Genomic DNA, 72,089 nt, shown 5'->3' with positions numbered 1-72,089 from the left:
AGAATCCATGCTTGATTCAAAAAAAGGTTACTGAATATGCTAGTTCTAATTACTCGAAAGTGTCTACCAGGATGTTGTAGTTGTGGTTTGAGTATCAAAAAAGGAGTAAGACTTGCACCCAAAGACAAAAAACAAAAGGAAAGGAATTCATAATATGTTCCATAGTCTCTTCCCGATTCCAACATTAGGGGCACATCAAAGGACCCTAAAATCCTTTTGTTCTTCTTTGATCCTACGAGAATATATTTTTTCTTCCTATCAACCACAAGAATTGTGCAATGTTTTCCCAATAGCCATTCATTTAAATTTTCCACCAAAGACGTTCTTGATGGATATCCTTGAGACCAACTAGGAGGGAATATGCTTCATTAAGAGTGAACATCACTTTAGTATGATATCTCCAAATTGTTTCATGGTCTTGAGTAGCGATAACTTTATAGCTTTGCAGTTACTCAACAAGAAAGGGCCAGGTAGCTAAGGTTGCTCATGTCAGATAATCCTCGATTGTTTTCCATCCTCTCTAAAGCATAAAATAATGCATAAGTTTGCAAAAATATTCTATTGTAGTGCACTATTCCTTTAAAGTAAATGCCTCTAACACACTGAGTTCCTCATAGTCCCACAACCATGCAAATTGTTTCCAAGCATATTTCAAGAAGATGGTAGTGCATCCATTCCTAGTCTCTCAAAAGGTGTGAGTTTGGATTAGACTCTAGTTGGGATGTGCCAAATTCCATATAGAGGATCCTAAGGGATACTGTGCAACTCTTAAATTTTTCAACTGAGAAGAGCTGTGGAAATATTCCTTATCATATATTTGTTTTTGAAGTTCATTTCATCATTGAATCCATCTCCACCATAGTTTAGCCCTCATTGCCTTGTTCACGATTTCTAAGTCTCTCAAGCCCAAACCCCTGGCCAACTTGGGTATGCAAAGATTTTCCAATGAAAATAATGACCATTTTTTTCTTTCTTTTCTCCTCTCTAGATAAAACCTCTATAGAAGGTAGTGATGGATTTGAAGATGAATTTGGGAGAAGCTAAGGCTACATTTGGTAAACTAGAAGATCTTGAAGGGCATACTTAAGAAAGGATAACCAACTCGCCAAATTATGAGATCAAAACATGCAAATTTCTAGCTTGCTAGAGATATTTTGAAGTAATCCTTACCAACAAATTGATCTCAAAAATTTCTCTCCCATTAGATTGCTTGGGTATTGAAATTCTCTCCAAGAGTTATCTACCATTGGATAACTTTTCTAAGATGTTTTAAACAAAATGTTGATTTTTGAGGTGTAGTTTAGGTGAAGTATTGTTGAGGTGGTCGAGACATCGGTGAGAAACATAATGACGCCACAAGACTAGAGATCATGAGGCACCTAAAGCTATGTGAAGTATCTAGAGGCATCACAATTCATATCAGAGTTGATTACCTATAAAGTGATATCAAAGTAGAATGATATTGAAGTGATCTTCACAACTATCTAAGATAGGTGGTATTCAAGCTTATCACTGCTAAGGTGATATTGGAGTGGAATGATAGTGAAGTGTTGTTCACTAGAATCTGAGATAGGCGGTATCAAACCACATATTAAAGTAGTTGAGCAGAAAATATATTGGAGCATATAATAGATCATAGTGCTACTAAGGTGGTGAACAGAATCTCCTTGAGAGTATGTTACCATGGAAGTTTCCGTAGAGCATAGTTGGGACCGAGGTCCAAGATAGGTGTGTGGTAGTGTCTTTGTGGCAATGTTGTACCAAAATACACCTCCTTAACAGTTGGTTTTTCCCTGCAAAGGATCACAGACAGAGTTGATGTAGTGAGTGAACAAACTTAGATAAACAAAGAATTGCAAGTAGTGAAAACAATGCATATACCAACATAAACTAGAACAAAGAGATAAATACATAAACAAGGCTCAATGGAGAAAACAAATCAGCAAAATATAGGAAAAAACTCCCTTTATTTATTGTTGGTAGTAGAGGTTGAATACAATAGATGAATCTTAAGAAATTGAAGAGAATTCTTTGAGGTATGGTGCTCAAAAAATACTCAGCAAGGGGGGTTCTTTTCCTCAATCTCTTTGAAAATTTCTCCTCTCTCTCAAAAAGGTATGAAGACTCTCTAATGGTGGACTCTTCCTCTCTTACTAGGATAATGGATTTCTTAGAAGAAATATGGCCAACATGCTTGTGCTCTTAATTTCTTTGGCTTCAACAATGGAATGTTGGTTTTGTCTCATAGCAATTTGGCCAGCATAACAATGTCTCATATTTTGGTTCTCACATGGCCTGTTTATATGTAATTTTTTGAATCCTTCTTTCCTCTCTTGGTTCATGCATGACGATGACTCATTAGTAGGACAAGATGATTCCATTGAGTGTTTCATATCTTCAAGGTGACTCGAATTCGACTGTCCTTGACTGAGATCCTATCAGGAAATCACATCCAAGTGTGTGAAGTGGTCTCGAATTTACTGAGTCGCCTATTTCTTCGATCACTTGACTTTCAAAGGAAATTCTGCTTGCATGCGACTATCTAAGAAATAGACGCGAAGCTATCAATTTTTTAACCTTATAAGCTTTGGGTCTTAGAAGAAACGAATTTTTTTAAACTTCATCATGTTTTAGCTGGAAAATCTTCACTTGTGCATTTTGCTGGACGTCTTTTAGCATCTTCTGGATTGTGCAAACATGTGTACAATTTTCTGGTGTTAACAGTTTCCCCCTAATGTATGAGGTTAGGAGAAAATGTATAGCTGAAATACATCATGTTTTATGTTATGAAGAAAAAACTTATCAACTTGTTCGAGAGAGAGGATAACTTGTGATGGATATGAGTAGAGAAACCCCTTGACTGAGTATAAAGGATAACCATACTCTAAAGAAAACATAAAGAGTAAAAAATGAAAATGTTTATACGAGGTGAGAATTTCCCATGCTTGTTATGATGACTAGTGACGATTTATTACGAACAGATAGGAAATGGTTCTCTCCAGTCAAAGTTATGGTGGTTGACCTGTTGATGACTGAGGATGATAATTGTTGGCGCCCTCATGGGTGCTTCTTGGAAAAATAGACTGAATTTTTTTCCCCCATGCATAACGAAGGTGAAGCACTGCTAAATTAGGTGATGATGCTTGAATGTGTCTTTGATTTGGGTACCTCCCCCGTATCAGGATGTGAGCACTGTTGAATGAGGTGCTTAGTGAGGTCGAGGTCTTTGACTAAATGAAAGAACTGCAATGGTCATTAAGTATGGTACCACCTTGACATGGAAACATGTGCTGGTGTCGAATGTCAAGGGGATTGGTGAAATAAATAGGAAATAATGATTCCCATTATGCCACCTGAGGATATCCCTTCCAGGGGGGAGTACCCAAGGTATTGCCTCTATCCTAGAATATGACTGTTGAATTCGATAGGAAAGGAGCATCAACCATTGACATGTTGTGTCAGGGAATCAATATAAGATGTAAATAGAATTTAATAGTGTGGTTCATATAAGGCATGATAATGAGAGATGACAATATGAGTGGACATGGACAATTGGCCCAAGGTCGGAGCTATTATGCAAATGGAAACAATGAAAACATGTTTGTTGATAGGAATGGCCCTCGAGTCGGTAGGATTTCCAGGGTGGGTGTAAGTATGTTCTGACTGGCGTGAAGATAGTAAATGACTGTGGGTGATGTGTGAGCTCCAACCAAGGGTGACTAGAAACTTCAGCTGGGTAAAAGACATGAAAATATGGGAGGGGGTAGTATTCCTAAAAAAATATTTGTACACTTGCTAAAAGAATATGAAGGTGATTTAGATGTACAGACATAGAGACGGCTTCCCCATAATAATGGTGATGTTTATGGAGGTGTGGTGTTTTTGCTGAGGGTGGGGGCCCCATTGGTTGGTCTTTGTGCTAGGTTGGTGAGGTAGATGAAGTGACATATATGGGCTATGTAATATAGGTAGATGATAGGAAAATGTAGGATGCAGTGGTGCATTTGCCTTGATCTGTCATAAAGTACCAGGGATGACCTGGGAAGGGGGTGTATGGGCGATGAGTGCAACATAATGAGGTTGATCTTCAAGGCATGTAAGTGGAGTGATTCCTAGGCCTAAGTAGGTGGTCATGGCTCCTGATAGTGAATAAGGGTCTACAAACTTGAAGAGGACCATGAGTGGGAGGGCTCTATTAATCGACATGGATTTTTATCATATGCAAGGCAAGGTGGTCATAAACATGGTCAAGATGATGGACCCTATGGTTCATTTTGGAGAAATTATGTTAGGATATGCAAAGCTTAAGAGGAAACCTATCATGCTAAGTGGTGAATGATACCTGCTCTGTTATTTTCCTATTGGGGTGTTTGTTGAAGGGGATTTTTTGTGATGTACCTACAATATACACAACCAATACCCCAAGTGAAAGCATATTTTTAAAACATATACATAATTGGTGATTGACTGAATGATATGAATTAAATAATAAGGGAAGGCGTACCTAAAATGATTTTCTGAGCGTGCGGCAGGTCCAAAAAATGAGTTTTGTAAATCACTGGAACGGAGAGTTCCATGATGGAGATGGTGTGGTACTGATCCTTGTGTCTTAGTCAATTTTGACAACGGAAATCCTAAGCTTCTGTAATGGGATCCAAAAAAAGGAAAAGAGGGTGTGTTACACAATATTTTGTCACACCTCTTGCACTTCCTTGTGACATGCCCCGAAGTGCCCGAAACATGACCATTATGCAATGTACTATTTGGTCAGTTTAGAGTGTCCTAAATTGATATATTAATTGTCAATTCGGGAGTCGTAAACTATTGAAGTGTGGCGCACTATATGTGCAAGATAACCTATTTCTTACTTTTTGTCGTTTTTGATTATTATTTTGTTTTTTGGGGTTTTTATCTTAGTTTATCTCCTACTGTGAAATGGAAATTCTAAATGGATATAAATATTCAAGGCAATTATGTCCTTTGAAATGATTTCGAAAACTTCAAACTTCAGAAGATCTTAGAACATGCAATGATGAAATTAATTCCTAAAAGAAAATGAAAATGTGCCACTATTCTAATTAAACAAACAGTGAACTATTGATCATGAAACCATTATCCCTGCTGTTGTCTAAATACCAAAGAAATGAATTAAGCTACTGTACTCAAAGAAATACAAAAATTGCAAGTAAAGTAAAGCTAAAATCAAATTATATCAGTTCATATTCTGTCCCCTCACCAGTTAGTCTCGCTATGGCTTTCGAGGTAATCATGAACAACCTAAGAAATCTGATATCTAATTTGCTGAAAAATAAACTAATATCAAATTACACACTCATACTTCAATCCCTCACCATTAGTCTCGCTATGGCTTTCGGAGGTAACTGACAATGACATGAGCAATTTAATATCTAATTTGCAAAGAAATAAACTAATATCAAATTACACACTCATACTTCAATGGCTTTCGGAGGTAAATGATAATGACATGAGCAATTTAATATCTAATCTAACTAATAAAGCCAATGAACAATCTTGAAATAAACAAAATATAACTGAAATTAAAAACTAAGAAAAGTAAGTCAGCAGAAGGACAAGACTGATTCTATGTCATTAGTCATTTTAAAAACTATATGCAAATGCTCGGGCTACCTACTGTAATATGAAATAAATACACTGATCAGCATTAACAACAATGTAAAGCATATAAAATTATGGACAAAAATAAAACATTAATAACATAAGAAATGCAATATATACAAGTGAATAACTATGGCATAATGAACGTAAAGAAACACAGCATGAAACTGTACAACAATATGAAACAAAACCTCGGCGTGTGCAGGGGCCCTCTGCACAACCTTGGGCAATAGCTATCAACCACGAATTATGCTCAGAAACAGAGTCTTCTCATATATTTAGAACGTAGTCATAACAATGAAACAATGTCACGACACAGTGGGCTCGTTAACAATCAATAATACATTCAAAATACTAACTATTATGCGTATGGAAACACATTATTTATAACAGAAGGCTACATAACTGATTTCCTAAAAACTGCACTGACAGAGGACACGTGAATGAAAATGTCCATGGATCTAGCATCATGGCTGCCGTGATGATTAAATCTATTGATGGTGGCTATTGGATTCGCCTTATGGAGCAGTCCACAGGTGTTTATATGTCCCCAGAGATCTAGGAACGGCCATGCAAGTCTTCACATGTTTAGAAACAGAGTCCTGTTGCTATAGGACTCCTATATTTGACCACCGCTTGACCACCTTTGACCACGACCTTCTTTGATGAATTTGAATGAGCCAATAGGACTCGGTCCATGTCCACGTCATTTTCAACTTGCCCATGTGGCTTGATTTGCCTGAAGACACCTGCAATATAGACTTTAACAAAAAGGCTGCGAAAAGTTGAACTAGCTGCGGAAAGTGACAAGATTCCGCAGCTTATGAGCAAAAATCTAGTTCAAACAACAAACACAGAACATAATTGGAAAATCACTTTATGTGCTCTTTTAAACTCAATATGCAATGATGTTGATAGCTTATTAGGTCAAAGTGGATGGAGAAAGTTTAGGAAAATGTGTGGGAAAAGTGTGGTTTCGGGGCTCAACATACCCCCACTGCGAAGGTGTTGCATGTCCCCATGCAACCAAAATTTTGATCATCCTCCCTTTAGTCCATGTGCTCTGAAACTTCTGCCAATGCATCCAACCCTCTTCTTTTCTTCTTTGGTGCTGCTAACATCCTTGGCTTCCTCATCAAGCATATGAATTTGAGGTTGATCAATACCCTACTCAACTTCCTGCACTTTTTCTTTAATTTCCTGTTCTTCTTTTTCCATAGCCCAAGGTGTAACATTGTGTTGTCATGAATGATATTCTCCAATCTACTTTGTTCCTTTAGTGCTTCATTTTCTTGTTTAATGTTTCTGTTTAAGACCTCCAATTCAAAAACTTCTTGTTTCAATGATTGGACTAGAGCTTCTTGTGCTGTGTGAGGCTGAGTGGATGACGTGCTTGGACCTGCAGCTATCTTCTCTAAGGATTCTATATGATCATACATCTCCTGCTGATTCTGGTCTACCTCGGGTGTAGTCTTCCTTGGGCTAACCCCAAAATCCTGTTGAGAGGGACTGATTCCAAAATTTTTCCGAGAGGGACTCATGTCAACATCTGGTTGTGAAATGGAAGTATGGTGTGGGCTATGGTTAGGAGAGGTTGCTGGAGGCTTTTCTGGGGTTCCCCCCCCCAAATCAATAAAGTGGGGCCCTTTGGTTTTTACTATCTTTAATTTCCCTTTAAGCCTAGAGCTTCTTCTTACATGTTGTGGACTAGTATCTTCCTCCATACTCTGCTTTCCTTTTCGTTTCTTCTTGGCTGCAGCCGCTTGTTCTCGAAGATAAGATAATATTTCAGACAGTGTTTGATGGTATTCTTTTTGAGAAGGCTCTGAAGTTTTTTATACAACTTCTATCTTTCGTTTCCCTTTTGATTTTCCTTGGTTTCTATCCTTGGTTCTTTCCAGTCTCTCTTCTTGATTAACTTCTTTGGTTTTGCTAATAGGAGGGTCTTGAATTCTTACACTTGTCTCCTTCCTCCTACTCCTTCTTGCTGTACTGCTCTCAGGTACCTCGGGTGGCTCTTGAAAGTAGTTTCTCACCAAAAACCATTCCCAAGTGTCCCTCTTTTTCTTCAACTGGTCTTCAATTAGAATTTTCACAAGCCCGTGATGATACAAATGGGGTTCTAGGTCTTCTATATTGTTTTGGACTGTTGTGCACATCTTTTTCAAGCTCAGCAATAAAAAGTAGGGCAGATTGAGGGTTTGGTTTTCTAAGAAGTTCATCAGCAACCAGGTATGATACATATACATTGACCCGAAACGACTCTCACAGGTAATGAACTTTTGAATAATTAACAATAAATTGGTCCACTCCTCTTTTAAAGCATGGACAGGAATTCCTCGTTTGAATATAGTTACATCCATACCTGGATTGCGTAGTATGACTCTCCAAGCCTTCTCATCAAAGCTCTTGTTCTTGAACCAGCGTTCACCCTCCTGCGGGAGTTCTGTAGCGGCTGCTATGGATGCTTCGGTGATTGTAAACTTAACGTCCCCAATTTCCACCTCCTGGCCATTAAAATACCTCGCAAAAGTATTTTTAATCTCCTTATTGTAGCCTTTGAATTTTTGTATAAACCGTAGCCATCTTGCCTTCTTCAGTATGTTTTTTCACTTGCGGGTATCCTTCCAAAAACTTGGGCCCTTCCGGTTATGCCCTCAATAACAGACCCATCCTTCTTCTGTTCTTAAAATTTGTCTCCGTGAGGAGGGTTTAGCGGCAGTGAGACAACTAGGTTATGGGAGTGAACAGAGTTTATGGAGAAAACCAGTGACTGTGAGTGGAAAATAGAGGACAGGCAGCGGAAGTGAATTCGTGAAATGGGGCGAAGGCTTATGTGAGCAAGGTGGAAATGCAGCCATGATGTCAATAGAATAGTAGGGGGAGTAAAGTACATCCGGTAGAATTTTAAATCGAGTGACTGCAGAGTAGACGTGAACGCGCTTATGAAACGACTGCTGATTTTGTGCGGCTGAGAAGAGCCATAGTCAAATTGACTATGTCCTCATGATTACAGGTGGAGTGTTAAAATGCAGCCAACACAAATTAAATCCGAAGGCTAATCATAAGACCGTTTGGAAAATAAATGCATGGTTCATGGAGGAATGTCATGGAATGGTTATGGAGGCTATCACGCCAATCATTGCATATAGTGGAGCTTATGGTTTAATAACTATGCAAAAATGTGCTTTGATTGCTATTTGAAATAAATTTCTACTCATAGCTTGGAATTTTTGCCATTTGTTGTCCATTAACCCTTGATCAGCTGCTCCTTATTGATGCCTTTAAGTGCCCCCATGTCATAATATGTCCTTGGTCATACCTACATTTGATTCATGATTATAAAACTAACATCTGATTGTTAGTTTTGAAAAACAGAGTGATAGCTGCGGAAACTACTTCTGGCTGTGGAAACTGGTTTCAGCTGCAGAAACTTGACACAACAATCATTTGACTGAATGAAGATGGATAAATGATGATTAAATGAATGAAAATGGTCATAAAAACTTTTATTGGTGGAATGAAATGAAGTGGATGAAATAAAGTGGAATGAAAATGGGAAATAATTTTTTATTTTTATTTGGAAAATATAGGGCGTCAGAGGATTTTGATTTTCGCCCTGTATTTTCTGTATAAGATTTCCAATCTATGATTGGTTTTCAGGTTTATACATTTATTTATTTATTTTATTTTTCTTAAAACAGAAAGGAACAAAGGCTAGGTTGGTGGAGAAGAAGGATTCTTCTTCACCAGCTTTATTGCAGAACTATCTTGAAACATTTTGACAAATTCCTCTTTTGAAAATGGCTTATGATAGACCTCTAATCTGTGGCCATTCACAATAAGAGGAGTTCGAAATTCATCAATGGTTTTGATTCTTACCGCTCCATTGCTAAAGATTTTGTCAATCTCATATGGCCCAAGCCAATGACTCTGAAATTTACCTTTGAAGTCTTTAAACTTGGAATCAAATAGCAATGCCCAGTCTCCTTTTTGAAACTTTTTCTCTTTGATGTATTTATCATGCCACTTAGCTCTTTGATACTGAACTAGATCAGTTCTTAGGATTTCTTCTTGTCTGATCTCATCTAGCTCATTCAACTACTCCATTCTATGCTTTTGGGCTTCTGATAGATCCATCCCCAACTGAACTGCCATCTTGAAAGTTTTGACCTGAAACTCAGTGGGGAGCAGGACTTCTTTCCCATAAACAAGTTCATAGGGAGAATGTCCTATTGTATTCCTCCATGTAGTTCTATAGGCCCATAAGGCTTCAGGAAGCCTTTTTGCCCAATCTCTTCTGTGTAGATGAACAATTTTGGTGATGATGCCTTCAATAACTTTGTTTGTAGACTCCACTTGGCCATTTGCTTGCAGATGGTAAGGAGTGGATTTTCTGTGCTTGATTTCGTATTCTTCCATCAGCTTCTCCACCAGGTTGGATGTGAATTGACTTCCTTGATCTGTCACAATTTCTCTTGGAACACCAAAGCGAGTAAAAATATCCTCATAAAGAAAATTAACAACTGAATTTTCAGTAGCAGAAAATAATGCTTTGGCTTCTACCCATTTAGTGACATAATCAATACATACCAATATATACTTCTTTTCTTTAGATGGTGGATTAATAGGTCCAATGAAATCTAAAGCCCATTTTTCAAAGGGTTCGATGAGTACCTGTGGTTGCAATGGCATTTCATTTGAAAGGGTCGGTTTCCCTACTCTTTGGCAGCTGTCACACCTTTTAACATATTCTTTTTCATCTTTGAAGAGGGAAGGCCAATGATATCCTAAAGAGAGGATTTTATAGGCTATCCTTTTGTAAGCAAAGTGTCTGCCACATGGTTCATCATGACATGCCTTGAGGATGTCAGGCATTTCATCTTCCCTAACACATCTTCTGATCACAAGATCTGGCCCTGTTTTAAACAATTCGTTAGAAATCCATGAATATTTTAAACTCTCCTGAATAATCTTTCTTCTTTCACTAGGAAATATATGTGGAGGTAGTTTCCCTATAACCAAATAGTTAGTAATATCTGCATACCAAGGGGTCTTAGTAGTTACTGCAAATAAATATTCATCCGGAAACTTATCCTCTATAGGAGAATCTTATTTAGTATTCTAGATCCTAGACAAGAAGTTAGCTACTGTATTTTTTTTCCCTAGTCTATCTAACACAGTTCTATTCAATTCTTGTAAAAGTAAGAGCCACCTTGTAACTCTGCCATTAGTAACAGGTTTGTTCATTAAATATCTAATCGCGGAATGATCAGTGTGAATAAAAGTTTCATAGCCTGTTATATAATGTCTAAACTTATTGATTGCATGAACAACAACTAAGAATTCCTTTTCAGTTACAGTATAGTTCAACTTAGTGGGAGTCAAATTTTTATTGGTATAGTAAATGGCATAAGGAACTAGATCTTTTTGTCCCAATACAGCTCCTAGAGCTGTATCTGAAGCATCTGTGGAAATATGGAAAGGAATTTTCCAATTTGGTCCTCTCAAGATAGGTGCTTCAGATATTTTTGTCTTCAAAGTTTCAAATGCTGATTGACAATCAGGATCCCATTTGAATTCATAGTCTTTTGTAAGCAATTTGAAGAGTGGAGATGCTATTTTAGTGAAGTTCTCTATAAATCTTCTATAGTACCTAGTAAATCCCAGAAAACTTCTAACATCTTTTTGACAATTTGGAATAGGCAACTTGGAGATGACTTCAACTTTTGATCTATCGACTTTAATCCCATCCCCTGAAATGTGATGTCCCAAAACAATACCTTCAGTAAACATCATAAAGAATTTTTCATGACTCAATGAAAGGTTTGTTTCTTTACATCTTATAAGGACTTTTTCCAAATTCTCTAATGCCTCTTCAAAAGAATTACCATAAACTTTAAAATCATCCATATAAACCTCTACACAATCATGGATTAGATCAGAAAGATTCCTAGTACTGCTCTTTGGAATGTTGCTGGTGCATTACATAATCCAAAAGGAAGCACTTGATAAGCAAAAGTTCCCCATGGACAGGTAAATGTGGTCTTATCTTGATCTTCAGGTGCTACCTGAATTTGATTATAGCCACTAAAACCATCCGAAAATGAAAAGTACTTTTTGCCTGTTAGTGTATCTAATACTTGAACGATAAAGGGAAAAGGAAAGTGATCCTTCAAAGTTGCTTTATTCAATTCCCTGTAATCAATGCATACCCTCCATTTACCATTCTTTTTAGGTACTATAACCAAAGGAGAAACCCATCAGCTATCTGAAATTGGATAAATTAAGTTTACATTGAGTAATTTTTGGAGCTCTTCTTTCACTATCTCCCTAAGGTTTGGATTCATCCTTCTCTGAGGTTGTCTGATTGGTCTATTGTTTTCCTCGATGTAGATGTGATGAATGCAAGTCTTAGGGTCAATACCTTTCATATCAGTATACTCCCATGCAAACACAGTAGAATGTTTTTGCAAGGTTTTGGTTAGCTCTTCATGTTGTGACTTTTCCAAATTTTTATTGATATTCAATGTTTTACCTGGAAAAATCTCAATGGTGGAACTACCGAAATCTTCCATAGAGTAAAGAGACATTTGTCTAGATGATAGATACTCAATGTCAGAATCTAACTGAAATTGTGTGTGGTCATATTCTGAAGATGTTTCAAAATTTTCTAATGTGTTCAGAATTTGACTATCTTCACTAATTTCAGAAATGGTAAAGACAGGTTGTATAGTGTCCTCATCATTGACCCATTCATTATCTCCTACTTCTGTAATTTCTTTTGCTGGAGGATACAAATTGAAATTCTTTGTTGAATTACCATCAGAAATGTACATATCTCCAGATCTACAACTAATGAAAGCATCAACTGTGGCTAGCCAAGGTCTTCCTAAGATGAGTGGGTGCCCTCCTAAATTACTCTTGGGAGTCAAAATCATGAAATCTACTGGATATTCCCAGGAATCTAGGGAGAATGGAATATCTTCTAATACACCATCTGGTTTTATTATTGATCTATCTGCAAGTTGCAGTAAGGTAGGTGTAAAAACAAGATTAGGAAGTTTAAGCTGTTCCATAGTCTGTCTACTCATAATGTTGATAGTAGCCCCTAAGTCAATCAAAGTGTTTGGAATTTCTATCCCATTTATATGTGTCTTGACAATTGGACTACCTGGATCTACATATTTCTGCATGGTAATTTTTCCCATCATGATATCTGCAATTTTTCCTACCAAGTGAATTCTTCTTGTATCTCTTGGTTTCCTTCCTGGTCTTTTGAGACTTAACTCCTTTATTGTTTTTGCTAGAATAGGAATCTCTCTAATGGCTTGTAGCAAGGGAATCTTGATACTGACATTCTTTAATTAATCTAGGAAATCATAGTCAGGCAATAAGATTTGTTTTTCCACCCCTTTGCCAATTTGTAATCTTTCAGGGAAAGGAAGTGTGGATGAAGATGCAGGTTGCTCAACTATAGGAGTTGTGGGGGTTGACTCTTTTTCTTTTTCTTTTTGAGTGTTTGGGTTTTGAAGAGATGCTTCAGAACCTTTATTGACATTAAGAGAATCTTCCTCAGAAATACTTTGCTTTTGAGCATCTATAGAAGGTTTTTCTAAAACTCTACCAGATCTGAGTTGTACATCATTGAGAGGAACAATCATATAGGTGGGAAATTTTTGTCCTTCTACCATGTAATAATTCTGAGGATTTTTATTATTGGGATTTGGCAATGGCTGGGATGGTAGTTGATTTGTCTTTTATTGGAATGGAAGCAAGAGTTGAGAATTTGGATTTTGTTGAGAAGGTTGTTGTTGTTGTGGAAATGGCAATGAAAGTTGTGGATTTTGATTTGGAAGTTGTGGAGCATGTTGATTTTGAAAAGATGGAGGATATTGATAAAACTGAGCAAATATCCCATAAGGATTTTGCATACCTTGTACCCATCATTGATATGGATTTTGAGGTTGGGACCAAGGTTGTTGCCAAGGATTCCAATTTGGTGGGGGTTGAAAGTTCATAGGGTTGTTAAACCCTTGATTTTGTTGTCCCCTGCCATGGTCTCCTTGAAACAAAATAGAGAGATTCCACTGAATTTGGATTGTCTTGAAAGACATATTTGAGCCCAGGAATTGAAGGACAATCCTTGGTCTCATGGCTTTTTGAGCAAATCATACATGTTTCTACAACTTTTGCATCCAAGGGGCATTCCCTTAGAGCATGTTTCTTCCTACATTTTGGACAAAAGATGGCCAAAGCTTCAGCTTCAACTTTCTGCTTGTTTTGTATTTTAAGGGTGTCTAGTTGTTCACTAAGGCTCCCTAGAATATCAGTTTTAAACTCATCAAGCATATTGCCAATTGCTGCCCTACTTACTGATCCAGTTGCAGATTTGTTTGCTCTAATAAGAGAAGGATCTCTAGGCCCTTTTCCCGTTTTATATTTTCCCCTTGAGAGATGGACACATAGTTCTGCTATGTCATGAAGTGGAAGTTGATAAATATCTTCCTTTCCCATCATGTTTAAAATATCCATCCATTCATCTCTAATGGCTTTTAATAGAAGGGCTTTCAAGGTCTCCTCATCTAAGTTACTCATTTTTGCTCTTTTTAAGTTGTATTGAAATATTTCAAGTAAATCTTCCAAGTTTTCATCTTCTTTTTGCGCCATTTTGAATACCTCATCCTTATGGTTAGTGGGCATGCAATAGTCTAGGTATCTATCCAAAAATGTTTGTTTCATATCATTCCAAGTCCTAATAGATTGAGTGACTAATCTCATGAACCATTTCAAAGCAGCTCCCTTCAACGTTGAAGGAAACAATTTGAATTTTTGAGAATCTTCCATATAGTCATAAGTTTGGCACATGACTTCAAACTCAAATAGAAATGTTTCAGGATCCTCACTTCGCCACCCATAAAAGTTTGGGAGGATAGGTGGTGAGATTTTTTTCATTGTTGTATGAGATTCCTCATCAACTATAAGAAATCCAGACAAGTTATCTCCATCCCTATTTCCTCCATTGTTTCCTCCTCCTCTACCTCTACCTCTACCTCCTCCTTCTAATCCATTTACTACTTCCTCTATCATGATAGTTTCCCCAGAGTTTTTAGAGTCCTCTGGTTCTTCTACTAATGGCGAACGAGGAGGAATTTCTCCCTCTTCTTCTTCAGGTGATTCTACTTCTTTGCTTACAATATGTTCCTCTGTAGAAGTGAAGAAAGGTTCTTTTCCTAAGTCAGATTTGGTGGATAGTGTGGGAGAGTCTCCTAATTCAGCTTCTGCCCCTTGAATTCCAGGAATCCTAAGGCTGGGAGTGTGAGTTGGAGATGATGGAAGTGTATCTTGTCTATGCCTTGAAGTATATGGAGTTGTAAAAATCGAACTCTTAGCCCTAGCTATAAACCTTCCCCTAGAATCTCTTGCTCTATGCATGTCATTTTTTTTATTTTTATCTTCAAGTTGGGCTAATAATTCTCTTTTTGATCTTCCAGATCACACTAGGTTCAAGAAGAGAGCATACTCAAGAAATTATTGAACCAATAACTCTCTTTTCTGATCCTCCAGATCACACTAGGTGCAAGAGGAGAGCATACTTTGAGAAGTTATCAAATTTTCCCTTCTTTGGAATTTTTTTTTTTAAGAAATTGGCTACCTAGTTACACTTCCCCGGCAATGGCACCAAAATGTTTGGTCAATTTAGAGCGTCCTAAATTGCTATATTAATTGTCAATCCAGGAGTCGTAAACTGTTGAAGTGTGGCACACTATATGTGCAAGATAACCTATTTCTTATTTTTTGTCGTTTTTGATTTTTATTTTATTTTTGGGGGTTCTTATCTTAGTTTATCTCCTACTGTGAAATGGAAATTCTAAATGGATATAAATATTCAAGGCAATTATGTCCTTTGAAATTATTTCCAAAACTTCAAACTTCAAAAGATCTTAGAACATGCAATGATGAAATTAATTCCTAAAAGAAAATGAAAATGTGCCACTATTCTAATTAAACAAACAGTGAACTATTGATCATGAAACCATTATCCCTGCTGCTGTCTAAATACCAAAGAAATGAATTAAGCTACTGTACTCAAAGAAATCCAAAAATTGCAAGTAAAGTAAAGCTAAAATCAAATTATATCAGTTCATATTCTGACCCCTCACTAGTTAGTCTCGCTATGGCTTTCCGAGGTAATCATCAACAACCTGAGCAATCTGATATCTAATTTGCAGAAAAATAAACTAATATCAAATTACACACTCATACTTCAATCCCTCACCATTAGTCTCGCTATGGCTTTCGGAGGTAACTGATAATGACATGAGAAATTTAATATCTAATTTGCAAAGAAATAAACTAATATCAAATTACACACTCATACTTCAATCCCTCACCATTAGTGTCGCTATGGCTTTCGGAGGTAACTGATAATGACATGAGCAATTTAATATCTAATCTAACTAATAAAGCCAATGAACAATCTTGAAATAAACAAAACATAACTGAAATTAAAAGCTAAGAAAAGTAAGTCAGCAGAAGGACAAGACTGATTCCATGTCATTAGTCATTGTGAAAACTATATGCAAATGCCCGGGCTGCCTACTGTAATCTGGAACAAATACACTGATCAACATTAACAACAATGTAAAGCATATAAAATTATGGACAAAAATAAAACTTTAATAACATAAGAAATGTAATATATACAAGTGAATAACTATGGCGTAATGAATGTAAAGAAACACAGCATGAAACTGTACAACAATATGAAACAAAACCTCGGTGTGTGCAGGGGCCCTCTGCACAACCTTGGGCAACAGTTATCAACCATGAATTATGCTCAGAAACATAGTCTTCTCATATATTTAGAACGCAATCATAACAACAAAACAATGTCATGGCACAGTGGGCTCATTAACAGTCAATAATACATTCAAAAGACTAACTATTATGCGTATGGAAATGCATTATTTATAACAGAAGGCTACATAACTGATTTCCTAAAAACTGCGCTGACAGAGGACACGTGAACGACAATGTCCATGGATCTAGCATCATGGCTGTCGTGATGATTAAATCTATTGAGGGTGGCTGTTGGATTCGCCTTATAGAGCAGTCCACAGGTGTTGATATGTCCCCAGAGATCTAGGAACGACCACACAAGTCTTCACATGTTTGGAAACGGAGTCCTGTTGCTGTAGGACTCCTATATTTGACCACCGCTTGACCACCTTTGACCACGACCTTCTTTGATGAATTCGACTGAGCCAATAGGACTCGGTCCATGTCCACGTCATTTTCAACTTGCCCATGTGGCTTGATTTTCCTGAAGGCACCTGCAATATAGACTTTAACAAAAAGGCTGCGGATAGTTGAACTGGCTGCGGAAAGTGACAAGATTCCGCAGCTTATGATCAAAAACCTAGTTCAAACAGCAAACGCAAAACATAGTTAGAAAAGCAATTTATGTGCTCTTTTAAACTCAATATGCAATGATGTTGATAGCTTATTAGGTCTAGGTGGATGGAGGAAGTTTAGGAAAATGTGTGGGAAAAATGTGGTTTCGGGGCTCAACATGTACTCATTCATATATGAAACTCAGATCCTTCCTAAGACATTGATTGGAAAATGCCTTGAGCTTTCCCTAAAAGAAATAGCTCTAAAACCCTAATATGAGAATCATCGCACTTATGAGACTAAAAACAATGATGATCACCTGTTGCACTACACTTGACCCGCAATGGCATCGCTCTACTCACTTGTATACCTACGATGATCCCAAAAAAGGAAGTTTTACCAAAGAGGATGAGAAGCTTCATGATCTCAAAGCTTCCAGAGTGGTGAGCGGGAGGTTTTTTGGCATAGATGAGGTCAAATTCTCTCAACTTGACCTCTTGGTTTTATCCCTATGAGCTACCTCCTTGATATAAGGGCCTAATTCTATCTTTGGAGAGGTCCTAACTTCCCTTCCCAACCTATATATGCATCCTCTCCCATTCCCAAATGGTTGGTCTATGCCTATTTTCACCCTTATGCTAAGATTTTGCCTATATGCTACTCATTTAGCTTGGATAAGGAGTGCTTGGAGAGCTTAGCTTAGACTTGGATATTCATTCATGGAGAGCCTATCAATGTCAAGGCTTCGTTGCATGCTTCCCCTTATTTTCTATTAATATACAACTTCTAGTTCATTTTCCCTAATTGTGTATGCTCATGTATCATTTAGCTTAACATTCCTTGATTGGTTAAGTTGGTTGCTTTTGAATATGCTATTTGTATTTGCATGCCTTGTTGTGTCTTGATCTCTTGTGTAGGTGAATACACGCTATGAGCAGTAAGAATGAGCTTGTGATGCAAGTGATTCAAGGTATTAAACGAAGAAGATCGAGATAGCATCAGAATGATGTAGGCCATCTTCTTCGTCTCTCTTTTCAACTGAAACTTAGGAAAGTGTCTAGTAGATTGTCACTTCCATTGCTATACCCACTCATTGGGCTAGAGGGATCATCTCTATGCACAGATAGGATTTACCTAGACAACAAAATGTTGACTCCACTGGGGAGCCTATGATCCTTTCCATTCAATCCTTCACCTTGTTTTTGTGATGAGTTTGACCAACCGTCCATTCCCAGACTTTTTTGCTTGTCTTTAACTATTTTCACTTTTCGATAATTGCTTGAAGGTTCTTGATTTGTGCTGCTCTTGAAGATTTTTTGTTTTTTCTTTATCTTTCTTGACCATCGCATTTTTTTCCCTGATAGTCGTGATGACATCGCAAATATGTTGATTATAGTAGCGATGATCACTTCTTTTATTTTAACAGGTGCGATGATATTAGAGGTTAAAGGAAACTAGGGTTTGTCTTCTTGTTTTCAACATTTCACCTTCTGTCAGTGGATTACCAGTATGATTTTAGTGTCCTTGTCTTGTTTGACATGTTTCTCTGACTGCAATTGCCTCTTGATTTGGTTTAAGTGTGTTTGGAGCTTGATTTTCCTTCTAGGGTTTCTAGGACTTCTAATTCATCCTTCATTCACTCATTGGTCTTCCCTTCAGAGATCAATTACCCTTGATCAAAGTGTCTTTTTATGTTTCACCTTCTTTTGGAAATAACTTTTGATTCTTGGGCATTAAGTTGTTTTCATTAGTGTCGAATTGAGTAGATGCTTTGAAAATCAATTTAGTTCAAAGAGTCTTTTGTTTTTCAACGTCTTTTGAAAATAACATTTGGTTCTTAGGTATTAAGTTTTTTTCATTAGTGTCGAATTGAGTACATGCTTTGAAAATACTTTAGTTCCATTTGGCAAACAATAGATTACAAAATTGTTCGTTTCGATTAAATTGAAAAGAAGTATTTTGTTTGAATTTTGTGTTTCGAAAAGTGAAAGTGAAAGTATTTATCTTCTAAGTAGTTTTCGAAGCATTTGTTGCATTCAAAATCATTAATGTGAAAGAGATTTTCATGATTATTGAGTTGTTTGCATTCTCTTTTTCTCTTTTGCACTAGATTACATTGATTGCATTAAGGTGAAAAGGAAATCATCATTTGATCTTAAGGTAGATTGCTTTAGGATTTTGTTTTGGCATTAATTTTTCTTATGAAATGAAATATTAGATTTCATGTTTTGCATTTAGCATTGGAACAATTTTCATTGATACATTGTTTCTTGTTTGATGCATGATTTGGGTGTTTTTCTTCCCTAAATAGGTAGCCTTCATCGAATGAAAGGATTTCAATTTCATCATTTAGCTGCATTTTAGGAACATGTGACATCATTAAGGCCTTGAAATCGAAACATAATTTCAAGATTAACTTTAAAATATATCAATTAATCTAAGGAGCATTTGAAACATTAACGCTCATACTTAGTGGTCTAGGCTAGAGACGTTTTCCGGTGTCTATAAAACTCAACAGTTGTCTTTCTCTCTTGCATTAGACAACGCTAGCACAGACGTGTGCTCCCTGTACCATCGAGTATATAAAGGGAGACCCTCATAGGTTGCGAACCTTTATCCATAGGAAGCTTGTAGAAAATATGTGATAGGTTAGCCCGATAATGCAATATAAATCAAAGCAAAATACTATAACCTAATTCTACTATCAATTTGTGGAAGCTTAAAGATCGAGTTGAACAATATAACTAGAAGAAGAAGAATCAATGGCACAATACACATGAAAATGCTTTGGGTAAAGCCTCAGATAAAAACCCCACACTATTGTATTATCATACATGATGGAAATACATAGGAATTATACAAAGCCTTAACTCTCACAGCTAGCCAGCTCTCAGTACAATCTTCACAGATGCTCACAGGAAATCTTGGATTCTCTCCAACCTTCCTCTCTGCCCTCCAAGATCTTATTTCCTTGCATTGTTCCTTGTGGATGATTAGCCTATTACCAAGTGAAAAATACAAGCCTTCAAAACTGCGCAATCCTCAAGGATGAATCCTTGATTACATGCATGAGATTTCTCCATGAGAAAACACATGAAACTGATAATACACTGTCCTTGAACATTAATCTCAACTGGGTCTTTCTCAGAATAGACATGCATGAGTTTTTGATGAGGGAATCTTCAGTTAACTGGAGTAGCACTAGTTGAGTGCATTAATGCATCAACTGACTGTTAACTCACTGTTAGTTCCTCAAACAATTTGGAACTAATTTAACTGGACTTAACTCAGTAAAATGAGTTAACTAATTACAACTAAAATATAAGTCAATATTATCTCCTTAATTTAAGGGATAACTCTTGCATGACTTCAAAAATACTTCTAACTTGATTTTTTCCAACTAATTAATTTAAAATTAATTAATTAATTATTTCCAAGTAGCTGTTAAGACTAAATTCGATTTTAATTCACAATTTAATTTAAGGACAAATTAAATTGGAATATTCTTATTGCCATATTTCAACAAAGCTGAGTCTGCCACCCTGTGAACGTGATACACTGAACACAACATTCGAGAAGAATTCTTGCATATACGTCAAGTTCATGGTAAATTTATTTGCTAAGTTGTATATTGCAGTTCACGATTTCTTGGTACTCCTTTTTTCCTAAAGTTACCTCAGTGGTCATTTCGATCTTTTCTAACTCCTTAAATTTGAAAATATCATCAAGCACTTGTCCTTTCAATCTCACTAAACCAGCGAAAGCAACTAGAGTCACATTTTCCTTTTATCGACTCCTAAAAGATGAAAAGGAAAAGTTTTTGTTTCTAAAAATAACTGGCCACAATAAATATGTTGAACCAATGCAGTTGCTTCTTGGACAAATATTGAACAATTCCTTGTTAATTTTAAGATTTTTAGTAAGACCTTACCAAATTATGTTTCCTTCTCTGCTCTTGAGAGGAAGTCATCATGGCTGAACCATTGGGTTAATATCACAGTTCCCCTTCATTGTCTAATATTGAAGGGTCGTCCCAAGGAGTTCATTCGAATATTCCTTAATCACTTGAAGATCAAGGTTTCAAACTTGGGATTATTCCAATTATCCAACCCCTGTATTCTCGTCCACCACCATCAGATTCCTGATCACCTCAATATTTTGATCCTGAGACCCTTGACAATCCTATACAGACCCCTGAGAGTTTGTAGAACCCTGAGAGTCCACAAAGGGTTGTTGTTTATCTGTTGAATCCATTATTTGATCTTGTTGTGATATCTTCTTAGCATCCTTACAGTCCTTATGACCGGCCTGGTGTTCATTTGGAGTTATCTCCTCATAGATCTCGAGTTCCTCCTCGCCAATTGTTTCCACCCATGGATTTAGAAGGTGAGATCCCAACCTATTTTCCAGGTCATTCAGATGTTTCAGCTACTCATACTCCTCATGTTGATGATGAAAAAAAGTATGAATTTCCTCCAGAAGGCTTTCCTTTTACAAGAAGAGTCCCATCTCACACACTTCTTAAAACCAGTGGGCCCATGTTTCCACCTAGTTATACAACCCTAGCCCAGTTAGTTTCAGGAACTCCCAGAGCTTCATCTTTGTATCAAAATCCCATTTGGTCTTCAAATGCCATGCCTACTTCTAGTTCGTTTATTCCAAACATGACCTCTCAAATTTCTTTACAAACTGTTGTCACGTCAGTTCCCATTCAACCTACAATTCTATCACGACCCGTATCAGCATTTCAACAGAGTCTTCTGGTACAACCCACTATTTCAAGTCAGGTGTTTGTTAGTTCTTCCACCCCTCCGTCAAGTGGACATAATGTATAACTTCCTGGTGGGGGAATCTGAATATTCCTCTTGTTTCAGGTGAAACCAATGTGAGTGGATTACAAACTCACATGGTTGGAGTTAATCAACCTTATTTTGGTGGTATTCCTAACCTTGTTGGTCCATCCGGGTTAGGTAAAATCCAATATCAACAATCTTATACGGCTTAGATTCCACTCCAATAAGTTTATGTCCCATATGGTTCACAAGCCTTTGTAAATCCACCTTACACTCCATAAGAAGGAGCTTAGGTCTAGCCTGGTCAATCTAATATTCCTCGTGGATATGGTCAGATTAAATTCAGAAATTACCAATACCCTCAGGTATATCCGAAGGAACTATCCAACAACCCTTGCAGTAGCAATGGAACTCGTTACTGCACAAAGGGAAACCTTTTCAATAGCAAGGGAAACCTTTGCAGTAGTCTTAGTAGCCTTTGCAACAACAAACTCAGTTTGTTCAGAAGCATACTCAACTTTTGTATCTGTAAGGAAAACCTTTGCAACAGTAAGGTCAACCTTTACAACAAAAAAGTCAACCTTTGCAACAACAAAGTCAGCCTTTGCGGCAGTAAGGTCAACCTTTGCAACAAGCTTCATATGCATATCAATAAGGTCAACCCCTACAGCAGTAGGGCCAATCTCTTCAGGTCCAAGGTTAATAGGTTCAACAACCTTACAATCTGTATTCCACGTATAAGGCTTATCAATGGCCTCTCATAGGTCAACATTAAAACTACCATGGACAAAATCCACCTTATGGTCAAGGTACCCCTCAATGGGGGAAAAATCAAAATCCATATGGTTAAAATCCTCCACTGTGGGGGCAGAATGCTTACCAGCAAGGTTGGAACCTGCATTTTGGATCCCCTCAAAGGCCCTACATGCCATTCAATCCACAATTTCCCTTATTGGCTACGTTGGAACTGCCTGATGTTTCAAGGCTTACGAATTATCCTATCCTTCATTTGCCTTACTAGCCTCCAATTCCTACGAAAATTCCAAGCGATTGCCCTAAATTCGAAGGAAAGTCTAAATAGGACCCGCAAGCAAATGTGATGACATATCACCTATGGTGTTCCTCTAATTTGTGTATTGACGATTATATCCGTCTTCGCCTCTTTCATATAACCTTAACAGGTGCTGCCACAAAATGGTATATCGAGTTGTCTCGAGCTACCTATGCTGACTTTAACTCTTTAGCTATCGCCTTCCTCACCCACTTCCAATTTCCAGTTCAGTATGAAACTCACACTCATTTCACATCCCTTAAGCAAGATATCGCGACCCACATTTCCGATCATATTCATGAAGGGAGACGTCGGTGTCGCCTCATCAAATTCGAGAATGTTGATGAGTTGTTGACTGAATGGTTCAAAAAATAATTTGTTAGCAAGATTGCTAAGGATATAGCTATCAGTGGATGTGTTACTAAAGAACAAGCTATTGCCCGTTCTCAGTATATAAACTTAGTCTATTCACAATCTGGCACATTATATGAGATGTTGCCTGATGCTCCAAGACCATCTCTAGATCTGGAAGCCTCAAAGTCTACCTATGTACCAACTGTTAAATGTGTAACCAGTTTAGTGTCTTAGACTTCTATTAAGGCTTCTTCGAAGCAGAAATTTGTTTCAAACACTGGTTCCAATAATCCTTCGAAAAATTCGTCAAGTCCTAGTAAAACCTCTGAGGTACATGTTTTTCAATCTACTACATCAGATAAGGCCTCAAGAGGTAAGAAAAAGGGTAAAGGTAAAGCCAAAACCAATACCCTGAGACAGGATCCACCCAAATAATCTTCTAATGATGCTTCCAAGCATAAGTTGAAATATCCTTGCCTCATCTGTGAGGAAGATCATTATACCAAGGATTGCCCTCGACATGCTGAAGTTAACCACTTATTGAAAGGGACTCAGGCTATTTTGAAAGAACCATTTCCATCTTAGCAGACGCAGTTGGTAGATGAATCATAGTCCTCTGCCTCCTCTGGTTCCCAAGTTTTCATGATGCAAGGTTCATCACCTATTTCTATTGCTACTTGAACAAAGGACTATCAAACCCTGTAAAATCAGATGGTGGAAAAATAAGTCACTAATATACCTTCTACTTCCACTTCATCCAGTTCTGGTCTGCTCCAAATTGAGCATCCTAACAGTGCGTCTGTAATCCAACCACCTCCTAAGGGTGTACTTCAAAAATAATCTTATAATCTAAATGATAGAGCTACACAACATTATAATATTGTTGAGGATTTAGCTCAAGCACCTATGGCAATGTATTCTTTGGAAGTTCTCCAAACATGTCCAACACAATGGAAATCATTGTTGTCTGCTATAGGTGTCATTGATCTTGCTAATTTGAGTTTAATTACGTTTGATCTTGAAAACCAAGTTCTTCATCTTCCTCATCAAATTGCTTTTTTGATTCAAGTTATCATTAAAGGAAAGACGATTCATCAGACTGTTATTGATGAAGGTGCTTCTACCTGCATCATGTCTATTTCATGTTGGAAGGCCATTGGCTCTCCTCCTATTAATCAGTCCCTAAACACTTTGGAGGCCTTTGATGGTAGAGGCTCACATCCATACGTTATTCTCACAAACTTTCTGATCATGTTGGAAGGAAAGCCCGTTGATCTTGAAGTGGAAGTTGTAGATGTGAATCCCAATTATTACCTTCTTCTCAAGCAAAGTTGGACCCACACTATGTTTTGTGTGGTTTCTTCTTTGTTCCGGGTGCTTCGCTTTACTCATGAAGGAAAAATTATCAAAGTTGACCAACTATCTTTTTTCTCTTCCAGTACGTTGATCGACAACTTCCCATATGTGGGAAATACCAAGATTCCTTATGAGAGTGTGGGGGGCAGGTCTTTTCAAAGACTCTTCTTTAGTGGGTACTTTTACTCTCCCACCTCCAAATGTCACTTCGGTTAATATGATATCGGTCTCTACAGATCCTTGGATTATTCCTACTCCAGATCAAATTGATTCATTTAGCGATTCTATGTCGTTAAGTCCATTAGAGCAAGATTATCAAGAAATTGTCTTGGCTTCAATGGCCGCTTCAGAAAGTCATGATGTTTTTAGTATGAACCTGGATGCTTATGTGCCATCTCCTTTGATTGGTTCTTGGGATTCTTTAGATCCTTTGAACGAGACATTCCTCACCGATGAGAGTATCATTAAGGTTATGTCTTTAGATGAAACTCGTTGGAACGGTATCCATCATCGTTGTTCATTTCTTCCTAGCCTCGGTCAGATGCCTTCATGTCTTGAAGCATTTGTTTCTCATTTCCCAATGCATCCACTTCAAAGACATGTTTTGGTGCACGAAGTCCTATATGAGGGTAATATGGGAAACATTACTGCAACCCTTCCTCTTGACATTTACATTAAACCTGGAATTGTCGGGAACATTCATATTTGGGTTTCTTGTTCTCCCGATGAGATCAGGGTTTACACTTAACTTTTCAAATAATTTCGAGATGTCTTCATGTGGTTGCACGAGGAAATTCTTGGTATTGATCCAACAATAGTGGTGCATGAAATACCTAACTATCTTGTTGCAAAGCCTGTTCACAAAAGGCTTCGCCCTATGCATCCTCGGAAGGCTGCTGCTATTAAAGAATAAATGGAAAAGATTTTAAAAGATGGTTTTATCTATCCCATTCCATTGACCAATTGTGTGTCTAACATTGTCCTTGTTGCCAAAAATCAAGGCACAATTTGCATTTGTGTTGATTACCGCAACATTAATTACATTTGTCCAAAAGACAATTATCCTACTCCTTTTATAGATCATATCATTGACGAGTGTGAAGGGAGTGAGATTTTCTTGCTTATGGATGGATTTTCTGGCTACAAGCAGACCGACATTTCACCTGCTGATCAACATAAGACGACCTTTATCTGTCCATGGGGCACTTTTACCGATAAGGAGCTTCCTTTCGGTTTAAAGAGAGAAATCTCCTATGTGTTTCACGATATTCGACACATTGTTCAACCTTACCTTGATGAATTACTAGCCCATTCTTCTAAGCATAATCACCATCTGAACCACTTAAGATCCATATTTATGTGATGTCGACATTATAACATCCATCTCAATCTGCATAAGTGCATTTTTTGCATTGAATTTGGTCAACTCTTGGGTTTTGTGGTGTCCCGCGAAGGTATCTGAATCGATCCTCTAAAAGTTGAGGCTATTGTCAACATAGCCCCCCCACCTCATTGCTACAATTACAAAGCGTGCAAGGAAAGGTTAACTTTCTTTGTCGATTCATTCCTAACTACGCTGAACTCGCTAAGGGTTTTACTCACATCCTTAAGAAGGGGATCCCTTTCATTTAGGATGAAGTTGCCCAGAAATCCTTCGATGCTTTAAAATACACACTTATCCATGCTCCTTTACTGCATCCCCCTGATTATCGACGTGATTATTTCCTTTACTTCACTACAACTGATACTACCATTGTTATGGTGTTAGTTCAGGATCACGATGATCGCAACAAACATGTGGTTTATTATTTAAGTCGAAATCTTCTTGACATTGAATATCGATATGCCCATGTTGAGAAGCTTGCCTTGGCAGCAGTCCATTCCGTTCAAATATTTTTTCATTATATCCTTTTACAGAAAACCACAGTGATTTCCGATTGCAACCCCATGACCTATATATTGACTCGTGAATTACCAGGGGAAAATACTCCAAATGGATTTTTATCCTACATGAGTTTGATTTGGAGTTTACTGCCACCAAATCAAAGAAATCGCTTGTTTTTGTTGAGTTGATATGTGCCCTTCCATTTGTAAGCACTTCTACTGATTTTTCTAAGTAGATTCCTGATGAAACTTTGTTTGTCATCAACACTTTTGACCCGTGGTATGGAGATATTATCGTTTATCTTCAAACACAAACCTTCTGATCTGAGTTGTCTCAATCCGACTGACACCACATTCATCATCAATCCAAACCCTATCAGATACTTGGTGATACATTGTACCAAGGCGGTGTGGACTCTATTCTTCGCAGATGTCTTAAACTTGAAGAGGTTGAAAGGGTCTTGAATGAATGCTACTCGGGTTCTTGTGGTGGTCATATGTCAGGCTACACCACTACTCGAAAAATCCTTTGCGCTGGTTATTTCTGGTCTTTCATCTTTAAATATTGTATTCTGGCTATTCAAAAATACCATGAATACCAGATTTTAACCGCAAGCAGTGTGCCCCACCAACACCCTTACACCCAATAGTGACCATTGGACCATTCATTAAATGGGGCAGAGAATTCATAACAAGTAACCCTCAGTCGGCCAGGGGGCATGGGTATATTATTGTCATCGTCGACTATTTTACTAAATGGGCTAAGCTGATGCCCACATACAACGCTAACTATATTATTGCTACTCAGTTCCTCTTCAACCATGTCATAGCACGTTTTGGTGTACCTAAAGCCATTGTAACTGACCATGGATCACATTTTCATCAGTACATGATGGCAGAGCTAACTTCTTAGTTGGGCCTTCGTCATGATAGCTCAACTCCTTACTATCCATAGGACAATGACCAAGTTGAAGAAATTAATAATTTTTTGATTACTATGCTTCAACGCACCATTGGGAAGCACAAAAAGGATTGGTATCTGATGTTATTCTCATCTCACTAGCTTACAGAACTTCCTCTAAGACAACCATTGGATTCACCCCTTTCCAGCTGGTTTATGGTTTAGAGGTAACTCTCTCGATTGAATGCGAAATCCCTTCACTCAAATTAGCAATTGAACTTCTTCCTAATACTTCCCCTAAAGAGGAGCCACTACTCTACCTTGAGAGGCTTGACGAGACCTGCCACATTGATGCAATGGTAATTGAAGCCCAAAATAAACGTGTCAAAGCTCATTTTGATCAAACCATTTGTCCTTGCACTTTTTCTGAAGGTGACCTGCTCCTCCTTTATGATTAGGCTAATGATAAGTTAGGCGCTAGAATGTTCGAACCTATGTGTTATAGAACATTTTGTCACTATCCCTGTACCCCCCATCCATGATACTAGAGGACCTCTACAGTGAACCCGACTTGCTTTCCTATCATGAAGAAACTCCCAATATGTCCTCCTTCAAGAACACAATATTTCCCCTTTACATCATTTCCAAAGAATCTTCCTTTTATCCAATTTTACAAGACCGGCGCTACTGACTAGTTTCCTCCTTGCGTTGATTTGTAGAGGTTAAAACTAGCCCTAGCATCATATGGAGCGACTGAGCCCTTTTCCAGTCATGGTGATCCTCTTTTGGAAAAAATTTTAAATATGGAGTCAAATCTTCCAGCTCTAGAAGCTTCGTAACAGAAGTATGGTAGATGGTTGGCTTGGATGGAGCCGAGGAAGTTATTTTGGGCTCCTTTCTCCTATTAGGATGGAACAAACTCAAGAGATAAGACCTTCTCCCATGATGACAGGAACCATCTCTCCTCCATCCAAGCTATATAAACCTCTATCTTCCCAAGCTAAACTAATTTTGGAGTGAGTCTGAATGATCAACAAGACATCTATAGGTTGTAGCTTTTTAGTGTATGTTTGAGGGAGAATAGTGTTTTGGTTTGGTTTGAGACTATAGGGAAGAGGCCTTAAAACTTCCATTGTTGGGGCTATCCATGAAGTGCTAGCAGAAGTGTGGGAACCTGGATACGTCAGAGGATACCAGCAATGTCAAGGCATTGGTTGTAACCTCTTTCTAATTTATATGAATACGACTATTGATTGATTTCATACATGAAGTGTTATTTTACATCTTTATGGCTTAATGTTCCTTGACTTGTTAAGTAGGCTGAATACAATATTGTATGCTATCACATTTGTTGTTGTTGTTTGTTTTCTTGTTTCAGGTATTCAAAGGAAGGAAAGGGAATATAGTTGGAGTGAGGAAGCATGATCATCACCAAGTGGAATAACTTTCTAAGAGGTAGGCCCTCTTAATTGATTCTAGCTTAAGGAGATTTTCCATAGATTTTTTGTTTGTTGCTAGACCCGTGCTCTCAGGATAAAGGAATTGTTTATGTCCACACCGAGAATTGACCTGCACCATAAATTCGTGACTCCAAGAATTCGATTTAGTGTTCACTACTACCAAATCTGAGAAATCACTGGTCTTCGCCGAGTTGTTTTTATCCCTTCCCTCCGCTTCTCTTCCTACTGGTACCAACAAGCAGCTTCGGGACAAGACTCTTTTCTTAATTAGCACTCTTGACCCCTGGTACGATGATATCATCATATATCTCTAGACATCCACTTTCTGGTTTGCATTGGCCAAGGATGATTGTCGATGCAATCAACATCAATCTCAACCTTACCATATCATTAGAGATACTTTATATCACATCGGTGTCAATTCAATTCTTCACCACTGTCTCACTCTCGAGGAGGCTGAGAGAGTCTTAAATGAAAACCATTCTGGTGCATGTGGTGGTCACCTGTCTGGATATGCTGCTGCTCAAAAAATTCTTCGCGCTAGTTATTTTTTGCCCTCTATCTTCAAGGATTGAATCCTTGCTGTTCGCAAGTGCCATGAGTGCCAAATTTATCATCATAAGATCCGCGCCCCACCCACTCACCTACACCCGGTTATTGCTGTTGGTCCTCTTGCCAAATGGGGCATCAACTATATGACCTATAACCCTTGTTGGGCCAGGGGACATTGGTATATTATCATTGTTGTGGATTATTTCACTAAATGGGCCGAAGCGATGCCTACATACTCTACAGACGGTAAAACGATGGCTCAATTTCTATTCCATTACATTATTTCTAGGTTTAGAGTGCCCCAGGCCATTGTTATCGACCATGGCTGAGCTAACTTCTAATGTTGGGCTTGCACCACGATGGCTCAACTCCGTATTACCCTCAGGGCAATGGCCAAGTTGAAGCTATGAACAAAGTCTTGGTTACGATGCTTCAGTGCACCATTGGGATGCATAAGTCAAATTGGCATCTCATGCTCTTTTAAGCTCTATGGGCTTACCGAACCTCGACCAAGGATGCAACTAGAATCACACCATTCCAGCTAGTCTATGGTCTGGAAGCAACTTTACCAATTGAGTGAGAAATTCCATCTCTCAAGATGGATGTCAGACTTCTCCCCAAGACCTCACCTTAGGAAGAGTGCCTCTTGTACCTACAACAACTGGATGAGACTCACTGTCTTGCTGATTTGGTCATTGAAGCACAGAAAAATTGGGTCAAGTCCCATTTTGATCATTGTGTCTCTCCTCGATCTTTTTCAGAGGGCGATTTGGTTCTTATGTATGATCAGGCTAATGACAAGCTAGGGCAGGCAAGTTCAAACCCATGTGGCATGGGCCCTATATTTTTAAACATGTGTTATAGAAAGGGGCCTATGAGCTTATTGACTATGAGGGAAATCCCTTAGATAAACTCCAGAATGGGCTTTATCTCAAAAAGTAATATTCTTAGGTCATCTTGCATGGCTACTTTTGTACAATAGTGTGTTATTCATTTTTGTGTAGTGTGGCTTGGTGTGTTGTTTTTCAAGAAGCTTTCCTACTTATTATGTTTCTACCTGATTTGCAGATGTTGATGTCTCCTCACAACAATTTCGTTGATGGTGCTTTCCATAGTATCCATAATCTATCATCTGCGACATGGGCCATTTACGACCCCCATGGTGAGTTGATTGATCTTCAACGTATTTGTCTAGGTCGAACAACTAATAACATCACTAAGTATAGCGCAGTTATCAAATTGTTGTCAGAAGCTATCGCTCTTGGCATCTGGGAATTGGTTGTCAACCTTGATTCACAGCTTGTTGTTCTTCAACTCAACGGGCAATATTCCATCAGAAACCCTCGCATATTGAGAATGTATCTACGTATTCGTCTACTAGAGAGAAATTTTGATTACATTACATATCATCATATTTCTAGACACATGAATACATTAAAAGATGCATTAGCTAATTATGTGTTGGATAGACATTTGCGAAACATGTAAAAACTCAAAAATACAAAACATTTGTACCATAGTAAGCAAGGAAGTATAGAATCTAGATATATATCTATATCTATATATATATATATATATATATATATATATATATATATATATATATATATATATATATTATATGTCGATAATGTTTTTCATAGATAAAAATACCAAAAAATAATATATGTGTTCAAATACATCATGGGCTCGCAGGCTTTATACATATGTGGCTCACGGGGCCATGAAAAACAACAAGAGATACAATTGACGACAGACACCGATACCAAGATCCAACAACAATGACGGAGGAAGGGAGGAGGGGAGAGATCCCCTCCTATCGAGATGCAACAGTAGGTGAAGGACAGAAAAATAGCACCCAAACGGAAGAAACAAGAAAACCAAGACCTGCCCTGGGAGCACGATGGCAAGCTGGCAACAAAGGAAGGTGTCTACCTTATGCTGCAGAGAAACCAAGATTTATCATCCCAATGAATAAACTAGAGCGCTACAGAAGCTACATGAAAGATCATGCACTAATATGCAACTTCATCGGAGTATGGCCGACATAAAAGGACCTCACTAGATGGATCTAACAAAAGTGGCAACCCCGAGGCCACATTGAACCGAAGCTGGGAGCATGGGGATTATTTACGGTAATTTTCTCGAAACTGCGAGATAAAGAAAAAGTATTTGAAAATGGTCCATATTTCCATTACGGGATTATTTATGAGATATTGGAAGAATACTATAACTCAGATAAGGAAAAATTCTTAGCAGCACTGGTATGGGTAAGACTATTCAGACTTGCAATGGACTTTTGGGATTCATAAATACTAGAAGGAATAGGAAACACTATAGGAAGCTTTGTTAAAATAGCATAAACTACAAAAAATGGATGATGCACCTCATACACAAGAATCTGTGTCTACATGAACATAGCTGACCTGATTCCAAACACAGTCGAGCTAGAATATCATGAGGAAGTATGGCAACAAACCCTGGATTACGAGCACATTCCGTTCAGATGTAGAAGATGCCATGAGTATGGCCACCTGCTCAAGGAATGCCCACTCAACATAGAAGAAGATTAAAGAAGAAACAAACCATAGAGGAAAAATCAAGAAGACAAGGAAGGGTTTCAAGAGGTAAAAAATAAAAGAAGATACACAAAGGAAAAACCCAAAGAAACAACGAAAGAACAACAAATCAAGACAAGTTATAGAAATGGTTTTGAAATCCTTCAAGAAGAAGAGGACGAAATGAGACTCAAACAATGGATTACCATGGAGAAAAAGAAAAAGAAAATAGCATGAGTCAAGGTACAACACACATCAAGCAGAAAGCTCAAGGCAAACCATCAGGCAAGGATGACAAGGAAATAAAGGAGAAAATGGAAAATGTAGTAATGGAAATTGATACAACCAGGGGAGAAGAATTAAGTTTAGAAGAAGAAGTACTATGGAAACTCCTAAAGGAATGGAAACACCTGGATGAAAGATTCATCCCAGAAGAGCAGAAAAAACTATATAGAGAGACCTTCCAACAATACCAAGAAAACCAAGGCAAAGGAAAGATGGGAATGGTAGAACAACTAGGCCTCCAATAGGACAATACTGAGTACCTTCAAAGCAAAACAAAAGGAGGGAAAAAAAGATGTAGAAGGAATATACATGAATCGATACAACTCATGGGTGAAATGCTAGTGAATACTAGAAGAGTAGTTCCGCTCTCGGCAGTATTCCACCAAACCAACCCAACCACCTCATGATAGTCACATCTTGGAATATAAGGGGCCTGAACAGTCAAGGAAAACAGAGACACTTAGCGGAAATGCTAAGAAGAGAAAATCCCATAATGTTGTTACAGGAAACAAAAATCCCAGGGAGAAAAATGGAGGAGATCCTAAACAAAATCAAACCAAAATATGAATGCATGAACATATATGAGAATGGAAGTGCGGGAGGTATTGCGATTTTATGGAACCCAACATAAATCACAACTGACTATTGGATGGGAGTGAAAAGGATTCTCACGGGGAAGTTCCGATTAACAGGACATAGCGACTGGTTTCTAGTCTCGGCAGTTTATGGACCACATATTCCAATGGAAAAAGGAAGCTTCCTCCTCCAACTCCAACAGTTAGGTAACCTGCATAAAGAAAAATTGTGGCTGATAGTAGGGGACTTCAACATGACAAAAAAAAAGACGAAAATAAAGGTGGTTTTCAAAGAGAAGAACCAAAAATGGATAAATTCATGGACCTACAGGCGTAACTGAAAATGATAGATATCCCAACTATAAATGGGAAATACACCTAGAACAATCGGCGGGGAGGGAGCAATCAAATAGCTTCTAGGTTAGACAGATTTCTTGCAACAGAACACCTCTTAGGAAAGGATATTTTATACGAAGCTACAATCCTTTCGTGTCTAGGGTCAGATCACTGGCCCATTAAAGTAGAGATAGCTATGAATCAGCAGAACCAGAATAGACCCTTCAGGTTTAAGGCATTCTGGCTGAGAGATCCCAAATTTATAGAAAAAATGAAGAATTGGTGGAAGGAAAATGGGAAAGGGAGGGAAGGGAGAAATAAAATGCACACTCTCCACCTAAGATTAAAAGATCTAAAAGGAAAGATTAAACAGTGGAATAGAGAAGAATTTGGAAATATACACAAGGATAAGGAACAATTGCAGATTTCAATGGAGAAAATACAACAGAAAATCATAGACGAAGGAAGAAGTGAAGAATTAGATGAAGAATAAGGACTGGTGCTAAATAAAATAGAGAAAAGAAGAAAACAAGAGGAAATCGTATGGAAACAAAAATCCAGAATCCAATGGTTAAAGAAGGAGAGAGAAATACGAAATTCTTCCATAAGGCAATGATACAACACTGACAACAAAATAGAATATTCTCCCTAAAAGATAAGCAAGGCAACAGGTTAACCCAGAAATCAGAATTGGAGAATCTGATAGTGCAACACTTCAAAGAAATCTTGACAGAACCCAACATCAGCAGAGAGGATGACATTGAAAAAATAAGTCAAAACATCCCCAAAATTGTAAATAGAGAACATAATTTGGCTCTCCTAAGAGTCATAAAGGAAGTTGAGGTGAAGGAGATAGTAAAGGGAATGGCAAAGAACAAAGCACATGTGCTGGATGGATTTACCTCAGAATTATTTCAAGCCACGTGGAGCTTCATAAGCCAAGACATAGTGAATGCAGTCGAAGAGTCTCGCTGTACCAAAAGAATGCACCTGTATTTAAATGCTACTTTCCTAGCTCTGATACCAAAGACAGAAAAAATAGAAGAGCCCCAAGGGTTCCGTCCGATAGTGCTCTGCAGTGTGATATACAAAATTCTAGCTACAATCATGGTGAACCATCTCAAAACAATACTATCAGAGCTGATATCCTCGGAACATACTGGATTCATAAAAGGCAGAAAACTAGTAGATGGTATAATAGTAGCACAAGAAGCAATTCATTCATTGAAGAATTCAAAAACCAAAGGAATGATGATAAAAATCAACCTCGCAAAAGCTTATGATAGATTAAGCTGGAGATACCTGCAACGTATACTCAAGGCTTACGGCTTTGATGACAGATGTATTAACTGGGTAATGTCAATGATCACTATGCTGGTAATGTCATTCTATTAAACGAATCTCCAATAGAAGCCTTCAATCCATCCAGAGGACTTAGGCAGGGTGATCTGCTATCACCGTTCCTGTTCATCCTCGTAGTGGATGGACTTGAAAAAATTATAAAAGAAAAAGTTAATAGCGAACAATTGAATGGGTTAAGACTATGGGGAAATGACCTAACTCTAACCCATCAATAGTTTGTCGATGATGTCATGTTATACGGACATGTAACTCTTAAAGAAGCAAAAAAAATAATGGAAATTCTTAAAGAATTCACATGGGCCTTGGGAATAGAGGTAAGCAAAGACAAATCCGAAATTTATTTCCTCAACACCCAAAATGCCTCCCAAGTGTTCCTTGCAAGAACCATGGGATTTAGAATTGGTAAATTCCCAACTAAGTGCTTAGGCATCCAGCTAAATGATAAGCAAAATAGAATTGCTAATTGGGGAATCCTGATGAAGAAGTTGCAAAAGAAAATGGAAAATTGGACTTTTAGGACCCTCAATACTCCGAGTCGTATAATTTTGCTCCAATCGGTACTTCAATCCCTACCGATATATCAACTGACTAGCCAAGCTACACCCAAAACAATATGTCAAAAAATGGTAGACATGTTTAAAAAATTTCTATTGCAAGGGGCGAGAAAGATAAAAAAGTGGGTGCTTCTACCCTGGAAGTGGTTAAGAAAACCCTCAACAGAAGGAGGTCTAGGAATGAGAGACCCATATACCCTAAACCAGGTAATGGGAGCAAAGCTTTGGTGGCGATGGATACAAGGGGGTGAAGACCTATGGAAAAAACTATGGGAAAGAAAATATGAGATGCCCAGGTCTCCAGAAGGCAATTTGAGAAGCCAAAGGAAAAAAAGCCTCAGCAATCTGGAATTTGGCAAGAGCCAACATGGACTTGATAAGAGAGCATAGTTTTTGGGAAATAAGAGAGGGGGACAAAGCAAACTTCTGGGAAGAGGCTTGGCAATAGAGAGACAAACTCAACCAACTACCTCAACTCGAAGAGACACACCAATTCACCACATAGACTGAGAGGGATGCAGTATGAAACTATTTGTGCCTAAAAATCGATGGATACTGGAGAAGGTGGAAAAAAAAGGAAAACTGGCCAGACGCGCCAGAAACAACTCAATGGGAAATATATGAAAAAGAAATGGAAACAAGGAAAATTGCTACCAAAGTAGGGACATACACTATCAGATGGGGAAAGAGAATTAAAGGAATGTTCACAATAGCTGAAGGATACTATCTAAAATAAGGATATAGCAGAAACCCAGAAATAAAAAAATGCGACAACATTTGGAAAATAAAAACTTGGCCGAAGGTAGCGTTTTTCACCTAGATCCTGAGCCACGGGCGAGCTCTAACCTGGGACCAGCTAAGGAAAAAAGGAACACAAGGCCCCTCACATTGCGCGCTCTACCAAGTACAAGAAGAAATTATGGAGCACATAACTAACGACTGCAAAGTTAGCAACAACTTGTGGAGACAACACCAGGATCTTTTTGAAATCAGTGACAGAGACAAAAATAATATCAAAATGACAATAGAAAAATGGCGGAACAAACCTTACCAAAATAAAATCTTGAATAGAGCCTGGAAACTTTCATTAGGATTTGTTCTTTGGAACATTTGGAAAGAGAGAAACCGCCTGACCTTCAAGGAAAATGGTAGAGCAAAGGATGAGATATGGAACCAAATTACCCAGAATATAAGGGAGACCATTCTCACAGAGAAATGGTACGAGGAAGATTAGAAAGTAGACTAGATAGAGGCAAGAATAATGGCTCGCCTGCAACTAAATTCAAGCATGACGAAAGTTACAGTAGGGAAATACTGTAATAATGAGGCAGAAGAGAGCAACTACTATAGCAATCTCCAACAGGGCTTCATCAAGTTGAACTTTTACGGGGCAGCAAAGGGTAACCCAGGAGAGGCAGGGATAAGAGGAGTCTTTAGAGACGACAAGGGAAACACACTCAGAATATAAGTGATGGATTGCGACAACGCAACCAACAACGAAGCTGAGCTTCATGCATTGAGAAGAGGACTAGAGATTGCCATAAGGGAGAAGTACCAAAAGTTGCAGGTGGAAGGAGATGTGAAACTAGTGGTAGACATCGTGAAACAACTACAAAATGGCACTTCAATGGAAAAAATGAGTCGAATTTGGAGAACGGCCTGGTTAGTGGAGGAAATAAGCGACTTACTATGAAAGGTAGCCTACATCTTTCCCACCCATGTGAGAAGGAAGGGCAATGAACCAGCAGACAGCTTGGTGAACTGGGGATGTAGAAATGGAGGAAGGTCACTGGATGAAAGCGAGGCCGAGCTAAACTAGAAGGAGGAAATGAAGGACCTGAGACAACTACTCGAAAAGGATAAGGTATGAAATACGAACAGGAGAGGAAAACAAGAGAGGCCACAGAGGAAAGAGTGGGAAGAAGGAAGAGGACAACTGGAGGAAAGGACAGACGCAGAGAATGAAGTGAGAAGATAGGCGATCAGGCAGCTGACAGAGTAGGGCAGGGAAGGTACGCACCCCGAGAGTGTGAGGGATAGAAAGAACCAAACTGACAGATAGGAGGGCAGGACTGAGAACATAGTGGTGAGCAGAGGAAGGACACCAAGTGGAAGAATGAGGTCAGAAGTGACATAGCAAGAGGAGCCGGGAGAAGGTGGGAATTAATGAAGGACATTGGGAGAAAGGATAGGAGGGCAACATCCCCAGACAAGATCAAAGGGATCCATACTGGTAACCAAGACAACTAGATGCCGGTAAGGGTCAAGGGCCAAAGCAAGAAAGAGATTAAAACCAAAGAAAACTTGCAAACAACTCTTTGCATGTAGACGAAGACGAGGAAAGGTGGCGAAAAGGGAGGTGGCCGCAGAGTGAAGATGCAGGCAGCATCAGGAAGAAGCAGCCGCGTGGTAAGTAGGTATGTAGCCCCCTTACCCGCCAACTTTGAAAGCATCACGAGTCTTGGTAGCAGGAAGATTGATAATCAGCTTAGCTTCTAGTTTAAGATAGTCAAAACAAAGGGAAAAGCCTCTAGAATTCCCAGAGCTGTAGACACCATTCCTGCAGACCATAGGAAATTTCTGAATAGAGAAAAAGGGAGACAAGAGCTAACACCCAGAAAGGGAGAGGGCCAGCCTGAAAATCAGCCAGCAGTATCCCCCGAAGGCTCTCGATCTAGGCCAGGCTTATAGGAATGGAGGGAATTGTGACAATAGCTATTAGGGAAGAAACCTGGGAAGGGAAAAGCCTTAGGACCGGAGGACTGCTAGAATTCAGGCGTCCTAAGGGGGAAGAGAGGAGCGGCACCAGGAACCGTGTAGATACGTCTGAGAAAACGCGGGGAAGGTGGGAAAAGAAAATTAACTTGATCCCATCTGAGGAGGATAACTTGGGACCAAGGAGAAAGGAATGGAAGGGCTTAGAAAGTTGTAAAGGGGGGGTTAAGGGAAGAAAACCTAAGAGAAACCTGACCCTGAAAAAGAAATTAACAGTCAAAAAACCCAAACCACCTGGAAACAAGGAGGTACAGGGTACACAAACCCTAGCTAGAAACTAGAAGATATAAGGCACGAACAAAGGAAAGAAAAAGGGCAATTGGGGAATTGAACTCTGTCAAAACCATAAAGCTTATGAATGCATCGATTTTATGATAGGTAATCCAATGCACCAGAGTAAGAACTCTAACCAAGATAGAACACACCAGACGCAAGACAACAGCACCCAGACGGGAGCAAAATGGCCCCCAAAAGAGGAAACAGAGGAACCAAAAAGGAGGAGGGAACAAGTGGACAACAAAAAAAAAAGAGGTAGGAAACCTGATGGGGAACACATGAAGAAAATAATCAATGCCTTCATGGAAGGAAATCCGCCGAAAGTGAGAGCTCAGATTGCGAATTGGGAGAGAGATTTAAGAAACAATCTCAAATACTGAGATTGTAGAATTTTCTCTACAAATCAGCTAGCTCACTAATATCATGTAGAAATTTCACCTGCAGATCCAATTGATATATGCAATGTACTAAAGCAGAATACTAGATCTACATCTACCATAAACTTAGCGGAAGCTTAATTGAACATGAGCAACATCAAGCATGAAGAGATATAACTGAGAATGAGAAGTAATCAACCATAACACAAAATATACAACCTGGGGAAAGCACCAGCCTAAAACCCCATTCTGTATTATCAATCAAGTGGAAATCCTCAACAACATACAAAAAGAATCAGCTCAAAAGCTATCCTTCTCTCTCTGTACTTTGATGATGTAGCTCATGGACTACCTAGGCCTGTATATATAGGCTGCACAATTCCTCCAAGCTCTTATTTCCTTGCACAGTTTTGATTGGGGTCCAATGTCATAACATGTGTGAATTGGCCACATCATACCTGCTGTATGAATTGGCCACATATATAAGTTATCCAAAGTTTTTGACTTGATATTGTGATTGAGATATTTTTGTCCCTTTCTATGTTATAACTTGATAAAGAATAGGGTGTATCATGTTGAGGTAGGAGCCTCTTGTGGGTTGTAGCCTGCGGAAAATTTGTGGGAGTTGGAGCTTCCTTTGAGGTAGGGGCCTCTTGTAGGTTGGAGCCTACAAAAAATATGATGCAATAAAGAGTACCGACTTTCCTTCACATCACTTTCAGCCTAAAATTCATGGTTTTCTCCCTTTGGGGTTTCCACTTATATCTGGTGTCTTCATGTGTTGGTTCTTAAATGTTGTGTGAATGTCCTTGAATTCTTGATAAATATATGTGAAAACTTCTTTTCAAAAAGGTATCCAATAATAATAGAGCACATACATAAATCATTAGTTGCATGAGAAGAAAATTAAGTTGAGCAAAAAGTAAAGTTTTAAATTACGGATTCACCCCCCTCTCAGTAATTTCCAAACATAATTATCAGAAAGTGTCTCTCGTTGCTTTGGCTACATGGTCTCCAAGAAGAAATACATATTTACAAGTGGTGATTATTGCTTTATTGCTAAGGGACCCTCTAAAAACAACATCAATGTTCTCTAGCATGACATTCTAAACTTGTTTTCCCCTTCAATTCCATTCTTTTTCAATAACTATATGATAGAGGGCACAAATTTTGTGCATGGGTATCCGTTGAGCGTTTGCCATGGAACACCCACTGGAGTTTCTCATGGCCTCTAGATAAATATCCTTAACTATGATGCCCCCCACTTAGCTTGTTAAGCCTTAACTACTTTAATTTGAATTTTAGCATTACACCTATTTGAAGGGGCTTTACAGGTAACAAGTAACGTGCATAGTTATGAATTAAATTTAAAAGAAATCTTACGCAATTAAAAAAAAATAATTAAAAAAAAGTGTAACCCAACCTATTTAAATTTAAACAAATTAATTTAACCCAAAAGAGAGGAACACATGGTTATGAAACAAAAGAATCCGAAGAGAGATTTACAGGCAAGAAACAGAAGAATCAGAAGCGAGATTTACACGTAACTAAGAGCGTGGATAGTTATGAATTATAATTTTAAAAAATTCTTACCCAATTTTAAACAAACTAATTAAAAAAAAATGTAACCCAACTTACCTAATTTTAAACAAATTAACTAAAAAAACCCAAAAAAGATGAGCACCGAGTTACAACTAAAAGATATTTTAATTTGAATCTTACCATCACACTTACTTGAAAAGAGATTTACAAGTAACAGTTGAGGTGCATAGTTATGAATTAAATTTTAAAAAATTCTTACGCAATTTGGAAAAAAAAAAAGTGTAACCCAACTTACCTAAATTTAAACAAATTAATTTAACCCAAAAGAGGCGAACACATGGTTATGGAACACATGGTTATGAAAAAAAAGAATATTAATTTAACCTAAAAGAGGCGAACACATGGTTATGAGAAAAAGGAATATGAAGAGAGATTTACACGTAACAAATAACGTGGACAGTTATGAATTATAATTTAAAATTTTTTTACCGAATTTTAAACAAATTAATTAAAAAACAATTTATAACCGAACTGTACTGTTTTATGAAACTCTTCCCTTTACACGTAAGAAATAACGTGGATAGTTATGAATTATAATTTTAAAAAAAATCTTACCCAATTTTAAACAAATCAACTAAAAAACAATTTATAACCAAACTGAACTGCTTTATGAAACTCTTCCTTTTAAAATTCGAGCTGCGAAAATCCAACGAAAAAGGTTTTCCAGAAATTACGCAAAAAACTCTTCCCGACCAAAATCCAACGAAAAAAGTTTTCCGGAAATTGCGCAAAAAGGTGAATCTCTCATCCTCTTCCTTATTTTATATATATATATATATATATATATACACAGATGCGAATGGAAAGGGACAAAACACTTTCAATTCTTCCTGATTGATTGTTGAAGATTGGGTTGTGCGCGCACTTCCAATTCTTCCTGACAGTGGAAGATTGGGTTGTTCTTTGGCTGTGTGGCTTTTGTTTTCTTTCATTTCTTGTTTCTATTTTGCGGCATAGTGGAAGATTGGGTTGTTCTTCGGCCGTGTGGTTTTTGTTTTGTTTCCTTTCTTGTTTCTATTTTGCGGCATCAGTTGATGAATAATAATAAGATGGCAGGTTGTAGTGCCGCTGGGACCCCGATCCTGAAGGAGGAAGTGGACATAGTGATACCTACGATCCAGAACTTGGATTTCTTGGAAATGTGGAGGCCATTCTTTGAGCCGTATCACCTCATCATCGTGCAGGATGGGGATCCATCGAAGACCATCAGCGTGCCCAAGGGTTTCGACTACGAACTGTACAACAGAAACGATATCAACAGGATCCTGGGACCCAAGGCCTCCTGCATTTCCTTCAAAGACAGTGCCTGTCGTTGCTTCGGCTACATGGTCTCCAAGAAGAAATACATCTTTACAATTGATGATGACTGCTTTGTTGCCAAGGATCCCTCTGGAAACCACATCAATGCTCTCCACCACCACATTCTCAATTTGCTTTCCCCCTCCACTCCATTCTTTTTCAATACACTGTATGATCCATACAGAGAGGGCGCAGATTTTGTGCGTGGGTACCCCTTCAGCCTTCGCCATGGAACACCCACTGCAGTCTCTCATGGCCTCTGGATGAACATCCCCGACTATGATGCCCCCACACAGCTTGTCAAGCCTTGGGAACGCAACACCAGGTATGTGGATGCAGTTTTTGTTGGAATTTTCTGATAAATCCCATAACAAACAGACAAAAAATCGCACTCTGTTTTTACACAGAAAAACAGAAAAATTCGCTTGCTGGAAACTGTGTTTCAGCAACACAGTTTTTTTTTTCAGTTGCTGAAACAGGTGTTTCAGCAACGGTGTTTCAGCAACAGGAAATTTTGTCAGTTGCTGAAACAGGTGTTTCAGCAACGGTGTTTCAGCAACGTAATTTTGACGTCAGGTAATTTTTTGAGTTACGAGCTGTTTCAGCAACGCTGATCGTCGTGTTTCAGCAACGATGACAGTATAACAGCAACAGGAAAAATTTAACTTGTATTTATCAAAATAAACTAACTGTTACAGATTTGTCTTCCTCATACAGAGGGAATTTCAAAAACTTCTATTGCTGAACATCTACTTCAGAAATTCACTAAGGAACGATTCTGTTCCACACAGATGAACATAAAAAAAAACAAATTACATTCAAATTTCTGCACTGCTGTGCATTTCACTCTTCTGAAATTATTCTTCTTCCTCTTCTTCACGCTGCTGCATGCTTTCCTCTGCTCTGTGTGATTCTTCAGCTGCTGCTGCTGCTTCTTCTAACGCTGCTGCTCTCTCTTACTTTTCAGTCCCTGCACTGCTGTGCAAAAGGGCTTCTTTCATGTGAGCTCATGCTGCTGCACATTCTTTCTTCAAAACACAGAAATTACATTCCAGCGCTGCTGCGCTATATTGCTAAACTCTTAACACTGCTGTGTGCTGCGTTTCCATATTCACTAACAGAAAACTATACTCACGCTGCTGCGTGCTCTCCTCTGCTCTCTATCTTTCTCTCTAACCTTAAAAACAGAACTGCTGTGCGGTATTTATATGCTGAAAAATATCTGATTAAAACAATAAACTATTACAAAATATCTTCTAATGTTTATCTCAGAATTTATTGCAGCAAGGCGGTGATGCCTTTATCAAAATCAAGTCGGCTGTCTGCAGGGGAAATCAGCTGAAACTTTAATGCATATTTATGTGCAAAAATATCAAAGGCGACTTGGCTGCACCGAACACCTTTAACATTTACTGCAAATCAGATTCCTGTGCAGCTGTTCATTGTTGCAGTTGGAATTAAATTCCAACACTCCCCCTTAATTTCAACTGCTGGGCATTCAATTGTACCCAAACACTTCCTCTCATAGAGGAATTCACCAACTGCTTCTGATGCAGTTCCACAACCAATTAAAATTGTCTTCCTCTTAATAGAGGGGTTTACCTGAGACTATGCTGAAAAGCATCTTCCTCTCCACAGAGGGATTCTCCAAGGAACGCTTCAGTTCCACAAGCAATTTCTGTTATCTCAGAAAATTACAGTTTCAGCCACACAGGCTATTGCTGAAACACGTGTTTCAGCATCTGGTAGACAGTTGCTGAAACACGCCTGTAGAATGCATTGTTGTTCCAAAACACAGCGAGAGAATCTTCCTCTTAACAGAGGGATTTCAACATGCCTACTTCAGAGGCACTTCAATCTGTCCAAATTGACACTACTGTGTCTGCCTGATATTTTACACTGCTGTGTGTGAAAATATCTTCATTCGCATTGTTCTTCACAATGGCACTCAGGTTGCAATATGCTCTATACTGCTATTCATTACAGACTCTGTCTTCTCCTGAAAAACATTACACTGCTGTGTGTAAAACTTTCAATACATTTATGCTGCTGCATATACAGCTGTCTTAGCACTGCTATCTCAGCAACTCTCTATCAGCACTCTGTTTCAGCAACTTTGTCTCAGCATTGCTGTCTCAGCAACACTGTCTCATTATGTTGTCTTAGCAACTGCTGTTTCAGCACTGCTGTTTCAGCACTCTCTCTATCACTGCACTGTTGTGCATAAAATAACTTCTCAAATTGCTCTTGCGCTGCTGCGCATTCCTTTCACATTTAACAACAAAAATACGCACCGTGTGCTCCCCTTCATTGATTACACTCGCACTGCTGCTGTGCCACTACCTTTCATTTCTTCAACAAAAATTTTCATGCTGCTGCATTTTCTTATTTGCATTGCTGTGTAAAAACACATTTCTTCATTCTCTCTTAGTTCTGGTTTCATTTTCTTCGCACTACTGTGCTTCTCCTTCTTGCCATCACGCTGTTTTGCACTGCATTCTCCACACAACAAAAAAAAAAATTAACATGGGGTGCTGCCTTTTCTTTTTACACCCTTGCTTCACACAATCTTCAGCTTCATTTTTTTTACACAATGCACTACTGTGCAATTCCTTTGGCTTTCTGCTGCCACACACATTCTCATTCATTCAGTGTGCATTAAAAATCTGCTGTTTTATGTTCTGTCTTCCCACTGCTGTGAGGATCTTCTTGCTTTGAATACTTTTTTTCTTGCGCTGCTTCTCTTTACATTTCAACGCTGCCATCTTTTCTTCTTTATGCATTTCTGTGCATATTGCATAAACACAAAGCAAAAACATTGCTGATTTCATCACTGCTGCATATTACCTTTTAGAGGGATTAACAAAAGTTTCATTTGCAACTGCTGCGCTGCAATACATCCTCCATCAACAAATGACTGTTAATACAGTTCAGCAAACAAAAATTTACAAGCTCCCCTTTAGTGTATGCTTTATCTTCTTTCAGCAGAATCTTCTCAAAAGAAACTTAGATCAGCTAGAGAGCTCAAGGGACTTTCGGACTGTGTTTTCTTCCTCCTCCATACTTGTGTAACTTTCTTCTTTTGCATGGGTTTAGCTTGTGTAAAGGCCCATGTCAAGTTACAGTCACGTGCCATATGCCCAATGTTATGACACTTGAAACATTCAACATTGTTCATGAATAAAAATTCATGATTTCTTCTTGCAAAATTATTTCTTGGAGATTGTCGAGGACCACAACATCTATCTCCATAAAATGCTCTACAGTCTTTTGCCATATGACCAAAGTTTGAACAAGCATAACAATAACCAAGAAATGAACTTTGGTACCTGGGAGATGGAGGTTTCGTTGATGTACTTCTGAAGCCTTGCTGCCTTGAGATCCTTTGTTGATGACCATTGCATCTTGCCTCTTTGACATCAGCTACATTTCTTCTTGTAGCTGGTTTTATGCTTGGAGCAGGATTTCTTCTATTGCAGCCTTCATTTTTCTCCTTGCCTTTGCTGGAACTAGGAGCATCATACCTTCTTTCTGACTTCTTCACATCTCCTTTGCTTAAAGCATTCTCATCCTTCTTTGAGGGTTCACCTACATACCCAAGTCCTGATTTATCATATGGAGATCTGTGATAGCTGAGCATATCATCCAAGGCTTGAGAGCTCTTCATGATCTTGTTCATCCCTTCAACCTTCTTCCTGAGGAGGACAATCTCTTCTTCTAACTTTTCACATTCATTATTTTTCTTTGCTAGTTGTCCCTCAGTTTCTTCCTTGCTACGAGTAGCTTCAGCTGCTACTATTTTAAGGGAGATAATATCAGACTTCATTTTGGAGATTTCTGCTTGACTGCTCTCCATTTTCTTTTCAGCTCCTTTTGCCTGCTTCTTGGCTTCTTGTAGTTCGGACTTAAGGGAGGAGACCTCTGCCTTGTACTGTCCAATCTCTTCTACAAGTTTGTTCACTCTTATGTGCCTTTGTTCAAGTTGACTTGACAAGGCGTCTTCCTGCTTTTTTGCTCTGTTCAACTGATTTGTCATAGACATGACTTCTTCATGATGCTTCCTCTTGCTTTCATCAAGTTCCTTCTTAATCTTGGCAAGCTCTTCATCCCTTTCTTTTACTTGAAGCTTGATGAGGTCAAGCTTTTCATTTTCAGCTCCTATGATGGGTTCTTCTTGACTCATTGTCATGGTCAATGCTCCCTTTGCATGAAGGTCATGCAGTCTCTCCCATATATCCTTTGCTGATGTATATTTTCCAAGATTCTTCTTCACTGAATCGGGGAGACCATCCAAGATAGTCTTTGCTGCTTGTGCATCATACTCCATGGATTCTTTATCCATATTGCTGTCATCAATCACTGACTCCCAGACTTCAATCCCTTCAAACATTAGGAAAGCCCTCATCTTTACTTCCCATACATCAAAGTTTCCATCAAACTTTGGAACTTCAAATAGACTGTAGTCTAATGGATTGCCTTCTAGTTTAGTAGAAAGGGGGGACACATTTTTAACAGGTCTGGAGGCTTTCTTCTTTGACCTTGCCATTCTTATTCTAGGCTTTAAAATCTCTGACTGTGTTTTTAAAATCACTGACTGTTTCTTCAATAACAACACAGAAAATATTCTTGAAAAATACCTTAGATTCTTTCTTGGCTGAGTCTTCACACTGCTGGAGAAGTTGCTGCTGCAAGAAATCTTCCTTCAGCTTCTTTAACACTTCAAAGAGCCTGGACTAGCTCTGATACCATGTTGGAATTTTCTGATAAATCCCATAACAAACAGACAAAAAATCGCACTCTGTTTTTACACAGAAAAACAGAAAAATTCGCTTGCTGGAAACTGTGTTTCAGCAACACAGTTTTTTTTTTCAGTTGCTGAAACAGGTGTTTCAGCAACGGTGTTTCAGCAACAGGAAATTTTGTCAGTTGCTGAAACAGGTGTTTCAGCAACGGTGTTTCAGCAACGTAATTTTGACGTCAGGTAATTTTTTGAGTTACGAGCTGTTTCAGCAACGCTGATCGTCGTGTTTCAGCAACGATGACAGTATAACAGCAACAGGAAAAATTTAACTTGTATTTATCAAAATAAACTAACTGTTACAGATTTGTCTTCCTCATACAGAGGGAATTTCAAAAACTTCTATTGCTGAACATCTACTTCAGAAATTCACTAAGGAACGATTCTGTTCCACACAGATGAACATAAAAAAAAACAAATTACATTCAAATTTCTGCACTGCTGTGCATTTCACTCTTCTGAAATTATTCTTCTTCCTCTTCTTCACGCTGCTGCATGCTTTCCTCTGCTCTGTGTGATTCTTCAGCTGCTGCTGCTGCTTCTTCTAACGCTGCTGCTCTCTCTTACTTTTCAGTCCCTGCACTGCTGTGCAAAAGGGCTTCTTTCATGTGAGCTCATGCTGCTGCACATTCTTTCTTCAAAACACAGAAATTACATTCCAGCGCTGCTGCGCTATATTGCTAAACTCTTAACACTGCTGTGTGCTGCGTTTCCATATTCACTAACAGAAAACTATACTCACGCTGCTGCGTGCTCTCCTCTGCTCTCTATCTTTCTCTCTAACCTTAAAAACAGAACTGCTGTGCGGTATTTATATGCTGAAAAATATCTGATTAAAACAATAAACTATTACAAAATATCTTCTAATGTTTATCTCAGAATTTATTGCAGCAAGGCGGTGATGCCTTTATCAAAATCAAGTCGGCTGTCTGCAGGGGAAATCAGCTGAAACTTTAATGCATATTTATGTGCAAAAATATCAAAGGCGACTTGGCTGCACCGAACACCTTTAACATTTACTGCAAATCAGATTCCTGTGCAGCTGTTCATTGTTGCAGTTGGAATTAAATTCCAACAGTTTTAACAATTCCAAAGGGTACTCTGTTCCCCATGTGTGGCATGAATTTGGCCTTCAATCGGGACTTGATTGGCCCTGCCATGTATTTTGGCTTGATGGGCGATGGGCAGCCCATTGGTCGCTATGACGATATGTGGGCAGGATGGTGTGTCAAGGTCATCTGCGACCACTTGGGATTGGGAGTGAAGACAGGGCTGCCATACATTTGGCACAGCAAGGCCAGTAACCCCTTTGTTAATTTGAAGAAAGAGTACAAGGGAATCTTTTGGCAAGAGGACATCATTCCATTTTTCCAATCTCTTACACTTCCACAGGAATGTACGTCTGTCCAGCAATGCTACATTGAGCTGTCAAAGCAGGTAAGGAACAAACTTGGTGTAATAGATCCATATTTCCAGAAGCTGGCAGATGCCATGGTCACTTGGATTGAAGCTTGGGATGAGCTCAATCCCCCCACTGCCAACCGTGCTGCAGAAACTGAAGTAATTCCCCGTGGACCAGATAAGACATCCACGAATTAGCAAGGATCTGGCACATTAATTCCTTGCATTTGTCAGCTCTGAACAGTGCCCAATATTATTTAGTTCATGATCATTTTGGTAGATGGATAGTCTATTCTAGTTGATCTCTAGCTATTAGTTTCTTTTTATGCAGTCAGATGAACATTTGTTGTGATGCAATTAATTTTGAGAATCTGCATGCAGTATTTGCACGAATTTGTTTTTGATCCAGTTAGATGATAATGGACATCCCTGGAAACATCAGATATTTTTGAGAATATATATGCTTGGATCTAGTTAGATGATTATGGACATCCCATCCCTGGAAACATCAGATATGTTTGAGAATATATATGCTTGGATCTAGTGTATGTAGCAATCCGTTGCTGCTATTGAGATCATATTTTTATTTGGTTTGGGACGGGAATTGCAGAGTGCAGTTTTTGTTGATGATGACTGCTTTGTTGCCAAGGATCTGGCACATTAATTCCTTGCATTTGTCAGCTCTGAACAGTGCGCAATATTATTTAGTTCATGATAATTTTGGTAGATGGATAGTCTATTCTAGTTGATGTCTGGCTATTAGGTTTTTTTTATGCAGTCAGATGAGATGATAGTAGGGGCGACATTGAAATCTGGGAAACATTTGCATGAATATGTTTCTCATTTACTTAGATGATAATGGGGACTACATGGACATCCCCAGAAAGAAACATTCGATGGGGTGGGTGCCAGTGTTTTTGAGTATATGCTTGGATCTAGTATCTGTAAGAATCTGTTTCTGCTACTGAGATAATATTTTTCTTTGTTTCGGGGGCGGGAATTGCAGATTGCTATTTTGTTGAAAAAAATTGTTAAATTTAAGTGTTTCACACAAATTAAATGTTTGGTTACCAGAAATGCAATGGCATGTATGATATCAAATAGAAACTTCGTTTTTATTAAAAATGTGAAAATTTTTTGTTGATTTATTTGATTGTGTAACAATATCTTGGCAAAGCAAAAGCCAACCTAAAATATAATTAATAATGTTATATTAGTATCGCTTTTCAATATTGTTTTTTTATTTTATTTAATAATATCTCTATCATATATTATTTATTTATATGGTCCTACACACTTTCTAAATATTTTAATCAGTTGAAGAGACGCCGCGAAATCCCCAATAAACTCAGTGCAGCGTCATTACATTACAGCTTGATTAGATTTTGTGACTAGCGAAAATGAGATTATCACAGGTATCATGTTCCTCTTTTGCCATTAGCTGAGTTCTACGTTTCTCATTACTTCAGTCCACGGACCCTGCACGTGATGTTTTTTGTTCATTTTTTATAGCACTCTTGTTTTAGTTATTGGCCCTTCTTTTTTTTCTATGGTTGTATATCTGTAATTTTGAATAATCAAATAACTATTTTGATTTTGTATTTTGGGATCCATCACTTTCAAATATTTTTAGTTAAATGTTTAGAGCCAACAAATTATCTACATCTTGATGATGAGCTACATTTGTTGGCTCGAAATATTGATAGAAAATATTTGAATGTGATGATATGGAAATACAAAATCACAATTGTTCTTCTCGCAAAAGTCTTAACTCAGGGAATCAAATAACTAATATAAAAATGGAGATAGTAGATAAGTAAACCAATTAATTTATTTTTAAATAGATACTCCCCAATTTTATCAGAAATATAATTCTATAAACTTACAATTCTATTATTGATAGGAACTTAGATGGTAATCAAATAGAATTTTCGGAATAATCACATAGTTGATTTGGAGTCGAGGTTTTGAACCATCTATTGTGGTTCATCCTCAATACAACGATTTAAGAGTTTTATTTCATTTTGAAATTACTTATTTTTTTTGAATTTGGAAAACAAAAAACCAATCAAAATTGAAATTTATATTTCAAAAAAAAACTTTGTTAAAAAACTGAAATTATTCCATGTGAACTGGATGTACAATATTGTTACCTTTGTTATTCATCTTTCACAACAACAACATTTATTGATAGATCAAGGATATTTTAACTTACATAAATACTAGCCCAACCATATAAATTAAATAGCCTGTGAACACCATGGGCCAAGACCATGACTTATCAATACCACATGCCCAAAATATCATAACTTATTTCATATGACATTTTTTAATAAATTAAATATAATTAAAAGAAAAAAAGTGACATAACTACTTTCCCTATTTTAAAAGAGCCATTAGTGTAAATATTGCATTTTGAAAATATTTGTACGTTCAATATTTTATGTATCTTTTATGAAATTAATTTGAGCATATATAAGTTTGACTTTATCACTAAATCTTGGTTATTAAAAAATAGTATTATGCTTAGAAGCATGTCACAACTCAATATGGGGGAGATGTTGTAGTCCAACATTAAATACAAAATTATACTAGCATAGTCATATCAATTAAATGGTTGTAAAGAAAGATAGCCATTAGTCCATACTAAACATGCAAACACTGGTATGAAAAAACTTCATGAATACATCTCATGTTACTAAATAAAAAATTAACTAAACTATAGCTTTATTATTATTATTATTATTAAAACCATTAATATATAAATTAAACATATATACATTGAAAAAACATGCACCAATATTCTTAAACATGAAGATTCTTAGTTTGTAAATAGGATTTGTTATAGTATCATGCTGGCATAACTCGTTTCATGGGACACTTAATTCATATGCCATTTTTTTTAAATTAATCAGGAAAAATGGACAACCACTTTGAAAATAAATCTCAACTTTTTATTTGTTAATACTAAAATTTTTGTAGAATATTAAGTGGAGATCAAATCCCTACTATCCACCTATTAATTTTTTATAATTAAATTAAAGAAAACAAAATTAATGTCCACATCATAAATCCTTTTAGTGAGTCAACCAAGCCCAAGAATGAGAATGGGTAGGTTCTTTAGATGGCACCATCGATGTAGAAAAAGGTGTAAAGGTTTTTTCTTTTAGGGAAAATGGAAAAGCTAAAATATTAAGAAAGAAATGAACGCATATTTATTTTGGGGAGGAGTAGAGCACTCATAATGGAACTGATCTTTATCTAATGAAAAAATAGTGCACTCATAATAGTGATGATGCCCTCATTTTTTGTTATTTGGATGGAGCAATTGTGAAACAACTACCGAGGACTTTATGATTGTGAAGGAGAAAAATAAGAGGCACAAAGGTTGAGCAGGTATGCACTACATTGCATGCCACCATTTATATAATGACCATGAGCATCACCATATTGTTGCATGGCCACCTCCTTTTCATTTAATGAAATATTAATGTGGTTTTGTCGCTACAACATAGGGTAAATAATAAAAAAAAGCAAGGTATTCCAATCAATGCCCAACTAATGCCAAGGCCCAATAATATCATCTCAAACAACAAGGTTCATCCATGTGCAAAATTAAAACATCTCTTCAATTAGTTTATGGAAAACTACAAAACAAATAGTGCATTAGATAAAGAAAAGGGATTTAATACTAAACATTGGTAAATCTATGCAAATCAATTACTAGGAGCCCTTGCTCAAGGTAGGAAGAGACTAACAAACATGTCATGCAAAACAAGACAAAATGGTAAACTAGTAAACACCAATATTATACCTACCATGTTTAGAAAGGTATACGAATTTAATTTTGACACTGGACTAAAATTTGACATTACATGCATTGACTATACCTATAGAGGAAAATACATAATCCCTTTTCATAATCACCTTTCCAATTAACACTACCAAGTTTTTCCTTTATAAGAAGAAAACAATGAAAGAGATTGTAATGACACTTTGAAAGTAGGAATTTAGACATCCTAACAACTCTTGGCATTCCTCGTCAAATAGGTTCCCCAAGTAATAAAGTAACAAACTATTCTATATTCCTTTAAATTATTCCCTTGTAATAGAATACCCTCGAAAGAAATCTTCCATCGTCACTTTATCCCACAAATGCAAAAGTAATATATGATGTTCTTAAGTGAGGGAGTTCGAAAAATAAATGACGGAACTTTCATTATTATTGTTATAGGATGCAAATGCTTGGACTTACTTTATTTAGCTTTTGAAGCCTATATAAAGTTAAAACCTTTTTTTTAAGAGTGATTCAAAGAAAAAAAGTGCAATTTGGAGGTACTTTAGCATTCCATATTATTAGACACATAATCCTCCAGAATTGGGCAAAATTATGTAAATATGTAAATAGAGAAATTCCATATGTTAGAATAGGAAAAGAACTTGGAATTTGAATCCCAAAGATCGCTATTCTTATTGTATATAATGATATTCATCTTAATTGAATGCATCACAATTGGAAGTCACCTTCCTAGCCTGACATGTTATCAAAGTGCAAGTCTCAAATTTAGGCATTCCTCTGCCCCTTGTAACTCCATTTTGTCACTCTTCCTGACGCCTATGTCATTTTCCTACCCTGGCAGAAGTGCCCTTACATCTTTGTTTTTCTCTCCTACTATGATAATGATGCATTAGATTTTTCTGCCACTAGTATGCTACCAATTCCTTGCCATCCTTATCAACCATAATGCATGTATAATCATTTGACCTACACAAATTTTGTAAAGCCAACATCATGTGGTCCCTATAACAAGAAAAATTTCATGCCTCATGTGGACTCTGTGATAATTGTAACTTCTTGGATTTGAATTATTTGTCCACGTAATCTCGAATGAAATGTGATTCACAAGAGAATTTCCACCGTAAATCTCTTTTCGATTTTCCATGTGATAATGTAAATGATCGCTTGTTAATTCTCTAATGAATATTGTAAAGTTTTGTATTATTCTTTCCAAATTGTTCCATTTATCATGCACTTCTTGAAGCTATGTGGAATAAAAACATGGAGCTTTTCTATTATTAGTTATGGATTTTTATTAGTTGCTTGAATATTTTGTAGTGAAATTGCTTATAAAAGATGCACTTTTCATCTCCATTATTGGTGTATTTCTTAATGGCAAGGAGAAATACCATGAAATGTACATAAAGATTAGGTACACCCACATCTTCAATGACATGTGGAGAGGTGTCTGTGAAAGAGGTGGAAATGCGCCTACCAAGCCCACATCAAAAAAAAATCTCTCCATTTGGGAGAGCACACATAGTAAGGCATATGCCTGGATGATTGATTTTGTAAGTAAGGAGGTAAGTCATCATATTATTCCAATTACAAATTCCTATGATGCATTAACAAAGAAAGTTTATTTGACTCATACTCAGGGTTGGAGGTAGTCAATTGACGATCAGGCTCTTCAATCAAGAATTCAAGGATGATGACTCCCTATCACTAGCCTCAGAAATTAGAGCTATTATGCATGATGTAGAAGCCACAAGAATCGAAATGGACATCACCTATGTCATTTTCCTACCCTGGCAGAAGTGCCCTTACATCTTTGTTTTTCTCTCCTACTATGATAATGATGCATTGGATTTTTCTGCCACTAGTATGCTGCCAATTCCCTGCCATCCTTATCAACCATAATGCATGTATACTCATTTGACCTACAAAAAATTTGTAAAGCCAACATCATGTGGTCCTTGTAACAAGAAAAATTTCACGCCTCATGTGGACTCTGTGATAATTGTTACTTCTTGGATTTGAATTATTTGTCCATGTAATCTCGAATGAAATGTGATTCACAAGAGAATTTTCCACCATAAAGCTCTTTCCGATTGTCCATGGAATAATGTAAATGATCGCTTGTTAATTATCTAATGATTATTGTAAAGTTTTGTATTATTCTTTCCAAATTGTTCCATTTATCATGCACTTCTTGAAGCTTGGTGGAATAAAAAGCGTGGAGTTTTTCCGTTATTAGTTATGGATTCTTATTAGTTGCTTGAATATTTTGCAGTGAAATTGCTTATAAAAGATGCACTTTTCATCTCCATTATTGGTGTATTTCTTACCTTCCTAGCTTGACATGTTATTAGAGTTCAAGTCTCAAATTTAGGCATTCCTCTGCCCCTTGTAACCACATTTTGTCACTCGTCGTGATTCCTATGTCATTTTCCTACCCTGGCAAAAGTGCCTTTGCATATCTGTTTTTCTCTCCTACTATGATAACTATGCATTGGATTTTTCTGCCACTAACATGCACAATTCCATGCCATCCCTACCAACCCTAATGCATGTATACTCGTGTGACCTACAAAATTTTTGTAAAGCCAATGTCATGCAGCCCCTGCAACATGAAAATGTTCATGCCTTGTGCAAACCCTGTGATAACTATTACTTCTTAGATTTTAATTATATGTCCTTGTAATCTGAAATGGAATGTGATTCACACAAGAATTTTCCACCATAGAGCTCTTTTTTTATTGTCCATGGAATAATGTATAATGACCGCTTGTTAATTCTCTAATGAAGATTGAAAAGTTTCGTATTGTTCTTTGCAAATTGTTCCATTCATCATGCATTTCTTGAAGCTTGGTGAAATAAAAAACATGGAGCTTTTCTATTATTAGTTATGGATTCTTATTAGTTTCTTGACTATTTTGCAGTGACATTGCTTATAAAAGATGCACTTTTTCATCTCCATTGTTGGTGTAGTTCTTAATGGCAAGGAGAACTACCATGAATGGTACAAAAATATTAGGCACACCCACGTCTTCAGTGACAAGTGGAGAGGTGTCTGTGAAAGAGGTGGAAATGCGTTTGCCAAACCCACATCAAAAAAGAGCACGCCATTTGGTAAGTCATCATATTATTCCAATTACAAATTCTTATGATGCATTAAAGAAGAAAGATTTATTTGACTCACATTCAGAGTTGGAGGTAGTTCAATTGACGATCAAACACTTCAATATAGAATTGAAGAATGATGACTCCCTGGCCCTAGCTTAAGAAAGTAGAGCTATTATGCATGATGTAGAAGCCACAGGGATCAAAATGGACATCCCTCTCTTTTTTCAAGGCCCTCTATCCTACATATTCTCACAATCTTGAATCCATACAAGCTACTTCCCAACTCAAAGACATCACTTTTGATAGTTTTGTGGAGATGTTTATGGAATGGGAGAGATATTTTAGGAAGGGGAATACAACTTTTCAATTTACTAAAGAATTTGTGTGCCTTGCACATAAGTAGAAGAATTTAACACAAGATTATTCTAGGGGAAGAGGTGGAAGAAGAGGATTGGAAGGAATAATAATAGAGGTAGATGGGATAAACATCATTAAAGTGGGTAATATAAGCCCCACTATATTCATTGTGATAGATATGGACATGATGTATCCACATGCAAACTCTCTTGGGAAAGAATCCAACAAGAACGGAAAGAAGAGAAAGGTAAAACATTATATCCAAGGAAAGGTAAAGCACATGAATCTGCTCATTATATTGTTGAAAATTGAAATATTGGAGTAATTTAACACTTTTTTCATACTTCATTTTCTCCTTAGAAATATGCATGGCTGCTTGATATAGGTGCAACCTGCCACATGCCATTCCAGAAAGACTTGTGAAGACTTTAGTGACAATGTAGATGGAGAAATTTATTTTGTAAGCAAGTTAAGTCTCAAGCCACCTGGACTTAGCACCATCAAGATTAAATTGTTTTGGCTTCTTGACTTTCTTCTACATGATGTTCTCCGCCTTCTAGATCCATGGAGAAACTTGATGTCCCTGGTTCACATTCCCCAAAAAGGACACTCCATTCACATATTTGATGGCAAAGTTGAGGTGACAAAAGCATGATACAACACAATTTTCATGACTAGAAAAGAGGAGGAAAAAACATACAATGAACATATGCTAAGAACTATGCATACATTTCTTAGTATAATAAAGGTACATTGTCATCGAGCCTTCAATGGCATGGAAGATTTGAAAATCTTAATTATGATAATCTTCATTTATTGAAAACAAATAATGTTTCTAGTTTGCTAATCATTCCAAGGAAACTGAAGCAATGTGATGCTTATATCCTAGGATAATATAAAAAATAACCATTTCATGATTTTATTACCAGAGAATGTAGAAATATTGTACTAATTCATTTTGATTTGTGTGGCTCTATGCCGATTCCTTCTACAAATCGGTATAAATATATGATGAATTTTATCAATGATTACACTAGGATTTGTAGGGTATATATGTTAAAAGGTAAATCAAAAGCTTTTGGAACTTCCAAAAAATTTCATGCATGGATCTATTGATATTGATAATGGAAAATAATATACTTCAAATGAATTTGAAAAATATATTTGCCAACATGAGTTTCATTATCAAATAACAATGCCATACAATCCTCGACAAAATGTTGTAGCTGAAAGAATGAACATTAATATCTTAGATATGGTTCATTCAATGATGTTTTTAAAAAATGTAAAGCAATTGTTATGGGTTGATACAATTCTATGTGCAATATATATAAAAAATAGATGTCCATTCCATGCTGTGGAGAAAAATAGTCCTTATGCAATGTGCTATGGCCACATTCCTTCAATAAGACATCTCAAGATCTTTGATTCCACTAGTTATGCCTTGATTCCTAAGGAAAAAAGAAACAAACTTGGTGCAAGTAGTTGAAAGTGTATCTTCTCAGGGTACTCAGATACCAAAAAATCATATGATCTTCCAATATTAACAATACTATTGAGTGATATCTTGATCATTTTGACAAATTCAGTCATGGAAAAACTTTCATGAATTTGATAATGAGACTCCACATATTGAAGGGGGGATATCTATTCTATATAAATATATGGAATCTTCTTTTTAAGCACTCTCTACCTCTCATGAAGTCCCAACCACTTCTTCAGATCAGGAAGACACTTTGAGTGATGTGATTGAGAGAATTGGAATGCTAAATCTTGATGTGACCTCATATCAATTAACAAAGAAGCCCAAAACATCTCTGAAAGGTACTATAAAATGGTTCACTAAAACACTTAAAAGTTTTCATCCTATTGAGGATATGAAGACATGAACGAAAAGTTCCACCAGAAAAAATGGAGGTGATGTAGATGATTTATATTCAGTGAATGATATGGAATATTTTTATGATTGTGAATTAAATTTGTCTATTAATTTTGAACCAACTTCCTTTGAATAAGTTTCTTCTCATGATGAATGGAAAGAATAAATGGAAAAATAGTATGAAACTCTCATAAATAATGGAACATGGAAGCTAGTGGACCATCCATTTGCAACCAAACCAAATGGTCTCTCCTCTCAAAACGATCAAGTGTAATCTAAGACTAGCATTGGAATGAAGAGTAGTGTATGTAGTTTGCATGTGTGTTTAATGGGGAGGGTTGGCCACACTAAGCCCCCTCTTAAATGTTATGGGAGGTAGTATGGTGGTAAGATTTTGCCCCCCCCCCCCACCCCCCCACAATCTCAAACGTCCTAATTTCCAAAACCCTAATATGTGGCTTTCTATCTACAACTAGTATGACTTGCAGAGGTTCCTTCTACCTTGATGAAACCTCTTTAGACAACAATTTTGTTAGACAAATGTATCGATCCTGGCACCCCAATTTAGAAAAGAAGTCAGTGGCTTTGTTTCCCATTCGTTAAGAATGTGAAGCTGTGACATAAGGAATAGAATGGAGAAACTTTTAATGTGAGAGATTGTGTTCCAAATGCCAACTCTTTGATATGATTTTTATAGGTGTCTCATTGATTATTTTCTTAACAATTGAAAAAACCAACTAGGAATCACCAGCGATCTGCAACTCTGAATATCCTTCATTAATCGATAATACCAGACCTCTCTCCAAGACAAGGAATCCCACCACATTATTATTTTTGATCCAACAACTTACAACATGAAAATTCAAGGCTCGATCTTCTGAGTCTCAAAAAATCCCTCCATAACCATCTTGAACTAGATTTCCTTTAGAAGCACCATCAAAATTTAACTTCAGAAAATCCGTTGCAAGGGGGGCGGGATGTAGGCTAAATGAGAGGAATTTTAGGGAGAGGGGATCTTGGAAGGAAGAGATGAGATCATTGAAGGAGAGCTTATGTTTTGATAAAATATCTATTTCATGTTGATTCGATTTCCAATCCTCCTAGTTCCATGCTTAAGAGAGAATGGTCCCATGGGTATTTTACTTAATAATTTGATATACCATCCCTTCTTCATTTATGTTTTGTTTAAATATCCTCTTATTTATTTCTTTCTAATTCACCCACATGAAAATTTCAAGGACAATAATCCTTGCTTGATTCAAGACAAGATTACTAATTATACTAGTTCTCCATTGCTTCAAAGTTTCCATTAGGATGTTGTAGTTGTTGTCTAAGTATCCAAAAAGGAGTAAGACTTGCACCCAAAGATGGTCAACAAAAGGAAAATAATTCAAAATATGTTCCAAACTCTCTTCCTAATTCCAACATAAGGGGCACATTGAAGGACCTTGTAATCCTTTCTTCTAATTTTATACAACATGAGGATCTTCTATCTTCCTCATCCACAGGAATTGTGCAACGTTACTCCAATGGAGATTAATTTAAATTTTGCACCAAATAGGTTATTGATGGATATCCTTGCAGTTGGCTTGCAGGGAATATGCTTCCTTGAGAGTTAACATCCCTTTAGTATGATATCCCCACTAGCATTTTTCATGGTCCTCAACAATGGTAATTTTACATTTTTGCATGTGTTGAGCAAGATTGGGTCAGGTAGTCACGGTTGGGTGCACCAGCTAATCCGCAATTGTTTTCCGTCCTCTCCAAAGCATAGAATCATGTATTAGTTTCCAAAAATATTCTACTGTAGTGCACTATTTCTCAAAAGTAAATTCCTCTAACGCTTTGGGTACCTCATGGTACCACAACCGTGGTAATTGTTTCCAACCATATTTTCAGAAGAGGTTTGTGCATCCATTCTTAATATCCCAAAAGTTGTGAGTTTGGATTAGACTCTAGTTGGCCTATGCAAAATTCCATATAGTGGAGCCCAAGTGATACTCTGTAGCACTTAACGTTTTCGACTGAAAAGAGGTGTGGCAATATTTCATGTTTTAGATTTGTTTCCAAAGTTCATTTCCTCCCTAAATCCATCTCCACCATAGTTTAGCTCCCAATTCCTTATTCAAGATATCTTATTCTCTCAAGCCAAAACCCTCAACCATATTGCGTATGGAAATATTTTCCCATGAAACTAATGACCATTTTTTTCTTTCTTTGCTCCTCTCCAGAGAAAATCTCTATAAAAGGTAGTGATGGATTTGAAGATGACTTTGGGAGCAACTAAGGCTGGCAGTTGGTAAATTGGAAGATATTGAAGTAAGAACTTAAGAATGACCAACCAACCCGCCAAATTAAGAGATCAAAACACACAACTTTCTAGCTTATTAGTGATATTTTGAATTATTCCTTACCAATAGGCTAATCTCAAAGATTTCGCTACCATTGGAGCTCCGAGGTATTTAGCAGGAATTTTTCCTATATGAAAGTCCATCAGATGTGCTAGGTGTCTCTAAATAAACACATTAGTGTTAAAGAAATATATATTTTTTATTTTCTGAATGAGCAGGTTCTTTAGATGACACCATCAATGAAAGAAAAGGCGTAAAGTTTTTTGGTTTTGAAGAAAATAGAGCCAAAATATTAACAAATAAATGAACTTATCTTTATTTTATGAAGGAGAAGTAATGCACTCATAATGGCACATATATAGTCATACAAAGTCATCAATGGTGAAAATTTTATCTTCTTTAACTAAAGTGGTTCTCCCTAGTGCTTTTTCAAGCTCTCCTTGTCGTAGTAAGTTTGACTATTCAGTATAATAGATGATGCTCTTAAATTTTGTTATTAGGATGGAGCAATTATGAAAAAACTATTGAGGAATTCAGGAATTCATGATTGTGAAGGAAAAAGATAGAGGCACAAAGGTTGAGCACACATGAAAAACCCTTCATGCCACCATTTAAGCAATGACCATCAACATCACCATATTGTTGCATGGCCAACTCCTTTTTATTTAATGAAATATTAATGTGATTTTGTCACTCCATTTAATAGATATTAAGATTCTAACATGTTAACAAATTTAACGAAGTGTGAACATAGGGTAATTAGAAATAAGAGACAAAGTATTTGAATTAATGCCCAACAAATGACAAAGTACCGATAATATCATCTCAAACAACAATTTTCATTCATGCAGAAAATTGAAAACATCTTCTAATTCAGTTTATGGAAAATTACAAAAATAATAGTGCATTGGATAAAGAAAAGGGATTTAATACCAGAAATTGGTAAATCGATGAAAATCAATTACGAGGAGTCATTTCTCAAGATAGGCCGAGACTAATATACATGTCATATAAAACAAGACAAAATGGTAAATAAATAAACACCAATCTTGTAGCTAACATGTTTAGAAATGTATATGAATTTTATTTTGAGATCAAACTAAAATTTGACGTAGGAAAACATTGAAAATACCTATAGAGGAAAATATAAAATCCTTGTTCATAATCACCTCTCCAATAACACTACAAAGTTTATCCTTTATGAGAAGAAAACAATGAAAGAGATTGTAATGACACTTTGAAAGTGGGAATTTTGACATCCTAAAAACTCTTGTCATTCCTCGTCAAATATATTACCCAGATAATAAAGTAAGGAAGTTTTTTATATTCCTTTAATTCCATTCTAAGAGAATACTCTTGAAATAAACCTTCAATCATCATTTTATTCCACAAATGTATAAGTGGGATATGATGTTCTTGTGTGAGGGCATTCTAGGAAAAAATTAAGGAAGTTTCTTCATTACTTCTACAAAGTATGCAAATGCTTGGACCTACCTTATTTCTATTTTCAAGTGTCTCTAAAGTTAAGACCTAAGTTCTTTTTGAGACAAATTCAATGAGACAAAGCACACTTTGGAGGGACTTTAGCATTTGATACTATTAGAAACCCAATCCTCTAGGAATGGGTGAAGTTATGTAAATAGAGAAATTCCATAAGTTAGAATAAGAAAATACCTTGGAATTTGAATCCCAAAGATCACCATTTTGATTGTATACAATGATGTTCCTCTTAATGGAACACATCACATTGGAAGTCGCCTTCCTAGATTGACATGTTATCAGAGTGTAGGTCCCAAGTGTAGGCATTCCTTTACACCTTGTAACTCCTTTTTGTCGCTCTACCTAGCATCCTTATCGTTTTACTTCCCTAGCAGAAATGCCTATGAATCTTTGTTTTTCTATCCTACTATGATAGTTACTATGCGCTTGAGTTTCCTACTAGTAGCATGTTGCCAATTCCCTACCATCCCTGTCAACCCTAATGCGTGTATACTCATGACCTGCAAAATTTTTGTAAAGCCAACATCAGGTGGTCCCCGCAATAAGAAAATTTTCACGCCTCATGCAGACCCTATGATAACTGTTACTTCTCGTATTTGAATTATCTATCCTTGCAATCTCAAATGAAACATGATTCACATGAGCTTATGATTTGTGGTCTATATCCATATTAAAATCTTGTGGTTACATTGAAAATATTTTAATTACTAATTCAAGATTTCTATACAGTCTTTCAACAACACACTACTCTCACACATTTGTTACATTGAAAAGATTTCACAACTTTGATCCTTCCTGGAAGTGTTTCAATACCTCATTGCTCTCACATATTTATTTTAATTTTATTAGTTTCAAAGTGTGCACTAGTTAGAGGTTGCAAGCTTAGAGCAAGCCTCTGTTGTGTGCAAAGGTCAAGTTTTATCTAAATATGGACATAATTTGGTAAAGGATTTCATCTTAATTTTTTTTTTCTTGAGGTCATGAATGACCAATCTTATGTTGTTGCACAAAAGAGAAGGTCGAACAAGGTAAATAATCATCTTGCAAACACTAATTGTTTGGGAAAAAGTCATGGTCATGTATTGGGTTGTTTTGGTTGCATATTGGGTTTTCGACACATTCACCAAGACGAGGAGGTCGAGTTGGAGCTTGTGGGGATAATTTTCCACCATAGAGCTCTTTTTAATTGTCCATGGAATAATTTAAATGATCACTTTCTAATTCTCTAAAAAAGATTGCAAAGTTGTGTATTATTCTTGCCAAATTGTTCCATTTGTAATGCACTTCTTGAAGCTTGGTGGAATAAACAATATGGATCTTTTCTATTATTAGTTATGGATTCTTATTAGCTACTTGAATATTTTGCAATGACTTTTCTTATAAAATATGCACTCTCTCATCTCCATTTTTCATGTAGTTCTTATTGGCAAGGAGAACTACCACGAATGGTCCAAAAATATTAGGGAAACCCTCATATTCAATGACCTATAGAAATGTGTTTATGAAGGAGAAAGTGACAATGTGCGTGCCAAACCCATGTGATACAAAGAGATCATCATTTGGGAGAGCAAGAAAAATGTGCATGCCCTAATTATTACTTTTGTAAGTATGGAGTCGAGTTATTAGAGTATTCCAATAACAAATTCTTATGATGCATTAAAGAATTTGACAAATTTATTTAACTCACACTAAAAAATGGAGGTAGTTAAGTTGATGAATAATATTTTCAATCTATAATTGAAGCATGATGAAGAATAAAATTGGACATCTGTTATGAAACTAGCTCACAAAAAGATAGAAAAGAGAGATCCACGCCTTAGAATTCAGCCTCTTCGAGGGGGCAACCTCCTTTACATTACATAAATGAACAATTCTTGGATGATACAAATGACAAAACCTCCTTTCTATATATAGGAGTCTAAGGAGTCACAATATAATCCAGCCGACCTAACAATAATAATATAAAGCCACAAAAATAACAATAGAGGGATTCTATGGGGCACAGAAATAACAATATGGGGGTAATAGGGGCACAACAATATAAATAAGGGGTATAACTACAATAGTAATGGGGTAATCACTAGTATTATAGGGACCCAACATGCCCCTCTCCTTCAAAAAAGTGTTGTCCTCAACGCTTGAGTAGTTCTGGATACTTCTGCATAAAATTCTCATCCTCCCATGTGGAATCTTCAGCGGATAAGTTCTTCCACTTGATAAGATACTCTGAAATTGATCGATTTCGTAGCTGTCGAGTTCTTGTTTCTGTGACTGCTTCTGGTTCCAATATAATTTTTCCTTCCTCGTCAAGTTCTGGCAATATTGTTTGAACTGGGAGCTTGTCGCCTATAACCTTCTTTAAACATGAAACATGGAAAACTGGGTGCAATCGAGAAGCTGCAGGAAGCTCCAATTTGTATGCCATAGTACCAATCTTTTCCAACACCTTGTACGGACCATAATACTTTGGTGATAATTTATTATCCTTCCTAGCTTGCTTTAGGGACATTTGCTTATATGGTTGTAGCCGTAGGAATACCCAATCACCGACATCAAAACTTCTTTCACTGCGATGTTGATCTGCCTGTTGTTTCATTCTATTTTGTGCCAACACGAGGTTATCCTTTAAGAGTTGGAGGACTTGTTGTTGATGTTCGATGTGATGTTCCACTGCCTGAACCTTAGAATTTTCTCTTAAATATGATGTGATTGATGGTGGCTGGTACCCATAAAGTGCCATAAATGGGGTCATTTTTGTTGCTGTATGGAAGGAAGTGTTATACCACCATTCAGCCAGAGGCAACCATTTGACCCATTGTGTCTGTTTATCAGATACAAAGCAACGAAGATATCCTTCCAAACATTTGTTTACTATCTCAGTTTGCCCATCAGATTGAGGATGATAAGATGAGCTATGAGCTAACTGAGTACCAAGACAAGAAAATAATTCTGTCCAAAAATTTCCAGTGAAAATGGGATCTCTGTCACTTACAATAATCTTTGGGTTTCCATGTAGCTTTTGAACTGTTTCCATAAATGCAGTAGAAACTGTACTGGCTTTAAATGGATGTGATAATGCACAAAAGTGTGCATACTTGGTAAGTCTGTCAACTACCACCATGATGACACTCTTTCCCTCAGACTTGGGCAAACCTGTGATAAAATCCATTGAAACCTCCTCCCAACGTTGGCTTGGAATGGATAAAGGTTGTAATAGACCCGGTGTCTTAATTGTTTCAACTTTATTTTGTTGGCAAACCAAACATTCCGCCACAAAATTTTGAATATCTGATTTAAGGCCATCCCAAAAAAATTCCTTCTTAACCCTGTGGTAAGTTTTTAAAAATCCTGAGTGCCCTCCTAAGGGAGAAGTGTGCAATTCCATAAGAATCTTTTGTTTTAGCTGGGAATTCTTACAGAGGTATAAGCGATCTTTGTACCATAACGAATCATTTTGCCAGCTAAATGTATCAGAAGTACTGGAATCTTGTTGTAGCTTTCGAATAAGTGCCCACACTTCTTCGTCATTCTTCCATTCCTCCTTTGCTTCGTTTATCCAATCTGGTTGGATAATAGAAATGGCACACAACAATGCTTCCATATCCTCATCCTTTCTTGAGAGTGCATCTGCCACCACATTTTGCTTCCCTTTTTTGTAGATGATTTCAAAGTCATAACCCAACATCTTTGTGACCCACTTTTGTTGCTCTTCAGAGGATAATCTTTGTTCTAAAAAGTATTTAAGGCTATCATGATCCGTTTTTACCTTGAAGTGTCTTCCCATTAGGTAGGGTCGCCATTTCTTAAGTGCATGGAGTATTGCCAACATTTCCTTCTCATAAATAGCTTTGCTTAAAAACTTTCCCTTGATTGGACGACTTTCAAAAGCAATGGGTCTTTCATCTTGCATTAGAACAACACCAATTCCATTTCCTGAAGCATCACATTCCACAATAAAGGTTTTTGTGAAGTCCGGTGTAGCTAAGACCGGTCTTGGCACATTGCCTCTTTAAGATGTTTAAAGGTCTTTGTTGCTTCCGGAGTCCATGAAAATGAATCTTTCTTCAATAATGTTGTTAGAGGTGCTGCTATTCTCCCATAATTCTTAACGAATTTGCGATAATACCCCGTCAACCCAAGAAATCCTCGCAGATGCTTTATGGATGTGGGGATTTTCCATTCCTTAATGGCTTTGATTTTGCTAGGGTCTACCTTAACTCCTTCATGAGATACAATATGACCCAAATATTCCACCCCCTGGACTCCAAAGAAACATTTGGATCTTTTTGCATATAATTGTTTCTCCTCCAATAGTTGTAGCACCTTGTCAACATGTTCAACATGATCCTTCCAAGACTTGCTGTAGATTAGTATATCATCAAAAAATACCAACACAAATTTTCTAAGGAATGGTTTGAAAATTGAATTCATCAAACCTTGAAATGTTGAAGGTGCATTGGTAAGGCCAAAAGGCATGACCAAAAATTCATAATGACCCTCATGAGTTCTAAATGCCGTTTTCAGAATGTCTTCAATCTTCATTCTGATTTGATGATATCCTGAACGAAGATCCAACTTGGTGAAGTAAATTGATCCATGCAATTCATCCAGTAATTCATCAATGACAGGAATGGGGAACTTATCTTTAATAGTGAGCTTGTTGAGCTCCCTATAATCTGGACACATGCGCCATGATCCATCCTTCTTGTGCACCAATACTACTGGAGCTGAGAAAGAACTTTGACTCGGTTGAATTATACCAGCCTCTAGCATTTCTGCAACCATACGTTCAATTTCACTTTTTTGGACATATGGATATCTGTACGGCCTGATGTTTGGAGGGACACTTCCTGGAATCAGATGAATAGCATGATCATGATCACGCATAGGTGGGAGACCTTTGGGAGTCTCAAATACCTTGGAATGATTATCCAGGACTTTTTGGAGATCTGGAGAAATAGATGATTCCAATGTGGAAACATCTAGCGAACATAATTGTGCAATTACACCTCTTTGCTCCTTTTTTAGAAGCTTTGTCATGCCATTAGAGCTGATTATCTTTCCTGGTTTCCCTGCAATACCCCTTAATTCAACTTCCTTTCCTTCCACAGAAAATTTCATGAAAAGTTCTTGAAAATTAAAAGTTATTGTACCCAAGGATTGTAGCCATTGGACTCCTAGTACAACATCAGCACCTCCCATTGGAATGGAAAGCATTGGGCTAGTCAATACATATTCTCCCATGGATAGCTTGATATTATGGCACTTTCCAGAACAATTTATTGTTCCTCCATTTGCAATCATCACTTGACACTCTGGTGCTGGATATAGGAAGCAATTCAATTCTTTTGCTACCATACAATCAATAAAATTGTGGGTGCTTCCTGAATCAATCAACACTATTACCTTTTTCTTCTTGATTTGTCCTTCTATCTTGATGGTTTGAGGAGTGGTAATTCCTGCCAATGCATTACAAGATATGGTCGGATTTATTTGTTCTTCATCTAGACTTTGTTCCTGGAATATATCCTCTTCTTTTAACCTTTCTTGCTCCTTTCCTTCTTCCTCTTCACAATCTATGTAGAATAATTTCTTCTCAGCACACTTATGACCTTTTGTGTATTTGCTATCACAATTGTAACAAAGCCCTTTTGCTCTTTTTTCTTCCAATTGTTGTGGTGTCAACCTTGTAGGTTGTGGAAGACTATGGGCAACAACATTTCCGTCTTTATAGTTGTGAATGGTATGCTTCCTAGTTGCCATAATTTTGCTTTCCATTTTTCTTGCTAACCTGAATGCCTTCTCTAATGAATCAGGTTCCCAAAGGCGCACATCATGTTGGATATTATCCTTTAAAGACCCTATGAACACATCAATCCTATGCTCCTCTGGAATATCTTTTACCCTTATGTTCAATTTTTGGAACTCCTCAATGTGCTCCATTATTGAACCCTTTTGTTTGAGACTTATCAATTGGCTAAAAGAAGTGTTGCTTTTTGTATCCTCATAATGTGCTATCAATTCTTCCGTAAAAATTGCCCAAGTGATAAATTGTTTACGAGAACAAAGCCATTGATACCATACAAATTGATTTGGTTCCAGATATAAAGTTGTCATACGTACCTTTTGTGTGTTTTGCACATTATTGAGATCGAAGAATTGCTCCATCTGTAATATCCATGTGGCGGGATCCTTGCCATCAAACTTCCTCATATCGATTTTTGGAACGTGGTGATTCTTTGATCCAACATTAGCATCTATGGAATCATGATTAACATTTATTTTGTTCTCATCATGAGTTTGCTTTACTACCTTTTCACCATTAGTAAGTATTTCTTGTAGAAATTAGTCAAATCTATCTTCAAATCTGCCATGCCTGTCTTCAAATTTGTGTTCAAATCTATTTTCAAATTTGCCATCGAATCCTCCATCTTATCTTCCATCCCCTTTATCTTAGATTCCACGCCATTTATCTTAGATTCCACTCCATTTATCTTAGATTCCACGCCACTTATCTTAGCTTCTGTTAGCTTTTGTGAGCGTGACATTTGTTGCACTTGTTCTTGTAATTTTGATATATCATGTAGCATTTCTTCCTCTTCTTCATGAGTCATGCTAGAGATTTCAGGTTCCTTACTAGGTGTTTTCATTTTCTTTCCTCGGGGCATCAGTTACCGATAATAATGCTTTACTATGCCCTTTGAATTCCGTTAAACCAAGCTTACACAAAAATTTAAAAAAAAAACTACACCGCTTTTTTTACTTTATAGAAGCCTGATATTGAATCTGATGTATCTCTGTAATTTCGGATCATCCAGTTCTGAAATTGCTACCTGTAGTAGCCTTCTGCGTCCTCTTTTCAATGCCACAAGTCTGAGCCAAATTGGATTCTCCAAGGAAGAGTTATGTGAAATCTCCCACAGTGACTTGCTTTTATACTGGTTCAGTAGAGCGAACTTGTACGACGTGCCACGAGTCACTGTTTCAACCTTTGAATCTGAAACTCACACACAAGAAACTACAGTCCGTCCTCTTTCTGTACCTTCTTACGAAATTTCAATCCGATCCCCAGAGAGAAAGTTATGACTATTTTCCCTAGGTCACCTGTTTTGAATGTAATTCAGGAGTCTGCAAAAAGACCAACTTCCTCAGGTCATATCTCCGCAAATATCGCGCGAAACGCTCTGAAATTCGGAACCAAGGTTCAGCGCGATTTCTTCTCAAATGGGTTTTTTTTGCGACTTCTGAAACGTCACAGAAAAAAAGTTATAGCGAAAATTCCACGATGACCTGTTTGGAGCAGCGAAACCCTAGAATCCAAAGCTCTGATACCAAATGTTATGAAACCAGCTCACAAAAAGATAGAAAAGAGAGATCCACGCCTTAGAATTCAGCCTCTTCGAGGGGGCAACCTCCTTTACATTACATAAATGAACAATTCTTGGATGATACAAATGACAAAACCTCCTTTCTATATATAGGAGTCTAAGGAGTCACAATATAATCCAGCCGACCTAACAATAATAATATAAAGCCACAAAAATAACAATAGAGGGATTCTATGGGGCACAGAAATAACAATATGGGGGTAATAGGGGCACAACAATATAAATAAGGGGTATAACTACAATAGTAATGGGGTAATCACTAGTATTATAGGGACCCAACAACATCCCTCTCACAATTTTTTCAAGGCCCTCAGTCCTACATATTCTCACTACGCTAAATCCATACAAGCTACTTCCTAAATCAAAGACATTAATTTAGGCACTCTTGTGGAGAGCTTTCTGGGTCGGGAGAAATATGTTAGGAAGAGGAAGGCAAATTTTTAGTTTACTAAAGAAGTTGTGTTCCTTGCTCATAAAAATAAGAATCTAACACGATATTCTTCTACAGGAGGAGATGGTAGAAGAGGACGTAGAAGGAAAAATAATAGAGGTAGAGAGGGTAAACATAATCAATGAGAAAAATATAACCTCCACTGTATCCGTTGTAATAGATATGGACACAATGCATACACATGAAAACTCTCTTGGGAAAGAATGTAGAAAGAATGAAAAGAAGAGAAAGTTAAAATACCAGATCTGTGGAAAAGTAAAGCACATGAATCTGCTCATTATATTGTTGCACATTGCAATATTGGAGTAGCCAAAGACCTGTTTCATACTTAATTTTCTTCTTGGAAATATGCATGGCTAGTTGATACAGGTGCAACCTGCCATATGACCTTCCAGAGAGATTTTTTTTTAAGACTTTAGTGACAATGTAGATGGAGAAATAGAATTTATAGAAAATTCAAGTCTCAAGACATCCAGCTTGGCATCATCAGGATTAAACTAGCTTAAATTCCTAACTTTCTTTTGCATGGAATTCTCTACCTTCTAGAGCCATAAATAAACCTTTTGTTTGTAGTTCACATTTTCCAAAAGGGACAATCCATTCACATATTTGATGCAAAATTTTAGGTAAAAAAAGCACAAGACAAAAAAGTTGTCATCAATAGAAAAGAGGAGGAAATACTATTAAAGTTACAATGAACGTTTGCTTATAACTCTGTATATAGTTCCTAGTATAATGAAGGGACATTTCCATCTAGTCTTTGATGACATGAAAGATTTAGAAATATTAATTATGACAAAATTCATATATTGAAAAGAAATAGCATTTCTAGTTTTCCAATCATTCCAAGGAAAATGAAGCAATGTGATGCTTGTTTCCTAGGAAAATATAGGAAACAACCATTTCATTATTTCGTTCCCACAACACGTATAAATCTTACACTGATTCATTTTTAGTTGTGTGGCTCTATCCTTGTTCCTTATACAAATGGAAATAAATATACGATGACTTTTATTGATGATTATTCTAGGATGTGTTGGGTATATTCATTAAAACGTAAATCGAAAGCTTTTGAAACTTCCAAAAACTTTCATGGATGGATTGAAAATTATATGCAATCACATATCAGATCTATTCATATTGATAATGGAAAATAATATACTTCAAATGAATTTGAAAAATATATTCACCAACATGGAATTCAACATCAAATAACGATGCTATACAATCCTCAACAAAATGGTGTAGTTGAAAGAATGAATAGGTCTATCTTGAATATTGTTCATTCCATGATGCTTTTCAAAAATGTAAAGTTGATGTTTTGGGATGATACAGTTTTATGTATAGTAAATCTAAAAAATAGATGTCCATCTCATGCTCTCAAGAAAAAACTTCCTTGTGTAATTTGGTATGACCACATTCCTTTAGTAAGGCATCTTAGGATCTTTGGTTCCACTCGTTATGCCTTGATTCCTAAGTATCAAAGAAACAAACTTGGTGCAAGGAGTTGAAATTCTGAAGTTGATGTTCTAGGCTGATAAAATTCTATGTATAGTATATGTCAAAAATAAATGTCCATCTCAAGATCTCAACAAGACTCCTTATGCAAATTTTTATGGCCACATTCCTTTGGTAAGACATCACAAGATCTTTGGTTCCACCTGTTATGCCTTGATTCCTAAGAAAAACGATTCAACAAACATGGTGCAAGGAGTTGAAAGTGTATCTTCTTGGGGTAATTAGATATCACCAAATCATATCATATATATGATAAGGTAAAAAAATAATTAATATTGTCTAGAGATGTGATTTTTCTTGAATCTTCCAAGATTGACAATATTGTTGATTGATGACTTGATTGTTTGGGCAAATTCAATCATGTAAAAACTTTTCATGAATTTGATAATGATATTCCACATCTTGAAGGGGGGATCCCTATCCTAGATAAATCTATGGAATCTCCTTCTGATGCACTCTCTACCCCTCATGAAGTTCAAACCACTTCTCCATATCAAGAAGACACTTTGAGTGAAGTGATTGAGAGGATTGGAAGGATAAATATTGATGTGACCCCATCTCAGTTAATAGAGAAGCTTGGACCATCTCAAAATGGTCCTCCAAAATGTCTCACTAAAACAATTGAAAGTGTTCATCCTAATGAGGTTGGAAAGAAAGGAATGAGAAGTGCCACCAGACAAATTGGAGGTGATGTAAATGATTTAGATTCAACTGATGATATGGATGTTTTTATGATCATGAATTAAATTTATCTACTAATTTTGAACCAAATTTCTTTAAATAAGTTTCTTCTCATGATGAATGGAAAGAATCAATGCAAAAAGAGTATGTTTTTCTCATAAATAATGGAGCATTGAAGCTAGTGGACCATTTATTTGGAACCAAACCAAATAGTCTCTCCTCTTAGAACAATCGAGTGTAGTAAAGACTATCATTTGAATGAAGAGTAGTGTATGTAGTTCATATGTGTGTTGCATGGGGAGGGTTGGCTATGTTAATACCCCTCTTAAAAATGTTGTGGGAGTAGAAGGGTGGTGGCACCCCCCTGGGTGCCCCCTGACCTTGAACGTCCTGAATTCCAACACCCTAATTGGGGGCTTTTTGTCAGCGTTTAGTTTTACTTGCAGAGGTTCCTTCTAGCTGGAAAGCACCTCTTTAGACAATGATTATGTTAGACAAATGTCTCGATCCTGACACCCCAAGTTATACAAGATGTCAACCGCTTTGTTTACCATTCATCGAGAATCCGAAGCTGTGACAAAAGGAATAGAATGGAGCAACTTTTGAATGTGATAAATTATGTGTTCCAAATGCCCACTTTTGGATAGTTTTTTTGTAGGTTTCCTATTGAATATTTTCATGAAAATTTAGATAACCAACTAGGAATCACAATCAATCTACAATTTTGAATATCCTTCATTAATTGAAAGTCCTAAAACTCTCGCCAAGGCGAGGAATTCTACCACATTATTACTTATGATAAAAAAAATTCAAACATACAACTTCAAGGCTCGACCTTCCCAATCTCGAAACACCATCAAAATTTAAATTCACAAAATCCATTATGGGGCGGAATGTAGATTTTGGGAGAGGAATTTTGGGGAGAGGGGATCTTGGAAGGAGGAGATGAGGTCATTAAAGGATAGCTCAAGTTTTGATAAAATATTTATTTCATGTTAATTCACTTTCTAGTATTCCTCGTTCCATGCTTTAGAGAGGATGGTCTAACAGATACTTTTCTTAATAATTTGATAGATTGTACCTCATTCATTTTTCTTTTGTTTTAATATCCTCTTATTTCGTTCTTTCCAATTCACCTATATGAAAATTCGAGGAACAAGAATCCATGCTTGATTCAAGAAAAGGTTACTGAATATGCTAGTTCTAATTACTCAAAAGTGTCTACCAGGATGTTGATTGTGGTTTCAGTATCAAAAAGGAGTAATACTTGCACCCAAAGACAAAAAACAAAAGGAAAGGAATTCATAATATGTTCCATAGTCTCTTCCCGATTCCAACATCAGGGGCATATGAAAGGACCCTAAAATCCTTTTTGTCTGCTTTGATCCTACGAGAATATATTTTTTCTTCCTCAACCACAAGAATTGTGCAATGTTTTCCCAATAGCCATTCATTTAAATTTTCCACCAAAGAGGTT

General features: G+C 37.1%; 1 protein-coding gene across 1 annotated transcript; it reads left to right on the top strand.

Moving 5' to 3' along the window:
• Window positions 1–41,134: 41,134 nt before the first annotated feature.
• On the top strand, window positions 41,135–48,420 carry LOC149238608 (UDP-arabinopyranose mutase 1-like). The gene is made up of 3 exons (XM_089367012.1): window positions 41,135–41,722; window position 44,966; window positions 47,261–48,420. Exons 1-3 carry the CDS (start codon window positions 41,135–41,137, stop codon window positions 47,779–47,781), a joined length of 1,110 nt encoding a protein of 369 aa, XP_089223138.1. The 3' UTR covers window positions 47,782–48,420.
• The last annotated feature ends 23,669 nt before the right edge of the window (window positions 48,421–72,089 follow it).

The sequence above is a fragment of the Pinus tabuliformis genome, chromosome 8 (assembly GCF_031772625.1).
Source record: "Pinus tabuliformis cultivar Carrire ecotype Pingquan chromosome 8, CPIR1, whole genome shotgun sequence".
In the NCBI taxonomy this organism is placed as follows: Eukaryota; Viridiplantae; Streptophyta; class Pinopsida; order Pinales; family Pinaceae; genus Pinus; species Pinus tabuliformis.
Note: the sequence above shows the minus strand (reverse complement) of the source record. Positions and strands in the feature narration are given on the sequence as shown.

Bases quoted from the DNA above. Each gene is read 5' to 3' on its own strand.
- LOC149238608 (XM_089367012.1), top strand. From the start codon at position 41,135: ATGGCAGGTTGTAGTGCCGCTGGGACCCCGATCCTGAAGGAGGAAGTG.